The sequence below is a fragment of the Lycium barbarum genome, chromosome 9 (genome assembly GCF_019175385.1).
Source record: "Lycium barbarum isolate Lr01 chromosome 9, ASM1917538v2, whole genome shotgun sequence".
Taxonomy (NCBI): Eukaryota; Viridiplantae; Streptophyta; class Magnoliopsida; order Solanales; family Solanaceae; genus Lycium; species Lycium barbarum.
The window spans coordinates 117,367,103-117,439,191 of NC_083345.1; the positions used below are offsets into that span (position 1 = coordinate 117,367,103).

The 72,089-nt window shown below is 36.2% G+C and overlaps 2 protein-coding genes and 1 pseudogene across 2 annotated transcripts; 2 read left to right on the forward strand and 1 right to left on the reverse strand.

Moving 5' to 3' along the window:
• Positions 1-5,316: 5,316 nt before the first annotated feature.
• On the forward strand, positions 5,317-16,270 carry LOC132609602 (beta-amylase 8). The gene is made up of 10 exons (XM_060323665.1): positions 5,317-5,840; positions 9,123-9,347; positions 9,853-9,933; positions 10,168-10,371; positions 10,588-10,782; positions 11,124-11,288; positions 13,316-13,576; positions 14,236-14,442; positions 15,170-15,389; positions 16,089-16,270. The coding sequence occupies exons 1-10, from the start codon at positions 5,487-5,489 to the stop codon at positions 16,112-16,114; spliced, it is 1,938 nt and encodes a 645-aa protein (XP_060179648.1). The 5' UTR covers positions 5,317-5,486; the 3' UTR covers positions 16,115-16,270.
• A 134-nt stretch (positions 16,271-16,404) lies between these two features.
• LOC132612238 (methanol O-anthraniloyltransferase-like) lies at positions 16,405-20,727 on the reverse strand (annotated as a pseudogene).
• Positions 20,728-25,721: 4,994 nt separating this feature from the next.
• On the forward strand, positions 25,722-30,564 carry LOC132609603 (alcohol acyl transferase 1 allele GSa-like). Its single transcript, XM_060323666.1, has 2 exons — positions 25,722-26,298; positions 29,346-30,564. Exons 1-2 carry the CDS (start codon positions 25,825-25,827, stop codon positions 30,237-30,239), a joined length of 1,368 nt encoding a protein of 455 aa, XP_060179649.1. The 5' UTR covers positions 25,722-25,824; the 3' UTR covers positions 30,240-30,564.
• The last annotated feature ends 41,525 nt before the right edge of the window (positions 30,565-72,089 follow it).

A 72,089-nucleotide genomic window follows, 5' to 3' on the forward strand; every position in this document is an offset into this window, starting at 1 on the left:
AAAATATTTTTAAGCATATATAATGTTGAAATAATAAATTTATTAAGCACAAAAAAATCAGTGAGAATAATTTGTTGGTATACATGCACGTGTACTAATTAGTCTTGTACTCTTGTAAGTAGGGGTGTGTATGGACCGGGTTGATTCAGATTTTTTAAACACCAAATCAAACCAATTGCGTCGGGTTTTTAAATTTATACACCAAACCAAACCAATAAAATTCAGATTTTTCAACCTTGGGTTTTCTCGGGGTTTTTTTTTTCGGAATAGTCTTGATACAATTCATATAACTTTTACTTCAAATATTTCTATCCTAGTAAGATACAACTATATAACTAAGGTGTTTCTTAAGAAAATAACACAAAATGTGAGAAGAGTGATGACATTGTATTAAAATATTCAACAAAAACTAATAAAATCGGTTAAAATAAATATTGCTAATTAACAAGCCATAAAGAAAATGACTATAATTTAAAAATACCAAGTCATGCTAAAATAAGAACGGCTAAAACGTATTAACTACATGACAAAGAAAAAAAGACTTAAGTTATGTATTTTCACTCTCTAAACTAATTATGCAAAACTAAAGAATAGATATCCAACATTATTGTCATTCCTAGTGGTAAATTAAATTTCTTTTGTTAGCGTTAGTGTTGAGCTGGTTTTGGTTTGGACTTTATTCGAGTTACAAATATCCATAGGATATAAAACTTATTGACATTCAAAATTCTAAGTTCAAGCTTGAATAATATGATAATAGATAAAAAAAAATACGAAAAAATAAAAGAAATATTTATAAATTCCATTACAAATAAATATTTTTATGTATAAAATATTTTAAAAATTGAATACATGTAATGTCGGGTTGGTTTGGTTCGGTTTGACTTTTTTTAGTTAAAACCAAACCAAACCAATTATGATCGGATTTTTTTTTTCTCAACACCAAACCAAGTCAAACCAAACCACTAGTCGGGTTTTTTTTCTCAGTTTGGTGCGGTTTGTCGGTTTACTTTGTACACCCCTACTTGTAAGAACATAAATGACATCTATAGCCTATAGTGAAATGTGAATTATATGGGTGAGTCTAGATTTAACCTCGACTAGTATTTGGATTTCGGGTTGACACTTTTAAGTTAATACCAGTCTCTATGAATGTGCCTCGCACGTTATGCCTTGTCAATCATAACAAAAATTACTTGAAATTTAGGTAATATTACTTGAAATTACATATTATTTTATTTTATGAGTTACAAAAATATTAGTTGATGTATCCACATAATGCTTTTCAATAAAATAATATTGTTTTTGGTATATATCCCTTATGTTTCTACCTTTGTGAAAAATATATTAGGATTAAAATTGTCCAACGTTAGGAATTGAGCTAGTGACCATATACTTTATTTATCTTCATTATATACCGTCAATCCAAACTAATGATTTTAATATATTTTTTACATCCTCTTTGGTCAAGCTCTTAAAATTTGTTTATTTTAAAACGTATTGTTAGTCAATGAGTGAAATCCGAAGCCAAGGTTCCAAAAGTATTTATGAAAAAAATACTATTTTCAACGCCATAAAATACTATATTCAACCTTTGTTAAAAATAAAGGAAAAAAACCTTTATTGTTTAGTGTAATTGTATATAGGTGGGATTTTTATGGTATTTGAACTTTGAATTCCATTATAAATTTTTAAAAACAATACTATTAGTTGACTTTAAGACTTTCAATATTATAGTTTTATTCAACACCAAATTATCTACATATAAGAGTAATTTAGCTCCCGGAAGATATTAATACTACTTCCTTTATCTCAATTTATGTGATACATTTTTTGTTTAGTTTGTCAAAAAAAAGAATGATACATTTCTATAGTTAGAAATAATTTACAGCGCATATCTATGCTTTGTTTTAGACCACAAGTTTTAAAAGTCTTCCTTTATTTCTTAAATTTCGTGCCTAGTCAAACTATATCATATAAATTGAGACGGAGGGGAGTATCATATTTTACTTGTATTTTCTTTGATTATCTAATAGTTTAGTTATCATATCTTATTTCACTTCAATATATGTTCTTTGAGTATTTTATTATTTTAGTTATCAGGTCATTATTATTTTTGTTAAATATTAAAAAATAATAAATAAAACCCTAAAATACACTAAAGAAAGATGTCCAAAAGATCCAACTCACGGCCCACCTATTTTGTATTTTTGAGATTCCAATAAGAAGTCTATTCCATCCGAAAGTAATATTCCTTTAAAATTCTGTTTATATTCTTTTTACAAAAATAACCTACAAATCTATATTAAGAAGGCGTTGCCAAGTCAATTTTTTTTTTTCATTTTATTAGAAATTATACGTAAAAAATAATAAAATGAAATAATGAGACTTGCATAAAGTATGCATTGCAGTGTTAGCTTCGAAGAAGAATCCAAATAATATTAGATCAGATGAGAAGAAAAATAAATTCAATATTGACTATATCATCAAATATTTAATATGATCACCACGAGATCTAGTTTCGTTCAAGTAATGGATTCTAGACCGCTAGATCTTCTAATAAATCCAAAGTATGGGCACCTATGATTAAAGCGTAATAATTGAAACTTGAAAAGAATTAATTGAATAAGTTAGCAGATGGAATAGATTAAATTGTACTTGAACACCAACAACAACGCAAGTTACGTAATTACACTTACTCAACGGAAAAACATAAGAATTAACATCTAACGTAACTAACGAATCTCGGCTTTTCCCTAGAAACAAGAATCCTAAATAAGAATGTCTTCAACCGTCCAAGTAAAAACAATAACTAATCAATGATAAAATAGAATGCATCACAAAGCCACAAAGCAAAACAAAATCACGTAAAGAAAGATTAAAGGAATTCAGCAGTCTAAAGAAATTAAAAACTAACAAAGTGTCGTTGAGTGGAAGAGGAGGCATATGGCGAAATCTATACACTTTATAATTTGCAATAGTTAGTTTTGGAACTATCATTAAGATTAGAAGTTTATTCATATTAGGAGAAGTTCCAAAATTTACAATTTTATCCAGTACGAAATTATTTTGTTAAGACATGCTTTATTTTTAAAGGGTATAAAAGTCGTTCAATATTTGAAGGATATTTTGGTCAACAAACATTTATATTCATGCTTTTATAATAATATAGATAATTAATGTAGATTGAATTGTTGAAGCGTGTTGGGTTATGAAAGTTAAATTTTCAATATTGAACTTAACCTTTCTTGCGTCCTTCTCTCCAAAATAAATGCATAATTTTGAAATATGATTTCAGATGTGAATTTGTGCTTGTAAGGATAAGCCAGTATGGATGGCACCATGTGTTTTGAGAAAAAACATATTATAATTTCTATTTTGAATATCATTTGATGTGTTTGAATAATTCGTTAAGTGTTCTAAAGTTTCATAAATTTTTTTGCATATGATGCATGTGTATGCTTCCAAAGATGAATATATATATCATGCATAATAATGCTTTGCAGGTTATTAAACTTGCATGATTAATTTTGATTACCAAATTTTATTTGAATTTATATTATACTTCTTCTGTTTCAATTTATGTGATACTTTTCACTTCTTGAGATTCAAATTGCATGAACTTTGACCAACATCATAAAATGTATTTTTTCACCAAATTAATATGACAAAAGTTTCAACGTATAGTACTTTTCAAATATATAAAATTTAATCTTACAATATTGAGTTAATCTAATCTAATTTAACTTCAAAGTTTAATCAAATTATCTAACGAACAACAAAAAGTATCACATAAAGTTTAGTCAAATTATTATCTAATTTAGCTTTAAGACTTGCTAGCAATATCGTGCCTATCCACACGACATTATAGTTGTATTAACCCCATATTGATCACGTTATGGTATATCCTCATTTCACTTGTCAGTGTATAGGTGTAAAGAACTTGCTACATGATTGTGATTATGGCTTAAGGAACCCAAATGTGTGTCAAAAGGATGAATTGCACTTGGAAAGATGCATATGTATATTTTGAACACTTTTGATCCATATATTAAAAAGGTTAACTCGAAAATGACATAATTTTAATAGGTTTCCGGTAAGCAAGAAAGTAAACATTTATCAAGAATTAACTAATTTTACCCTGACGATCAATTTATCTCAATTTTCCTCCTTTTCTGAAATTGGAACCATCAATCTAACCAACTTTTTTTCCTTTCTGAATCCTTTTGTTTCCTGGGTTTTTGAATCTAATCAAGTTGCCTAGGTGGGTGTTTGGATCGACTTATTTTAAGTGTTTTTGGCTTTTAAGCTCTTTTTTTTATGGTGTTTGGGAAAGATAAAAGTTGCTTTTAAGCATTTATTTTAGGCAAAAAGAATAATTCCTCCGATCAAATTTATGTGATATAGTTTGACTAGACACAGCGTTTAGGGACCCGTTTGGCCATGAGAACTTTTCACTTTTTTGCGGAAAACTATTTCACTTTATTTGGAAATCAACGTTTGACCATGAAAATTCTAATTACAACTTGAAGTTGTATTTGAAATTTGAATAACACCTAAAACCTTATTTTCACTTTTTCACTTTCAGTACATTTAAATAACCAATTTTTTTTTGCAAAAATTATAACAAAACACAACTCCAACTTCAAAATTCAAAATAAAGTGAAAAATATTTGATTTTCATGGTCAAACACCTACTAAGAAAGAAAGAAAAACTTTATGTATCATTCTTTTCGAGACAGATAAAAAAAAAAAAATCACATAAATTGATATATAAGAATACAATATAAGCTAAAAGTCAAAAATTGAATATTTTCTAACACTTATAACCTACTTTAAAAGGCCAATCCAAACACTCACTAAGGGTTTTGGTAACAAAAAGAAAAATGAAAACAAAAATATTTCCATTGTAACCAGCAGCACAGAGCAAATAGAAAGAAAACATGTAACAATGAGCAATCATCACCATCCCCACCAAGATCCGGATCCCCAATTTCCCGACCCGAATGACAATCCAAACCCGACCCACCCACAACCTCGCCATCCACGTGGCTTCGCCGCAACAAACACCACCACCACTACAGGGGACCCACAAATAAGAACAAAAAAGAGTATAATGGATGGACGTTTTGGATATTATTGTATTTTGTAAAAGATTAATTAATTTTAAAAATTACATTTTAGACTCTCATTATCTTAATCAAATTTTTAAGTGGAATTTAATTTTGACTGGTCAAACTTATCACTCTAATAACTACAAGACTTGATAGTCATCTTGAATTAAATTTTCGGAGTCGGGGACAAAGCTGATCCTTTTAATATTTTTTGCTTCATCACCAAACACTAACAAATAAATAAAATATTCACCTTTTTTTCCGAAAAACATTTTTCTTCGTACCAAACACACCCTTAACCAGAAAAAGCAAGGTATAGGAGAGTGAGTTGAGAGCAAATCGAATTATTGAAGCAGGAGAAGAAATGTAACAATGAGCAATCACCACCAAGACCCGGATCCCCAATTTCCCGACCCGAATGACAATCCAAACCCGACCCACCGACAACCTCGCCGTCCACGTGGCTTCGCCGCGACAAACAGCGGCACCACAAATAAGAACAGAAAAGAGAGAGAAAAAGAGAAGGAAAGAACGAAGCTTCGAGAACGTCACAGGCGAGCAATAACGAGTAGAATGCTAGCAGGATTACGTCAGTATGGGAATTTCCCATTACCAGTTAGAGCTGATATGAATGATGTAATTGCTGCACTTGCTAGACAAGCTGGTTGGATTGTTGAGTCTGATGGTACCACTTTTAGACAATCTAATCCCAATAATAATAATATGGTGAGCTACATTTATTTACTACTTAATTTAAGTGGACTCTTTTTTTGATCCGAAGGGAGTATTATCTAATTGTGTTAAATTATGTGAGCCATCTTATAGGGGGATACTTTTAGTACTTCCAAGTCGCAATTTATGTGACATTTTTTTGCTTTTCGAGAGTCAAACAAGGAAATCTTTTGACCGTGATTTATTTGTATTCCCTTGAAATATTTTTGTAGTTTCTAAATATGTAAATTATTTTTTCTAAAAACTTAAAGATTATACGACTGATCAAAATGAAGAAGTTTGACTCGAACAGTGTCAGATAAATTGGGATGAGTATCTTTTGTTCCTGATATAAGTCCTCTTGTTAGAGTGTCCCACGTTGGTAACTTTCTCCACCTCGATTATTGCCGAGGTGGAGAAAGTTACCTGCACAAGCATTGATAACTTTCTCCACCTCGATTATTGCCGAGGTGGAGAAAGTTACCTGCACAAGCATTGGTAACTTTCTCCACCTCGATTATTGCCGAGGTGGAGAAAGTTACCTGCACAAGCATTGGTAACTTTCTCCACCTCGATTATTGCCGAGGTGGAGAAAGTTACCTGCACAAGCATTGATAACTTTCTCCACCTCGATTATTGCCGAGGTGGAGAAAGTTACCTGCACAAGCATTGGTAACTTTCTCCACCTCGATTATTGCCGAGGTGGAGAAAGTTACCTGCACAAGCATTGGTAACTTTCTCCACCTCGATTATTTCACTAAGTGTCTTTAGATTTGTTTTGCTAAAGTTTTCATCTTTACATTTTACCTTTGATAATTTTGATGTCTCTGTACTTATATGTTCATTTTATATAATATGTAATGCACTTTTTGAAACTAATTTGAGAGATGGAAAAAGTATCAGTTAATGGAGTATAGAGTGATACACTTAGTCCTTTAAACAGTACCCCTTTTCGATGGGATAGAGAACCCCTTTGACCCCAGAGGTGTAGCTTAGTAAGTGGGTGAAACCATGGGGGACTCGGGTTCAAATTTCAACAGAGACATAAGACGTTAGGTGATTTTTTACCATCTGCCTAAGCCGAGGTGGAGAAAGTTACCAATGCTTGTGCAGGTGAGAGGTAGCAGGTACTTAGTGAAATGATCGAGGTGTGCGCAAGCTAGCCAAACACCACTTATGCATTGATCATAATGAGAGTACGATCTCAATCATTTTTTTTTTCTCCACATTTTCCATCAACTCTGAAGGGCAAGTTCTACAGAGTGGTGGTTAGACCGGCTATGTTGTATGGGGCGGAGTGTTGGCCAGTTAAGATCTCTCACGTTCAAAAGATGAAAGTTGCCGAGATGAGAATGTTGAGATGGATGTGTGGGCACACTAGGAGCGACAGGATTAGAAATGAGGCTATTCGGGATAAGGTGGGAGTGGCTTCGGTGGAAGACAAGATGCGGGAAATGCGACTGAGATGGTTTGGGCATGTGAAGAGGAGAGACATAGATGCCCCAGTGCGGAGGTGTGAGAGGTTAGCCATGGATGGTTTCAGAAGAGGTAGGGGTAGGCCAAAGAAATATTGGGGAGAGGTGATTAGACAGGACATGACGCAGTTACAGCTTACCGAGGACATGACCTTAGATAGGAAGGTGTGGAGGACCCACATTAGGGTAGAAGGCTAGTATATAAGTCTCGTTATCTTTCCTTATTAGTAGGCGCATTAGCGCATTATAATTTCTTGTGCTTTGATTTATGTTATTATTTGCTACTTTCTGTACTTTGATTACTCTATTTTATCTGTGCCGCTTTCGTGATTTGCATTTCCATATCGCTTTGAATTCCTTGATTATCCTGTTTTACTGTGTCGCTTGCATTATTTCATTGCAATATCGTTTTAAATCTTTTAACCTTATCTGACCCCCTTTTTATGCTTCTATTGAGCCGAGGGTCTCTCGGAAACAGCCATCCTACCTTGGTAGGAGTAAGGTCTGCGTACATTATACCCTCCCCAGACCCCAAGATGTGGGATTTCACTGGGCTGTTGTTGTTGTTGTTGTTGTTGTTGTTTCCATCAACTCTAACTGACTTTTCCATCAACTCTAACTGACAAAGTTTGTTAAGTATCTGATGGAGAACAAAAGTGGTCATTTTTTTGCAAATTTAAAGGACCAAAATTGCTCAGGAATATATTTAAAGGACTACTTTTAACCTATCCCAAAACATAAGGGACCATTTTTTGTTATTTTCTTGATAGATCTCAATACATTTTTGACCTTTTGGAATTCCGGGGAATGATTCTCGTGTTTTCTCCTTGACTCTGAGGTCAATGAGATTCTTTGTGCTATTTAGTGTGAAGGAAGTCAGGAAGTATTGTTTCCCAAAACCAAAAGGTTAAGGGGTTAAGTAGAATTCACTGATTTACTCTGAAGTATATTGATTATGAAGTATTTGCTAGCTTACTAATATTTACCTGAAGGATGATACTGTATTTATTAGAAAAAGCTAAACAATAAACTTATCTAATTTGGGAAAGTGAGAAAATGTTGGATGATTTTAACTAGTGGCCATCTTGAACTATACTGGACTAAAGGAATGATCTATGGTGTAATTTGCTGGATAATGAAAAGAGCACTGAAGTTTATTGTAAAAATTAGAAAAGAAACCAACAAAGTATATTTTATAAAAATAAAGAAAGAAAACCTACAAATATAAGATGATGTACCTTCATAGTTTTGTTTATGTGGTTCTAAAACAGTCACTTAATGTAATAATTGAAGAGAGCACTATATCAGTTTGTAGCATGTACAGAACAACAATAAAAGTACCAAAACCAAATGCCTGTGTTACCACTAACAGATCTTACACTCTTTTTAGGATCATTGATTTCATAATTAGCCATGTTATCTTCAATGCCTTTGGAAGACTCTGAAGTCATGAATCTATGTCTATACGGTCTTTTTACTCCTTATCAGAAAAACAATGTCTCTACGATCTTTTTAAAGATGTTTGAAAATACGTTGCTTTTAAATAATACATAAAAATTCATATTTTATCTCCGGGTTACTTTTCTTGCACTGCACCTTGTCTCATTAGCATGCGATGTCTTCTTGATATTCTGTTTTAACTTTAAATTGTCGACAAAAAATGATGTCTTAATCTATGTTGCTCGGACTCTGTTGTCGCACCCGTGTCGGATCCTCCAAAAATGTACTACTTTTGGAGTATCCGACACGTACCTGGCAACTTTTTTGAAGAGTCCGAGCAACATAGGTCTTAATTATCACTACTACTGAATAAATTTCATAGGGGCCTTATCAGGTGATGTCTGTTGAGAGTCCCGTTTCTGGCAGTTCCTTGAGAAATTGCTCAACCAGAGCATCAGTGGACTGTCAGCCATCAATTCCAAGGATCAACGAGAGTTTATCGCCAGCATCTTTTGATTCTATTGTGGTCACAGAAAGTGAAACGAAGGTTGATAAATTCACAAGTACCAGTCCAATGGATTCTACAGAATGTTTAGAGGCAGGCCAGGTAAATCAAGTACATATAAGCTGAGGATGAACTTGATATTCAATGTTGCTTTGGGGTTTATTATTTATCTTGATGTATTCCACCATCCTAACCTTTTCACATCTTTACGTTAGACTGCATTATATCATTGTTAGAACAACTAATGGAATTGTTTTAGCATAAATGAGACTTATGAAGATACAAATTCGTCCATTTTTCTATTTTATCATTGCTTTATTTTTCCGTTCTCAAAAAAAAAAAAAAAAAAAAAAAGAAAAAAAGTCCATTCTTCAAATCAGAGGGGAAGAGGAGACTTGCTACTAAATTTGAGTTGTTTAGTGTCAGGTTTATGTTCTTTGTTGAATTTGGGACGATTTTAAAGAACAGACTTAGTTGTTCTTGATGCAACATGGTTGCTTCATGCTTGTATAGTTTGTAAGCTATTTTTAATTGAAGGTTGAGCTACATTAGTTCTCCTGTTGGAGGATATATGGAAAAAATAAATCTAACAAGTTATTTCTGGCAGCTCATGCAAGACCTTCACTGTGGGGAGCATGGAAGTGGTTTTTCAGAAACTCAATACGTCCCTGTTTTTGTTATGCTTTCTGTAAGCAGCTTTTTCCTTAACATACTTTATATTCCTCAATTACATGTAATAGGAGGACACCAAGCTTTGAGATTTCTCTCATTTGTTAATGATCTCTCCATGTTCACCAGTCAAAATGAAACACAAGGAAGCTGATTATTTATCCGCAAATTGCTATTATGTGGCATCATATCAATACATATTCCAATTTCATTCTAATTATCAATACTTAAATCATGGCTTTGTTTGTGGCAGAGTGGTGTAATCAACAATTTCTGCCAGTTAATGGATCCTGATGGTGTTAAACAGGAGTTGCAGCAGCTTAAGTCTTTAAAAATAGATGGTGTTGTGGTAAATTGCTGGTGGGGCATCGTTGAAAGCTGGGTGCCTCAGAAATATGAGTGGTCCGGCTACAGAGAATTGTTCAAAATAATCCGAGATTTCAAGATGAAACTGCAGGTCCTAAAACACTCATTGTTTATGTTATACTCATATTGATGTGTCGGCATTCCTAAAAAGTTTTAAGTTAGTCATCCTTTGGCAGGAAGAACCCTGGTCTTTCCCGTTTTATGTTTCACATTAAGACAAGTCTTGCGCTCTAGCTTATTTAGGCATATTTATGGCTGGATTCCCAATAATAGAGTGTTTTATCAAGTTTCTTCTTTATCCACGAAGGTTGTAATGGCATTTCATGAAAATGGAGGAAGTGACACCAGTGGCATGTTCATATCCCTTCCTCAGTGGGTTCTAGAGATAGGAAAAGACAATCAAGATATATTCTTCACTGATCGTCAAGGAAGAAGGAACACCGAATGCCTATCCTGGGGCATCGACAAAGAACGAGTATTAAGAGGTAGAACTGCCATTGAGGTATTAAGTTTTCCTTTATTCCTTTCAAGAGAGAAAATATAACGTTCCCTTATTCTTTGAAGGGAATATCTCTCTAATAGATATTATCCAATCATGTAACCATATTGTCAACTGAGTAATGAATAATTTTTATTTTCCGAGGAACTTTCCGCAAGACTAGTTTTAGAAGTCTGATTGATATGCCATTTCCTGCATAAGAGAGTGTTTTCTCCGCATGATTGACTTTGCTGTAAATGAGACAAAATTACAGTGAGAACTTAAAAGAAAAAAGTATAGAAACCGTCTAAATTGTAACTAAATATTGGTTATTTTGATCGCTATTTTAAAATAAAATGTTGCAGGTTTACTTTGATTTGATGAGAAGCTTCCGCACTGAATTTGATGACTTGTTTGCTGATGGTCTAATTTCTGCTGTTGAAATTGGACTTGGAGCTTCTGGGGAGCTAAAGTACCCATCTTTTTCTGAAAGGATGGGATGGAGGTATCCTGGTATTGGTGAGTTTCAGGTATCTGTTATAGGAAGGCTGAGATGTATAATTGTTACATGATTTGGTCATATTACTTGATTTGGTCATATTACTTGGTCTTCGCTGACTATATTTTAAGAAAACGATCTTAATTTTGTTCCCTGGGTCGACCTTGGTGTACCTGAAAATGCATGAGTCTGACACTGATTGGTTCCTCAATAACCCAAGTGGATCATTTTCGTGTTGTTAAATTGTCAAACTTATAAAGTGATTTCTTATTCTTGTTTTTCTGTGGAAAAATTTCATATAATGTAAAAATATAGTTATCCATCTTGAGTCAAACTATTGCATAAAAGTGATGGAGGGACTATCAGTTTCTCTCTTACTTTGTATCTAATGTTTGTATGCATAAAAGTGATGGAGGGACTATTAGTTTCTATCTTACATTGAATCTAATATTTGTATCCAAAGGAGATATCTGCTCGACCTGACTAAAGCTCAACCTTTTTTAAGGAGGAGAACACAAACAGTAAAAAACATTACATAGAAACTTCCCTTTCCTTGTCAGCACCTAATATCTATTATCTAGAGCTAAGCTAAAAGAGCATTACTACTGAGCTGTCATAATAAGATACATGAAAGTTAAAAGGAAATAAGTGACAACTAACAAGCAACAAGAACAACATACCCAGCGGAATCCCACAAGTGGGGTCTGGGGAGGGTGGTGTGTACAGCCTTACCCCTACCTTGCGAAGGTAGAGAGGCTGTTTCCGATGGACCCTCGGCTCAAGTAAAACATATCAAAATCTAGTATGGAAAGGAAATGCAGTGTGAAGAAGCCATGCTAAAAATAAAGGAGAAGAGAACAGTAGCAACGACAAATAATACGGTAACTGAAGCAAAGGAAACAACAGGTAACAATAAAATTGAAGAATAAGATAGTAAGAGACTAATAATAACTAGTGGCGTACGCAGGGTTTTTCGTTAGCGGTGCCACAAATTAAAGGACTGAGGGGATTTAAGTGCCAGTTTCTTTCAAAATTTAAATAGAAGTGTAAGAGAGAAAAAAGAATGAGGTTGAGCAGGTTTGAACCCAAAACATCTCATGCAAATCTAGAGCGCCTAACCACTTGGCCAAAGCACAGGTCTGTTCAGAAGCAGTGTCCTTTTATTATTTTTACCCTCTATTTTTGGTTTATTTATTATTTATATATGTATATTCAGTAAAATTTTTTGATGAAGCCGTGTCACGTGACACCCCTCGGGCCAAGGTAAACCCGCTCCTGATAATAACAGTACTGATAATGGAAACTAGACAATGCTGTACTACCTACTAACTTTCTACCCTAATCCTCGACCTCCTTATCCTCCTATCTAGGGGCATGTCCTCGCTAAGCTGCAGGCGTGCCATGTCCTGTCTAGTCATCTCTCCCCAATACTTCTTCAACCAACCTCTACCTCTCTTCATATCCACCATAGCCAACCTCCCACACCTCCTCACTGGGGCATCTGTGCATCTCCTCTTCACATGCCCGAACCTGACTACTGACGAGACATGTCTATAATATTAGGATGGGAATAAAAAAGGCTTGAATATGGTGTGACAATTAACTTATGAATATGATGATAGCTTTTACGGGTTTACTACAGCATGCCATTTTTTTTCCAGTTCTGTTTCAGATAGGTTTTACTCAATACAGATTAATAGCTTTTTTCCTTTTAAACTGGATATAAATTGTAATAGCGTCCTGAATATGCATTTAAAACCATGTAGAAGATTGTGTTTGAACACTTTTTAACTGGATTTATCAGTTGGTTGAATACAGGGCTTTTTTTTCTTTTTGTTTGATTTGGTTAGTTATCGTTCAGCTTCTACTTTAAAATCTCTGCATTGATTGAACCTGTAATACTACCATAGAGTTCTGGGTCTTAGGCTGGGTAGATTCCACCTTTGAACTGTCTTATCTCTGTGTTCAATGCACTATTGCTTCTTGTTTTTCATTGTGCAATTCCATTAAACAGTCTTAATAGATTCTCTAACTGGCTTTAATTTTTTCATGTTTCAGTGCTATGATAAATATTCTCTACAGAATCTTCGAAAAGCTGCGACATCAAGGGGACACTCTTTCTGGGCCAAGGGACCTGATAATGCTGGTTATTACAATTCTAAGCCGCATGAAACTGGATTCTTCTGTGAGCGAGGTGATTATGATAGCTACTACGGGAGATTTTTCCTCCATTGGTATAGACAGGTCTTAATAGATCATGCTGATAAGGTTCTCTCCCTGGCAACTCTTGCATTTGAGGGAATCCAGATTGTCATGAAGGTATACATATGGGCCTAAATCATCTCATCGTACTTTTTGAACCCTGTTTCGCTTAATCTCTATATAACAACTTTTGTTTTTTTCACAAATGACATATATCCATCTCCAATTATTCGAAATTGGTAATATGCATGTCTTTGCATCCAAACTGAATAGCTTTCTTTGCTTTGGAATTAATTAAACCAATTTTTGAAATGCAATCTCTAATGCAGATAAGTTATCCTTTTTAGTAAAAGAAGATAGAGACTTCAAAACTACCTAAGAATATGTCTTGTAGTTCAAATCATCTATAGGTTTTTGGTCAAATTTGAATTTGTTTAGCCCTCATGAAGTGGGATTGATAGACCCTTCTGGGTCTCTTTATTTGGTTGGGGTACTTTTTACATTGGAGAATCGTTTTTCTTTTTTCTTTTTAAAAAAATATTTAGTTCATCAAAGTATGTGCATGATGAAATAAAGAAAGACCGCACTTTTTTCATATTTGCTCTAAGTTATATGTTGCTTTGTAAATTGGGCTTAGCTGGTACATGTTGACACTAGTGTTCTAGGTAGATGCACAAGTATAAATTGTGTCTAAAAGATTGATAGCATGTTGAATGAAGAACTTGGATAGAGGCATAACTTTTTCCTGGTACATTAGATTTTTCTTTTTTCTGCAGATTCCAGCAATTTATTGGTGGTACAGAACCAGCAGCCATGCTGCAGAGCTCACAGCTGGATATTACAATCCGACTAACCAGGATGGCTATTCCCCAGTTTTTGAGGTTCTCAAAAAGCATTCTGTAACAATAAAGTTTGTATGGTCAGGACTTCAGGTTCCAGAAACTGATGAATCGTTGGCAGATCCAGAAGGTTTGAGTTGGCAGGTTATTGTCTTTTTAACATCCCTTCTAGAACCCTCTTTAAAGGGTAGTAAAAACAAGTTTTTAGGGTGTGTTCGATATGAAGGAAAAAGTTTTCCCTGGTAAATATTTTTCTTGGAAAATGTATTTTAGGAAAATAAGTGGGTTTCTTACTTATTTTCTTCTGTTCGGTATGTAAGCAAAAAATATTATCCTAAAAGCATCTGTACATAATCTAGACAAATACTATGGGAGGTAGAGGTAGAGGTGGAGGTAGGGGTGATGGGGATGGGGGCTACGCCCTACCGGCTGGGGCTGAAGATGAGGTGTGTTTGGGGTGGGGGGGAGGAGGACACGATGAATGTGCAATGTTACTTGTGAAACTTGTTTTCCCTAGTTCCACTGAGGAAGTCATTTTCCTCATTGTTAAGGAACTTGTTTTCGTAGAGAAATACTACAACATACCCAGTATGATCCCACATGGTGGGGACTGGGTATAGTGAGGTGTACGCAGACCTTACCCGAACCTTGTGGGGTAGGGAAAATGTTTTGCAAAAATTTTAACCAACCGAACATGAGAAAATTGAAAAACATTTTCTGGATAACAAACATATCCTAGGAGATGAAACTCATCTGCTCCTCCACATGCACACACCCACACAACCCCCTTGGGGAAGATCGTTCAGAGAGCAGTGGAGCACAGGTTAGTTTTTTCTTTTCTTGCCTCTTGAATGCTTTTCTGTTTCTGCAGATCCTGAATTCAGCATGGGATAAGGAGATTAATGTTGCTGGTCAGAATGCATTTCCATGTTATGATAGAGAAGGATTGATGAGGCTGGTCGAAACTGCAAAGCCTAGAAACGATCCTGATCATCACCGTTTCTCCTTTTTGGCATTTCAACAACCATCGCCTCTGGTTCAGAGTGCAATATGTTTCTCGGAAATGGACTACTTTATCAAATGCATGCATGGTATGTTCTTCTGCTATTCAGTCATTATTCCCTTATGTATTTGCTTGTCTAGCTTGAATGAAGCAAATATACTAAATATATTTGAATTAATGTTCAAGAATATGAATCATTTTGATTTTCGGAAGTATCGAAACTCAAGGGTAACATTCACGGAATACCCCATTATTGAAATTCTCAATGTCTCCTATCTAGCTAAGCTTTGGTGGACAGAGTTACTTCGTATCTGTATTTGTGGGAGGTAGCATGTACAGGCTGGAATACTCTAGGTGCACAAGTTGGTGCGGACATTACCTTTATTTAAACAAAAAAGCGATAGAAATACGAAAGGTGTGAACGTGAAATTAGTATCTTCAGTCATTTCATAACCATGTGAACCTGAAATTAGTATGTTCACTGTCATTTTGTAACCATGTGAGCCTGAAATTAGTATGTTCACTGTCATTTCGTAACCATGTGAGTCTGAAATTAGCATGTTTACTGTCATTTCATAACCATACTCTTTTAAGTCTGATTCAGTGATCAGAAAAGAAGTTAAAACTCTTGGTTAGATGCCTCTTGGGGTAAAACTTAAATGGTTTATTTGTTTAGAGTGATGAAATTTACCAAATACATTCATATACATAAGGTTTGAGTTTTCTGAGCTGTAGTAAACCCCTTTGATTCTCACTAGCTTGTATGCATTGTTGTCTCTGTTTTCAGGAGATATGAACATTGTGGAATCCTAAGTCTTCATAAAATCTTTGCTTGAAATGAAGAAGATCCGTATTTACTTCAAGTCTTCTGTCCTTCGTACTATCCAAATGTATATGTCAATTTATGTAAAGTTTTAAATGGAATTCAGCTGATTTATATCTAAATTATACGTTCTATGTTGAGTATAATTCTATTCAACCCATTAAGTCACCATTGTTTGTCTGCAAGTTGAAGAGAAACAAGGAGTTCTTTATTTTTTAGCACCGTCTCATAAATTGAAACGGATACTTGATTTATAAATATCATCCATGATGGACAAGTACTTAATAGGAAAAGTATGGAATATTACAAGCTCCATAAATCTGAATTAATCACTCCCAAAACAAGCATTGATGAGGTGGAACTAAAGGCTAAAAAACCCTTAACATCTTTGAAATTATGGTGACTCCTTCCACATTTCAGAAAGTCATCTTGTATACGACTTGAAATTTTTTCATGGCCAGTGGAGGCAAACTTATAGCTACTAATATGCCTTTTTCTCCCTTGCCATTTTTAACAGGAACCCCAAAACTAGCAAAAGATATAGCTCTTGGAACCCCTCCAAAAGTGGGCTTTCCCCATCCAAAATCGAATTCATCAAATCTAGCAAATCTATGATCCAAGACAATAGAATTCCAAGATTTTGTCAATTCTGGTCACCCTTTAATCACCGTTAAATCTGTTACTGATCTTATGTATTCTTCTTCCATACGATCTTTAAGTTTCTTGACCAATTCAACTGCACACGTCAGTGGATTTGAACATAACAGTCCTGTTTTTGATACTGCAGCTGGAGTAATGAAAGCATTCCCATAATATCCAGATGGAAGTTCAAATTTTCGTGATTTTCCACGTACGTTAATAACGTACGTGAAACGAACAATTTCTTCAGGGTGCAAATCGAGAGCAATGGTAGGACATTTCCATAAAAATGCCACTAACAAGTCGAAATTCGTACTTTCACAATTTGGAGAAACTTGATTTTTAATCGCTTCCATCTCCTTATTTCCAAAGAAAAATGATTGTTGCATTAACTTGTCTTCCATAAATTCCCATGCAATTCTTGATTCAATTTGCTCATCAAACTCATGGTGAATACATGCAATACATGGTGATGATCTAGCACTTAGGAGATGCCTTTGCCATACAGGTAAATAGAAGGTGCAGATGCTCCTTGAATTAATTCACTTAATGCATTTAGAAACATTTTAAAGCCATAGGCATCCATCATAGTGTGATTAACTTCGAATTCAACAGCAAATCCACGACAGCTAAAACTGGTCACCTATGTATAGAGGTATATTAGTTTGAGAATTTTACTTTTATATATTAACCATGTAAAGTTCACCTAACAGATAAATACAATTATCAATTATAAAAGAGTAAGATTATTAACTTGAAAAAAAAGGGAGATAGCAGACTTTGTAAATAGGTAAATATTCTTTAGACTAAAAGTGCATATTAGCTAAATGAGTTGATACATAAATATCCCTTCAACCTTTTTTGAATTTTCAACTACACACTTAAACTTGATCTGTTACTCCCTTATAGTTGATTTACATGACATATGTCATGCGTTCATGTTTTCTCGTTTAAAAACTACGTGCAGGTAATTCTTTTCTTGCGTCTCAAAATAAGTAGTTGCTGAGTTAAATTCAAGCAACGGAGCCCAATTGAATTTCGTTTGAAAATCTCAACATGTAAATAGGGTAAAAATAATTTTTTAAATATGTGTATATAGGTGTTTGAAACCCCTTGACATAAGGAAGGCTTAAATATTGGGGTAAAGGGGGTTAAAGAATTACACAAGGTCATAAATTAAATCCTAGATGTGGTGTTCTTGCATTTTTTCTGGATCCCTTTATTAGGATGTTTGACTCAGTCACTGAGCAGAACTATCCTACACCATGAGTTAGATCCCACCTTTTCATTTCCTTGAGATTTCGGATAGCGATCCCAAATTCAAGTTGGTTCTATTTGACCTTTTTCTCATAAAAAGATAATCATTTAATTCCCAATTATCCCCTCTATAAAGGAAGATTTGAAAGGAAAAAAAGGCAGGATATATATTGGTTATTTACCTGAACTACCAAAAGAGGGCAATCAATGATTCCATCAGAACCAGGAACATTATGCAGTAGTAAATCCAAGTATGAACATGTTGGTTTAATCGACTCCCCTAATTTTTCAAGCTCCACATTAGCATCAGCTTCAACAAACAAGACTCCTTCACTATTACAATTCACCATAAGCTTCGGCTTCCTATTAGGTCCTTCAATAATCCTACCAGCAAATGGATAGTAAAACATTAGTGTTTTAGACAATCCATCTTTGATAAATTGTGCATGATCTTTCCCATCCATTGAAGAATTGTATTTGTAAAACATTAGTACGGGAAGTTGGAGATGAGTACTCCCTTGATCATCTATTTCAGAAAGATGTTCAGTCACACCAGGTGTTACTATTGCTGGAATACTAGTTTTGGCTTGTGATGTATTATAGAAACCGACACTACTAATCAATTCAACCACTTTAAAATATTCAAAATTGAAACACACACACACACACACACAGACGTTCAATTAGTGTTTCTTTTTCAATTTAACAACTTATCTAATATCCAAATTCATGCACTCGGAAAATTAGTAATTAAATTGATATTAGTAATTTAACTATCTGATATAACAAATTAATGTTCTTCCGCGTTCCGATACAATTATCTTCTCAATTTAAGTTCTGATTCAATTAACCATGCATCGATTATCATAATTTTATAATCAAGTGGTTTATCACGATTTCACAACAAATATCTCGTCTTCAGTCATGTACAATATGCATCACCATGGTTTTTAACTGAAAGGTTTCGTTGTTTTACATTTGCAAAAGCAGTTGTCTAAAAGAATTGGAAGCCGTGATTTTAGTTTCATCGGTGAAAGATGGACTATATGTTGTATACTGTACTATAAAAAGGTATAGTAAAGTATAACATTGAATTATTAAATAATAAGTAAAGACGAAAAAAAAAAGAAATAAGGTAACAGCTCAATCACACCAAAACGGTCATTACACAAAACGAGACTTTTCATCATTACATAACCATTGATTTAATGATACAATATCAGAAAATTTAAATAACAATCAAAACGAACAATATATTTAAACTAACAACACAATACAATACAATAGGTAACAACCATTCAAATAATGGTAGAAATTCCAGAGCAATAGCGCAACAGAAAAAAAGAGTAGCACACCTCCCGCCATTGTTTCGGAATCGTTGTTAACGTTGTCGTCGGCATCGGTTTCTTCCGGTGAGTCTTCTAAGCACTCAGAATCCTCACTAGATGGTGTAGTAATTTAAGGAGGTAATTTTTATGTGCTTAGGGCCCAAGCCAGTGCTTCTCATTTATACTGTTCTACCATCAAGAATAATTATTTGACCAAACTAAAAATGAGCAGTAGTTTATAATTCCTTGGGCAGCAGTTTCAGATTCGGGAAAGAAGTTGAAAGAAGTTTCAACTGGTCCTAGAAATAAGGACCATTTTGAAACGTGAATTTACATTCTCCCACTTAAAGCCCCAGTATACATTAAAAGAATCATAATACTTGAATCATGACAATAATTACTCTAAGAGCGATCAGTATCTTCCATGTATCACAATGAATTATGCCTCTAAGCCTTAACCCATATTACTTTATGAATAAACCCAATATTTATTTTAGGTCCATACTATAGTGATATTTCTCAAGTTAATTGAATGTGCACACAGTAACAAATATGAGAAATATCATATAAAATAGAGTTTCATCAACATTCGTTGTTACAATGAAAATTTACATGGTGGAACTAAGTCCTATTGTGACTACATGATCCTTATGGTGGCATGCTTTTAGTTAAAGGATCAACTAACATTAATTCAACACTAACGTGTTTGATGACCACTTTCTTATCCTTAACACGTTCTCATATGGCTAGATATTGATGTTGATATGCTTGCTTCGACTACCACTTTAGTTATTCTTAGCCATAAAGACAACAACTGAATTGTCACAATATAACCTTAATGGCTTAGAGATACAGTCGACAATTCTACGCCTAGAAATGAAACTCTTCAACCATACACCATGTGAGGTAGCCTCAAACAAGAAACAAACTCAACCTTCATAATGGAAATTGCTATTGAAGTCTATTTGGCACTCTTCCAAGATATAACTACACTGGCTAACATAAAAATGTATCTTGAAGTTGATTTGGATAAATCAACATAGCCACCAAAGTCTAAATCAGAGTACCCAATGACTTTCAAATCATCTGATCCTTTGTATATTAACATGTTGTCTTTTGTACCTTGAAGGTATCTTAAGACTTTATTTGTAGATTTCAGGTGGTCAAGGCCCGTGTTACTCTGATATTCTCCTAACATTCCAACAGCAAAATGCAATTTCAGGTCTTGTACAAACCTGAGCATACATCAAGCATCTAACAACAGAAGCGTATGGAATATCTTTCATTTGTTTCCCCTTATGATCGTTCTTCGGGAACTTGTTCAAATTAAATATGTCACCTTTCACAGTGGGAGCTACACTTGGTGAACAATCTTTCATTCGAAACCTCTCTAAAATTTTATTGATATAGGCTTCCTGAGATAGACCTAAGGTACCTTAATGTCTAGCTCGATGAATCTTAATGACAATGACATAAGACGCATCATTCAGGTCTTTCATGTCAAATTTTTTTGAGATAATTTTTTTCACTTCATGTAGCGTTCCCTTATAATTGGATGCAAGCAAAATATCATCCACATATAGAACTAAGAAGCAAATTTTAATCCTACTAGTCTTCTGGTATATACATAGATCCATAAAGTTCTCAGTAAAATCAAATGAAGAGATAACATTATGAAATTTCAAATACCTGAGGGGAGGCTTAGTTTAGTCCATATATGGATTTCTTTAGCTTGCATACCAAGTGCTCACCATTACTAGAGAAGAATCTTCAGGTTTTCCATATAAACCTCTTCCTCCAGATCAACATTGAGAAATGCGGTTGCAATTCTAAGTTTAAATAGGATACTAATGCCAATATGATGCGTAAGGAATCCTTTTTGGATGTAGGAGAAAAAGTCTCTGTATAATCTATTACTTCATTTTGAGTGAATCATTTAGCGACGAGTCTTGCTGTATATCTTTCTATATTACCCGACAAGACATTTTAGTTTTAAAGACTCATTTACATCCAATGGCTTTTACATCATTAGGCAACTCGACAAGATCCCAAACTTCGTTACTTTTCATCGAATTCATCTCTTATTTCATGGCATTGTACCACAATTCTGACTCTTTACAATTCATGGCGTGTGAAAGAGATTCAGGATCATTTTTGACTTAAATGTCAAATTTTTATAGATACACAATATAGTCACTAGGAATTGCTGATTTTCTTTCTCTGGTAAACCTCCTTAATGTTGTGTCAACATTTTCCCGAGGATCATGTTGTTCAACTAGTTGTTCAATAATTTCTAAAATTTCTTGAACAACTTGATTTACTAGAATATTTTCAATAGCTTGTGGAACTTCATTGGTTGGTTGTTCAACACCCGGTTGTCCTTGAGGGGTGTTATGAATGATAACCAATATTTCACTTAAAATGGAAGGTCAGTCACTTATAAAAACTGTATTCTCAAATTGATCGCTCCCACTAATCAAGTCATTCTCAAGAAATTTTGCATTTCCTGATTCCACAATCCTAGTGAAATTAGATGGACAATAGAATCAGTATCCTTTAGATCTTTTGGCATATCCTTTATTTGCCTTTCCTAAGCTTGAATCGATGGTAGAAAATCTAGAGAACCGAAGGAAGAAGATGGGTTTTGACCTTTACTTTATTATTCAAAATTTAGTCTTCCAATACGAGATTGATTGATAGATTTGACTAATCTAAGCATGGAATATCATGAATTAGTAACCAATAGGCTTGAATCTTCTTTTCTAGTTGAGAAATTAAAAGATTGAAAGTTAGGGTTTATACCTAAATTTGGGGTTTTGCTTTGAATGATGAAATTGATCAATACTTGGGCTAAATTGGCTATTGGAGAGTAGAAATGAACTTCTAGAATGTTGGTTACATATTCCATCTTTAAAATACCCGTTTTACCCTTGTGGGCCTGTTTTCCCTCTTTTACTTTCAGGTGCAATGTACACCAGGTCAGTATTTGCATTTTCTTAGTTCAATGATTGTGCAATAATCTCTAATTGATTTTATTCTTTGGACTTGAAGACTAATTTCTTGAACAAGAGATGCTAGTATGTTGCATTTTCTTTTATTGCATCTGTAAATTGTGTTTGGTTCAACAAACTTTTTATATTTTGAAAAGGCTTTTCCCGTGTTGGATATGGTGATTGGTGATCGAGAATCTTTCTTCTTATCTTATCTTTGCCTTATTAATCATGATGTCGAATCTTTCTGCTTGTTACTTCGTGTATCGATATATAGCATATTTATATAGCAGTCTTACATACTCCCTATGTTTCAATATATGTGAACCTATTTCCTTTTTAGTTTGTGCCAAAATGAATGAACTCTTTCCTAATTTGAAAACAAATTCACTTTATGAAATGATTTACAGCCACACAAATATTCTAGACTTATTTTGAATCACAAGTTTCAAAAGTCTTCACTCTTTCTTAAATGTCGTCACTTTATGAAATGATTTACAGCCACACAAATATTGTAGACTTATTTTGAATCACAAGTTTCAAAAGTCTTCACTCTTTCTTAAATGTCGTGCTCAGTCAAATGGGTTCACATAAATTGAAACGGAGAGAGTATATGTTACTGCAGCTTAGTAATAATGCAAGTATGGTTCTGGTGCAGGTCTACAATTGTAGATTGAAGTAATAATTAACCCTCCAGCAACTACAAAATATTGCCAATGTGAGACACCATTGAAATGGGCAACAGCCCTGCAGAAAGGGTTGTTGAAATAAAATCTCATTTATTATCATTGAAACAAACTCATTGGGTACTAAAGTGAGGAAGGTGTAGTGAGAAAAGCTTATACGCATCACATAATCCAAACAAATATGTATCATTAAATATTTTTTGATCGGTTAATGTATCAATGATTCTTTAGTTAAAACTTTCAAAAGAGTATACAATTTTCATAATTTCTATTTATAGTTAACATTGAAATCATTAGGCAAAAGGGAAATTGTTTCTGTTGCTCGTATATTCACTGCAATGAAGTAGCTCCAATTGGTCACACTTTTATTTAAAAGAAGTTCAGGGATCATACCTTCCAACAGACCGGCTACAACACTAAATATCATCTATGCCTACACATGATGTTTATGTGTCTACTTCCTCTATTTGATCTTGGTACCACAGTAACTTAGTTAAATTATAAAAGTAAGAATCTGCATAAACTTTTAGCTCTTATATCTCGACTAGTTGGCAAATTGATATATTTTGTAGATTTAAATTAAAGATGTCGTATATGATCACGTGAAGCATGGACAAATTAACTAGTGATGATATATAAATCATGGATTTGCATAGTCTTTAAAGTTTGAAAAACCTTTTTTTGGTTCTCCCGTCGTTTTTTGTCGGTGCAAACAAGAAAAAGAGGGGCCATTTATTACTCTATTAAGTTGTGATTATTTTTAAATTTCTCTGCAAACACAAATTAATATTTCAAATAACCTAAAAAGTTACTTCCTTTGTACCAATTTATGTGCCAATGTACGAATTTCGAGAGTGAAACGAGTTTTTTCTTATTACAATTTTTTCATATGTCTTTTAGATATTTTAATTGTTAATTGTTGTGACTTATATGCTTTTTACGTGGTTTCCAAATATATTAGTTTTATTTAAAAAACTTAAAGCTTCTATTCTGAATTAATTATCCAAATTAAAATTTTAATTCTCGAAATCAGAACTATGACATATAAATTGAAATAGAGGGAGTAATATTTACTAAAATCACCTCCACTTTCTGATCTTTTTAGTTTAAGAACCTGCCCACATAGCTTTAATCCATGGTTAGAGCGCTAAAGGGTTAAGGACACGTTTTAAGAAACCAGTAAGTACTCCTTCTGTCTTAATTTATGTGACACATTTTTCTTTTTAGTTTATCCTTAAAAGAGTGTCACTTTTCTATATTTAGAAAATAATTTAGCTTTCTTAGATAATTGACAACCACACAAATATCTAAGGATTGTTTTGGACGATAAATTTCAAGAGTCTTTCTTTTTTACTTAAACGTTGTGTTAAGTCAAATAGTGCCACATAAATTGAGACGGGGAGAGTAATACTCAGTGGAGGGATATTTTGTTAATAATAAGTAAAAGCCAAAACAATAACATGGAAACAAAAGGTTCAGCGGACCAAAATTAAAAAACAACAGCTACTGATTTCCATTTAGGGCCTGTTTGGAAAGTCACCCAGGTAATTGAAATTGGGTGTAATTACACAGTTTGACCTGTTTTTTTGACCAAGTAATTACACAGTTAGGTGAGAATTGAGTGTAATTGACAGGGTGTAATTACACTCTCCAATTTTCAAGGGGAGGCTGAGAATTGGGTGTAATTATACCCTGTAATTACAGGGTTACTTTTTAGTTTGTTTATTTTTTTACTTTAATTTATTTTTAATTTCTATTATTTTTATTTCTTTTTTATTTTTACTTTTTAATTATTTTTATTTTTTAAAATGTATTTTTCTTTTTATATTATTTATTTTTCGTTTTCTTTCTTCTCATTCTCAACCTTTACTTCTTGTGGTTTCATGTAATTGCTCGTATTTTTTTATTTTATTCATTTAGCATAACCGTGTTATTATTCTAATATTTGAAACTATACCCCTTAATATTGGAAAGAATGAATCATTAACAAACTTGACATATAACGAGTGATGTTATTAACGTAGAATTTCGTTGTGAAAGAAGTTATAGACTTATATTTTTCCCTATTTTTGAATTATTTACTTAAGTTACGTTGGAACTTACTTATGTAATGTTGGAAATTTGATATAAGAGTATTCTATTGAACTTTTTCTTTTGAATTTTGAATTTAGGTTATATTTCCAATTTTAAGTTATTTGCTTTCACATTGCATGTTGTTTATTTTTCACTTACCTTTGATGGATTTTTTATGTCAAACATTTGAATAATGTTATGGCATTATATTTATTAATATTATTTTTTTGTCAAACATTCAATCCATGATGTTCTCACAAAAAAAAGTCTTCTTTTAAGTTTCATAATTAATTAAAATTAAATATTAATTTGAAAAATATATATTAATTATTTTTTACAATATTAGTTACAAATATATGAAGAAAACATGAACAACGTTTTCTGTTAGAATCTCTCGAACACTCTTAGCAGAAAAAGACGTTCTTAAAGTGGTTATTAATACCAACTTTTTGGCCACAACCAATGGAACTTTGCAGGGTTTCGATATTTGTACATTTTAAGATGGTTACATATTAATTACTGTAGGGTCTAACCTACCCACCATCTAATTTTAATTACTGTAGGGTCTAACTTTCCCACCACCACATTTTTGTGATGGATGATCATCATGCCCTCGTTTCTTTCTTGATGCAGTTCAAACTCTATAAATCTAATTCCAAATATTTGCCAAAAATACATACTTTTATTACGATATATCTATTTAAATATTTCAGAAACCACTCTCATCATGCGCTACTCTTTCTTTTCACAAATTGCACGGCGCTTGGCACACACTATGCCAATTTCAATAACACATCACAAGCCAAAATTAGTAGTACCAGCAAAAGTAACACCTCGTGTGACAAAACATCTTTCTGACATAGATGATCAAGGGAGTGTACGTCTCCATGTTCCCATATTAATGTTTTACAAAAATAATTCTTCAATGAAAGGTAAAGATCCAGCAAAATTTATCAATGATGGATTGTCTAAAGCACTAGTGTTTTACTATCCATTAGCTGATAGGCTCATTGAAGGGCCTAATAAGAAACTTATGGTGAATTGCAATAGTGAAGGAATCTTGTTTGTTGAAGCTGATGCCAATGTGGAGCTTGAGAAATTAGGAGAGTCAATTAAACCACCATGTCCATACTTGGATTTACTACTGCACAATGTTCCTGGTTCTGATGGGATCATTGGCTGCCCTCTTTTGTTAGTTCAGGTAAATAATATTTTATATAAATCTCCTTTATGTTTTCTTTCTAAAAAAATCCATTACCTAGGGGATAAGGGAAACGAAGAGGAAATAAGACTGTTGGAGTCGAATCCACACTTATGGTGGGCCAGTGGGGTGTACATGAATCGGGGTTTTTTAAATACCAAATCAAACTAATTGCATCGGTTTTTAAATTTATAAACCAACCCAAATCAACAAAAATCGGATTTTTTGACCTCGGGTTTTCTCGGTTGTTTCGGATTTTTTTGGGGTAAAGTCTTCATATAAAACGTATAACTTGTACTTCAAATACTTCTTTAGTCCTAGTAAGATGCGACTATCTAATTAAGATATTATTTAAGAAAATAATACAAAATGTGAGATGAGAGATGACATTGTATTAAAAAATTCAACAACAAAAAGTAACGAGAAAATCGCATACAATAAAATGATCATAATCTAAAAGTATCAAGTCATGCTAAAATAAGTAAGACTAATAAGTATTAATTACATGACTAGATATTAAAAAAATAATAATATCAAGTTATGTATTTTCACTATTTAAACCAATATAAAATTAAAGAATAGATATCCAATATTATTGTCATTTCTAATGTTAGAATTGATTTCTTTTGTTAGCATTTTTTTTTGTCATTCCTAGTATTTTTTAGGAAAAATAACCTAATAATATTACTTAAGACTCTATATTACAAAATATAAGGATACATTTTGTTATTTACAAAACATACCAACTTAATTACAAAATATAACGGATCTGGAAAAAAAAAAGCCCACCCTTCCCTTCTCCTTTTCTATCACGATTTGTCTAGATCTGGAAAAAAATAACAACCGACCCTTCCCTTTCCCTTCTCTGTCACAATCTGGCTAGATATAGAAAAAAAGACTCGCCTATGCTCTGTTTCATCTCTTTCTCTTCGATCAACACATAGTAAAAAGTCATCTACCACATTCATGCTCTGTTTACAAATTCCGAATGAAGAAACATAGAACATAACTAAACCAACACAAAAGAATTTCAACAGAAAACAGCTTTCATTCTTTTGTAGCTGAATTGCAGGGGAAATAAAGTATTCTGTAGCACAGAGTGTCGGTATAGGCAGATAGTAATGGATGACCACAAGGAAAAGTGTAGTTCTGAATTTTCCTTACATCCAAAATCCTTACATTGACCCGAAACCCAAAACATCTCCAAATCAAAACCTAACCGCGAGCTTGCATATGATAATTGAGATTAGGAGAAGCGACAACTAGGAAGCTTAGATTTTAAGCTTTTTATCTCCTGATGTTGTTGAAAATTTTGAATTTCATTCGAATTTCAAAGCGAGATTCAAAATTGAATTAATTTTTGTGTTAATATTGTATGAAAATTGTATACAATTTTGTTATAGTTGTATTAAATTTCATCCGAATTTCGAAGCGAGATTCAAATTTGTATTGAAGTTGTATATAGTGTTGTTATAGTTGTATTAAATTTCCAAAAAACTAACGTGAGCTTTATATAGAATTTATATAATTATATACATATTCAATACTATTTTTATACAATTTTCATACACAAAAATGCGAGACTTCTAAGCCTTGAGCGAGATGTACACATATAGTTTTCATACACAAAAATTTGAGCAAAATGTTTAAGCCTTGAACGGGATATACATATTTCATTCAGTTTTCATACACAAAATTCTGAGCAAAAATTTTAAGCTTTGAGCGAGATATACACATTTCATACAGTTTTTATACACAAATTTTTGTATTCGTTTTGTAAGAAATCTATTGGTATATTTTGTAAACTGAAAAGGATCGTCATATTTTGTAAATATACTCTATTCTTATGTATATATAGGAATTTGATTTTTGTTGAGTTACGAACATCTATGGGCTATAAATCTTATTGGACTATTCAGAATTCTAAATCCAAGCTTGAAATAATATGTCAAAAGACAAAAAAACTATGAAAAAGTTTAAGAAATATTTATAAATTACATACTTTATAAATAATTTTTTTTGTACATAAAATATTTTTGAAATTTTATATATGTAATGTTGGGTTGGTTTGGTTCGGTTTGACTTTTTTTTTAGTTAAAATCAAACCAAACCAATGGCGGTCGGGTTCTTTTCTCGGTTTGATTCAGATTATCGGTTTGGTGCGGTTTGTCAGTTTCCTTTGTACACCCATACTTATGTATGGTATAGGATACTTCTGCTAATGGCGGATCCGGGAACCTAATAAAAGGATTAAAAAATAAGGCAAGAGCGGTTCACCTAGGATCGGAACTTATGATCTAATAAATCAATTGTTGAATCCTCTTTACCACAATTTTAAGCCTTTTATAAAACAAAGTGAGAAATTTGTGTTATAAAACATGATTTTTCCACCTCATTTCTACCGTACCAGCTCATTGGAAAAACGCATGGTGAGAAATAAGTTCCCATTGAAACGCTGGTAAAGTACTTCCTATTCCGTGTGAAAACACTACTGTATTTTCTTTTTCTCACTGATTCAATCAAAATATCTGTGGTAATAGTCACTGAACATTTTTCAATGTAAAATTTCAATGGAAAAATAGTGATTCTTTAGTAGTGAAAACTATACACGCATACAAAACTAAAAACATTTCACCCTATTTGCACGATGAGATTTTCAGAAGAACGAGATTCAATTGAAACCCCTAATTGAACTTAGCTCTCCACAGCTTCCACTAATTACAATTGAAATGCTTTTTACTTAAACTTGATCTATAAACAAGACAAATGGATGCAAAACACGTGTCATGTATATACAGTTTTATTCCACGTTGCACAAGTATAAGGGGGTAATAGGTCAATAGAAGTGTGGTTAAAATTCAAAATAAGTTGAGGGGTATTTTATGTATCATTCTATTTAATTTATATATACTGATAGAGTAAATTTTACGAAGCATGCATGTATCTTTCTTATTTTTCATGTTAATTAGCTAACTTTTTATAAATGATTACCAATACTTATCTTTCATAAAAGTTAAATTCTTAATCTAGTAAACCTTTGTGTATAGGTGACCCGTTTTAGTTATGGGGGATTTGTTGTTGGAATCAGATTGAATCACACTATGATGGATGGCTATGGCATGAAATTGTTTCTAAATGCATTAAGTGAACTAATTCAAGGAGCTGATGCACCTTCCATATTACCTGTATGGCAAAGGGATCTCCTAAGTGCTAGATCATCACCCCGCATTACATGTACTCACCATGAGTTTGATGAGCAAATTGGATCAAGAATTGCATGGGAATCCATTGAAGACAAGTTGATACAACAATCATTTTTCTTTGGAAATAAAGTGATGGAAGCCATCAAAAATCAAGTTTCTCCAAATTGCGGATGTACAAAATTCGAGTTATTATTGGCAATTTTATGGAAATGTCGTACAGTTGCTCTTGATTTGCACCCCGAAGAAATTGTTCGTTTGACGTATATCGTTAGTATAAGAGGAAAATCACTAAAATCTGAACTTCCACCAGGATATTACGGGAATTCGTTCGTTGCTCCAGCGGCAACATCAAAAGCAGGATTGTTATGTTCTAATCCACTGACATATGCAGTTGAATTAGTCAAGAAAGTTAAAGATCATATAAATGAAGAGTACATTAGATCAGTGGCAGATTTAATAGTAATTAAAGGGAGACCAGAGTTGACGAAATCTTGGAATTTCATTGTCTCAGATAATAGATATGTTGGAGTTGACGAATTTAATTTTGGATGGGGAAAGCCCGTTTTCGGAGGTGTTCCAAAAGCTATATCTTTAATTAGTTTTGGTGTGCCTGTAAAAAATGACAAGGGAGAAAAAGGTATTTTGATAGCTATAAGTTTGCCTCCACTGGCCATGAAAAAATTTCAAGAAGTTGTATACAAGATGACTTTCAAAAATGTGGAAGGAGTGTCAACATAATTTCAAAGATTAAGGCTTTTTCTGCCTTTCTCATCAATGCTATTTTGGGAATGATTAAATCAGAATTATGGAGCTTGTAATAATATTCTATCCTCTTCCTATTAGAATGCACTTGTCCATCATATATAGTACGTATAAATCAAGGATCTGTTTCAATTTAATTATACAAAGCTATTTGACTAAGCACGGAGTTTATGAAAGAAATAAACGCTTCTAGAACTTGTGATCTTAAAAAATTTCATGAGCTATTCGTGGATATAAAAAGCATGTCATTGAAGGTTCAATTGAGATCTTAAGAGACTACATGAAATCACAATGTCATCTACTTGCATTGATCAAACGCAATAAGAAACGGTGATTAGTGAGGAGTGAGTAGAATTGTACTTACCATAATGTGTAATAGATATAAATATGTTGGATCGCATTTACATTTACATAAATTGACACCTATATTTGGATAGTACAGAAAACAAAGGTCTTAAAGTAAATAAAGATCCTCTTTATTTCAAGCAAAGATTCTATGATATGCTTAATATTCTACATTGTTGATTTCTCCAGAAAACAGAGACAAGAATGCCTAAAATTAGTGAGAGTTAAAGTAATTTATTTCAGCTCAGAAGCTCAAAAATTAAGTATATGAATGTATTTGGTAAGATTTATGACTATACACAAATAAAAGCAGTTAGGCTACCACACTGAGGCATCTAACACACAAAAGTTTTAACTGCTTTTCTGATCACTGAATGAAATAGTTTGGTTAAGAAATGATAGTGAACATATATTATTAATTTTAGGTCACAAATCAAACATGATTTGATCTACGTTGCACGGGCTCTTCTAATATGATTTGATCTACGTTGCACGGGCTCTTCTAACATATTGGTAGGTGTGTGTCGGATCCTCCAAATGTTGTGCATTTTTTAAGGATCTGACATGGGTGCAACAATATTTTTAGAGAGGCCGAGCAACATTAATGTTGCCTAGATAAAAAATGACACGATTCCACCAGATTTTTTCGAGCATTGTGTGATTGTTCATCATCGTGGGTGTACGAGCTTTCTCTCTTAAGGGAGTGAATCTTTAATGCTTGTAGGCATTCGATTTTCTCCTATTCTTGCGTTAATTAACATATATTCAAGGGTGATGGAATCAGGTTATTTCAGACATTCATGAAATAATTGTCATTTAGAATTTGGGATTATTCTATGATATTTATATTACTCCATGAATGATATGTCAAAATGGAATTGTTGATGCAGTTTTGAGTTGGGCAGTTTCATTATATGATAAAGGACAAAGACCGGAAAAAGAAAGGCACAAGAGAAAAATGATTTGGTCTTTTCCTATCAAGCCTATTTCACATTTCACATATCACATATTTGGGCTCCGGAACCTTTTAACTTATTATTGGGCCTCCTCAGCTGAAATACTTCTTCGCCCAATTTCTGGTGGGCTCATTCACATTGTAAATACATACAGAATACGTGTAGTTTACATAGTAGGGAATAAGATTCTTATTCTAGAATAAGTACAGGTGGCATTCTTAGGCTATTGGACAACTGTAGTTAGTTATAAAATTTTATCTCTTTACATTGTGTATATATACAGTAGCCTTGTAATAGTTGGACAGAGAAAGAAATACATTTCAGGAAATTTCTCAAAATACGATCCTATCTAGTAATTTTCTCTACATTCTATCATGGTATCAAAGACTTTACTGGAAGGATTTATCTTCTTCAATCAGATCTTTCTCTTTTCTCAGAAAATTTCACCAAATCTTCATTAAACTTTAGAGATGGGAACTATCAACCCTCCTGTTATTACTACTTCTGAATCTGGATCTGCCAGTAAAGAGGCCGTTGATTCAACTCATCCTGACAACCTAACAACATCAGATTCACCTGGATTGAATCTGATAAATGTTATTTTTGATGGAATAAGTTATACAAACTGGAAAAGAGGAGTACTGATCTCCCTTTCCGCAAAAAATAAACTTTCTTTCATAAATGAAAAGCCTAAAATACCAAAGGAAGAGTAATCTTTGTTTAGTCAATGGTAGAGATGCAATGACCTGCTCATTGGTTGTGTCACGACCCAATTTGACATAAACCGTGCGGGCACTTACCTTTCCCACCTCACTAAGTGAATCCTTAACCCAACGATAAAGAAGGACACAAATAATAAATCAACCAAGCGAAAAAGAATAATTTCGTAAGTCTCACAATTATATATAATAGAAATAGTGCAGAATAAGAATAAATATCCCCAGGGTCTAGTCTAAGTCATACAAGAACATCTAATGAAAATATACAAGTCTAGAGTAAAAATACATAAGTCTGTCTATGTCTCTAAATAGGAATAGTAAGAAATAAGATAGGAAAAGTCTTCAAGGCAGTGAACGCTCGTGCTCACCCTGGAAACTCACAGCAATACTGATGACGATGATCAGCCACGTGAGTTGGAAGTAGACTCAACCTCATACTCTGCATTCATAAAGGAATGCAGCAATACAGGTCAGTACAATACAACGGTACTGGTAGGCATCATCTGACTAAGCATAGCTAACATAATTCAAACAGTAAAGCAAGATCGGCAGATAATCCAACAAGGATAAGTCGAACATAATCGAAGTCAAGTACACGTCATCGCCTAAGTAGAGCATTTAATCCCAAATGTGCCAAGTCTCAATATATCAAGTCCGAATCCAACATCACAAGTACAACACCAAAACATCTCAATGTAAGCCATGATGCAATCAATGCAATAATGTATGGATGCAATGCAATGCAAATGCTGTGTACACATGTACTCCAGACGGAAATATCAACATCTCGGTAGCACAACCCAAAGTGACTCGCGAAATCTAAGTGCCACTCATCCCAGATCTTTGCCCAACAGATAGACGAAACCTCGGATCTTTGCCTATGGAGGGTTCTCACCGGCATCACCTTGGGGGACCCGCGGAGTCCATGCACTCCCTCAATCCACGATTCCAGAACTAACATCGGACATCGGACTCTCACGTCACTCTCATTTAAACACCGAACCCAACTCATCACAGTGTTTCATCAAATACCAACAATGTTTCAACAGTATATCATGAAGAATGAGAGTGCGTGCAATGCATATCAACATCAACATGATTAGCAACCTTGGATTCATCGAAATCTAGCATAAACCCCATCAATTCATCATTAATAAGCCTAGATAGAACATTCATTGTCTCCACTTTTATCTTCCATTCCTAAGGAATTACTAAGGGAAAGAGAAATCTATGATGATTAGGAACAAGGAATTAGTAAGACTTGCCACCAAGAGTTTTGTACAATAATCTTCTAAAACAGTCCCCAAGAGCTCAATTTTTGAAAAGGAATAAATGATAGACTAAGGGCTTATTTAACACACTTAATGAAATAACAGGCCCGTTACCACCACGGCGGTAACGGGGCCGCAACAGCGATGCCGCAACAGCGCCCAACAGACCGCTGGGACGGTCTGGGCCAAATCATACTTGGCCGCCCCAGCGGCCATCACGATGCAACAGGGGTGCCGCTGGGACGGCACTGGTGCCGCATTGGAGGACACCAGGCACCAGAACCCAGTAATTTTCCTAAGTCTTAACCGAAATCCCGCACCACTCCCGAGGCCATTTGCTCAAAAACCACATACACAGATCCATATAAAATTATGCTACGAATGCACACGTGGCCTCGGAATTTTCAACGGAGGTCTCGTTGACCGAGTCAACCCCCCATACCTCATTTCCAATTACCCAACCCAAGTCCTAAAATGCATCCGAGTGCATTGGAAACCGAACCAGATATACACACAAGTTATAAACGACCATCCGAACCTCTCGAAATCGACGGAATTCCGAAAAGGTCCATTTACCCAAAGTCAACTTTGGGTAAACTCTTTTTCACTTTAAGCCCATATTTCACAAAAAGTCGCCGAATCAAATCTATACTTCTCGGGAAGCGCATCAACAGTCCCCTCGGGTCAAAATGAGCTAGCCAAGCTCGAAAAAAGGGGCGAAAATGCCGGAAATACTATAACGACCAAAAGGGTCGTTACATCAGATACCAATTGAACCGTCGCTCGTTCTCGAACGAAAAAGAGAAAAGAAGCGAAAAATACCTGAATCTGTGAACAACTGGGTATATCGTCTATGCATGTCAGACTCAGTCTCCCAAGTAGCCTCCTCAACAAGACGGTGCTTCCATTGCACCTTCGCAGAAGCAATCTCTTTTGACCTCAACTTCCGAACCTGCCTATCCAAGATCGTGATAGGCTCCTCCTCATAAGTAAAATTCTCATCAAGTAATACAGAATCCCAATGAACAATGTAAGTGTCGTCGGCATGGTTATTCTTCAGCATCGATACATGAAAAATTAGATGAACTCCCGCCAAGCTTTGCGGCAATGCCAACTCATAAGCTACATCACCCACACGGGCAATAATCTCAAATAGACCAATGTACTTGGGGCTCAACTTGCTCCTTTTACCAAACCTCATAATACCCTTCATGGATGAAACCTTCAATAGAACCTGGTCACCAACATCAAACTCTAAATCTCGAACCTTGCGGTCTGTATACATCTTTAGTCGACTCTAAGCTACCAAAAGCTTGGCCTAAATAACTCTCACTCTATCAAGGGACTCTCTCAATAGATCCGTGCTCCAAGGTCAAGCCTCGAACCCATCAAACCAACCAACCGGAGATCTACATCTCCTACCATATAAAGCCTCGAAAGGCGCCATGCCAATACTCGAATGATAACTGTTATTGTACGGAAACTCTACCAATGGTAAGTGTTGATCCCAATGACCACCAAAATCAATAACACACGCTCTCAACATGTCCTCGAGCACCTGAATGGTCTGCTCGGACTGGCCATCGGTATGGGGATGAAAAGTTGTACTAAGATGCAATCGGGTACCCAACTCCTTATGAAAAGCCCTCTAGAATCGATAAGTGAAGATAGTACCCCGATCAGTTACAACATAAATAGGGACCCCATGAAATCTCATAATGTCCTGAATGTGCAACTTGGCTAACGTTTCCGCGGTATAGGAAACCTGAACTGGAACAAAGTGAGAGGACTTACTCAATCGATCAACTGTCACCCAAATAGAGTCAAACTTGCCCAGGGTCTTCGGAAGACCCACAACAAAATCCATGGTAATCCTCTCCCATTTTCACTCGAGAATGGGCATCTTCTGAAGCACACCATTGGATCGCTGGTGCTCATACTTTACCTACTAACAATTTCCACACTTAGCCACGAAATCAACTATATCTCTCTTCATCCGACGCCACCTATAGTGTTGTCTCAAGTCACGGTACATCTTAGTCGCCCCCGGATGAATGGAATAGCGAGAGCTATGAGTCTCAGACAAGATCAACCGAATCAAATCACCAAAACGAGGAACGCACACGCGTCCTCTAATCCTCGAAATGCCCTTAGAATCAATCACAGCCTCCTTGGCCTCACCCCTCAAAACTCTATCTCGAATGTTGCTCAACTGAGCATCCTCAAACTGATGAGTCCTGATCCGGTCCAATAAGGGCGACCTCGCCTCTACAGAAGCTAAAATCCTGCTTGGAGCTGAAATATCAAGGCGAACGAAACTGTTGGCCAGAGTCTGAACCTCCATGGCCAACAGACGCTCAGAAACAATAAATCGAGCTAAATTCCCCATACTCACTGCCTTGCCACTCAAGGCATCCGCCAACCACATTGGCTTTCCCGGAATGATAAAGAATAAAGATGTCATAGTCCTTCAGGAGCTCCATCCATTGGCGTTGCCTGGAATTAAGATCTCTCTGGTAAACAAATGCTAAAGACTATGGTGATCGGTGTAAACCTCACAATGAACACCGTACAAATAATGCCTCTAAATCTTCAAAGCGAAGAGCACGACCAAAAACTCCGAATCATGGGTAGGGTAATTCTTCTCATGAATTTTCAACTGACGGGAAGCATAAGCTGTTACACTACCCTTCTGCATCAACACAACACTTAAGCCCATACGAGAGGTATCACAATAGATCGCGAAATCCTTACCCTCCATGAGTAATGCTAAGATCAGGACTGAAGTTAAAAGAACCTTGAGCTTTTGAAAGCTCTCCTCACAATCATCTAACCACTAGAAGGGAACATCCTTCTGAGTCAATCTGGTCAAAGATGAAGCAATAGCAACAAAACCCTTCACAAAGCGACGGTAATAGCTGGCTAACCTACAAAACTGCGAATCTCAGTAACAGTAGTAGGCCTCGCCCAACCCCTCACAGCCTCAATCTTCTGTGGGTCAACCATAATCCCATCCTTAGACATAACATGGCCCAAGAATGCTACAGACTCCAACCAGAACTCACACTTAGAAAATTTAGCAAACAAGCTATGCTTCTTCAACAACCCAAGGACAGAACGAAGATGGCTCTCATGCTCCTCTATACTCTTGGAATACACCAAGATATCATCAATGAACACAATCATGAAGGAATCAAGGAATGGCCTAAAGATGCCATTCATTAAAGTCATAAATAGAACTGGGGCATTAGTAAGCCCAAAAGACATCACTAGAAACTCATAGTGGCCATATCTCGTCCGAAATGCTGTCTTCGGAATATCCTCCGCCCTGATCTTGAACTGGTGGTAGCCTGAACGCAAATCAATCTTCAAAAATACCGAAGCACCCTGAAGCTGGTCAAATAGATCATCAATACGAGGCATAAGACACTTGTTCCGAATAGTAACCTTGTTCAGTTGGCGATACTCGATGCACATCCTCATGGTCCCATCTTTCTTCTTCACAACTAACACAAGAGCACCCCAAGGGGAGACAGTCGGTCTAATGAACCCCTTGCTCAATAAATCATGTAACTGCTCCTTAAGCTCTCTCAACTCGGCAGGTTCTATCCGATATGAATGAATAGAAATAGGTCGAGTGCCCAGATCTAAGTCAATACAGAAATTAATGTCACGATCAGGTGGCATACCAGGCAGATCCGATGGGAATACTTCTGCGAACTTGCTCATAATAGGAATAGACTCAAGGGGTGAAAAAGCAACAGTCGTATCACGAACATGAGCCAAATAGGCTAAACACCCCTTACTAACTGACTTCTATGCCTGAAGGAAGGAAATGATCTTCTTCGTAGCGGGACTAGGAGTACCTCTCCACTCAAGCCTAGGAATGCTCGGCATGGCTAAGGTGATTGTCTTGGCGTGACAGTCTAAGATCGCGTGATAAGGAGAAAGCCAGGACATCCCCAAAATAATATCAAAGTCTACCATATCGAGAATCATCAATTCTACCCAAGTGGCATACCCCATAAAAGTAACCAAACAAAATCGGTAGACTCGATCAACAATCACAAAATCTCCAATCGGAGTAGACACATTAATATATATATCTATGCTATCACAAGGCAAATCCTAACCAATGGCATGAAATGCAAATACATACGAATAGGTGGATCCAGGATCAAATAACACAGATGTTGCTTTATGACGGACAGAAATGGTACCTGAAATCATAGCATCTGAGGCCTCTACCTCGGGCCTAACTAGAAATGAGTAACAATGGGCTCCACCACGCCCAGTCTGACATCCATCTCTCGCACCCTGGGAACTACCTTTAGCTGATTGGGATCCACCTCTAGAACTATCAGAACCACCGCGGCCTGACTGAGCACCGCCCCTCTAAGAAGCACCACCTCGATCACCAGATGATGTCGGAGTCCTTGACGGCTGATAATCCCTCCTGGGTCGAGGACATATCCTAGACACATGTCTAACCTCTCCATAAGATAACGGGTAAAAGGAGACGAAGGCTGATACACTGAAGCTGAGGACCCGGATGAAGCAACCTTGTCTACTGGTCTGGAAAGCGAACTCTCAGGAGCTCTTTGTTTGGGTGGCTCATTGGGGGAAGCCTGTAAAGCTGAAGGCACAGGGCGGCCGGAATATGGATGATGCGGCCTAGAAGATTGACTAGCGCCTCTCTAATTAGAACCACCAAAACTACCAATTTGACACAGTCTCTTGTCACCACCACCACCAAATGCACGGGCGTTAGTGCCCTCAACCATAGAAGCATGCTCGATAATGGGCTGGAAGGAAGCCCCCATAGACTCCATCTGAAGACAAGGAATCTGTAGAAAGCCCACTAATCCCCTAATAAAATGCCTGATCCTATCAGCCTCAGTAGGGATTAAAGGAGTGGAATAACGAGCCAGATATAGAAAGCGGGTCACATAGGTCTACAAAGACATATCCCTCTGCTCAAGATGTAGAAACTTCTCCTCGCACGCCTCTCTCAAGGACCAGGGCACATACTTCTCAAGGAAGGCCCGGTAGAACTGAGTCCAAGTCAGGGGAAGGGAACCTTCAGGTCAGCAAGCCACGAAATACCTCTACCAAGTCTTCGCGTCGCCACGAAACTGGTAGGATACATAATCAACCCCGTGGGTCTCCATGATCCCCATTCGGTGTAGCAACTCGTGCATATCTAGAATGAACTCATAAGCATCCTCAGAAGAAGTACCCGAAAACCTCGACGACTCTAACTTTCCGAACCCCCCAACAAGATCCTGATCCGATGCGATCATAACAGCGCCCTCTATGGGCCTAATATCATCACCAGGAGTGGGTATCGCATCAATGCGAGGAGCCATAGCTGCAGCGGGGTGTGCTACGCGTGTAGGTCCCTGTTCAGGGGTCTGCACCCCAACTCTGGTCTGTGACCTCCACCAGGAGTAGTAACACCAGCGGCAACCTGCTGGGCATCAAGATGAACCAATACTCTGTCCATCATATCATGAAAGGCCTGATCAGATTAACCTCAGGCTGTGTCCGTGCCGGGGCCACACCATCCTCTGCGGCCTGGCCTCGATCCTACTGATACTCAGGCTAGGGAGACAGAGATCTCTCTCTCTCCGCTGTCCTACCGTAAGAGCCTTGCCCCTGGCTGAGGCAGCCCCACTGCCTTTCGCTTTGTCGCGCCCTCTGGCTGTCGCTTACCCTCGGGTACCAGCCGTAGCTGCGGGCTTTGGTACCTGACCTCGGGCCATAGTAGCTCCAGTCCTCACCATCTGTAAGATAAGAGATAAGAGTCAGCTACCAATTCGATCTTTCCAGATACCAATTGGAATAAAGTAGCACGAAACAATGAAAGAAAGTGAGATTTCCTAAATGTCCTATAGCCTCTCGCAGATAAGTATGGAGCTCATCGTACCGATCCACAAGACACTACTAGACATGCTTTTTTATTATAAATAGCGTAACCTAGGGCTCTGATACTAACTTGTCATGACCCAATTTGACATAAGCCGTGCGGGCACTTACCTTTCCCATCTCGGTAAGCGAACTCTTAACCCAACGATGAAGAAGGACACTAATAACAAATCAAGCAAGCGAAAAATAATAATTACGTAAGTCTCACAATTATATATAATAGAAATAGTGCGGAATAAGGATAAATACCCCAGGGTCTAGTCTAAGTGATACAAGAGCATCTAATGAAATATATAAGTCCGGAGTAAAAATACATAAATCTGTCTATGTTTCTGAATAGGAATAGTAAGACATAAAATAGGAAGAGTCTTCAAGGCAGCGAACGCTCGTGCTCACCCTGGAAACACGCAGCAATACTGATGACGACGATCAGCCACGTGAGATGGAAGCAAACCTAACCTAATACTCTGCATTCATAAAGGAATATAGGAAGTGCTGGTCAGTACAATACAATGGTACTGGTAGGAATCATCGGCTGACTAAGCATAGCTAACATAATTCAGATAATAAAGCAAGATCGGCAGATAATCCAACAAGTGTAAGTCGAACATAATTGAAGTCAAGTACACGTCATCGCTAAGTAGAGCATCTAATCCCAAATGTGCCAAGTCTCAATAGATCAAGTTTGAATCCAACATCACAAGTACAACACCAAAACATCTCAATGTAAGCCATGATGCAATGCAATGTAATAGTGTATGGATGCAATGCAATGCCATGCAATGTTGTGTACACATGTACCCCAGATAGAAATATTAACAACTCGGTAGCACAACCCAAAGTGACTCGCGAAGTCTAAGTGCCACTCGTTCCGAATCTTTGTCCAACAGACAGACGAGACCCTAGATCTTTTTCCACGGGAGGTTCTCACAGGCACTACCTTTGGGCACCCGCGAAGTCCATACACTCACTCAATCCACGATTCCTAGAACTAACATCGGGCTCTCACGTCACTCTCATTTAAACATCGAGCCTAGCTCATCACAGTGATTTATCAAATACCAATAGTGTCTTAATAGTATATCATTAAGAATAAGAATGTGTGCAATGCATATATCAACATCAATAATCATGCTCAATATCTCAAGTACCAACAAAGGGCTACGCCAACAATAAATCAATGTCACAAGTACCAATAGGGGGTATGAAACAATATCATAATCAAGAAGGAACAACATATTCCAATAGCTACTAGTAACATGTGGCATCAAGCCAACATAATAGAACAATCAAATCACAACACAACGGGGTGGCCAACTTCATACTTGAAGGTTTACATGCTTTCTCCGATAATATAATCTAAATATAGGCTTTGCTATACGAAGTCTCACCAAGGGTAAGCCATAACCTACCTGGATGGATGACTAGCAAACACCACAAATCACTTTTTTACCTTTCCCTTCCGCTAAGACTCAGAACCAAATTAGTCTAGGAACATTCGAAATCTAGATTAGAAATCATGAAGAACGATGCTAATATTGCTGTTATACCCCATTTAAACGGGTTAAATTAGAGTACAACATATTGGTGATTCCTATTTTTGCTTATTTTAAGGAGTCGCTACCTAATTAGTTTAACGGTGAATTAGGACACCTAATTTATTGACTAAGGTAAAGCCTAACTAAACCTCTATTATTGGTCTGCTTAATTAGCGTGATTCTAGGTAAGGGTTCCAGATTATCCTAAAGGGAAGGGGTTAGGCATCCTTTAGAATCCGTTAACTACGCTTACCGTCCAAACTTAGGTTAATTAATTAGGGCTAAAGATGCAAATATAGCATTTAAATTTTAAGAAAATGACTTGTAAATATTGCTAAGGTTTTTAAGGAAAATAATGCTATTTAAAATAAGGCTTATAAATATTGCTAAGGCTTTAAATAAAAATGCTATTCAAAATAAGATATGTAGAATAATTTGCATAAAGGGAGACTTCAAATGCTATTTAGAATAAAACTTATAAATATTGCTAAGGATTTAAATAATAACACTATATAAAATAAGACTTATAAATGTTGCTAAGGCTTTAAATAATAATGATATTTAAAATAAGATTTACAAAACATAATAATTTGCATATAAGTAGAAGAAAATACGGGTTTGTGCAGCGTTTTAATGAATATTTGAAACAACTCAAATGGCGAAGTATTAATTGATTTTTACGGTTTAGGAGTATAAACAAAATACAAAAAATAGCTAATGTGAGTTTCCTTTATCCCTTTTATTATCTTTTATTAACTATGCTTAATTAGAACAATGCGTAATTAAATCAAACTTGCAATACTTAAATTTATATATTTTTGCATATCTACGGTACATCAAATCTCTAAGGTGATAAATAAACAAAGAGTAACTCTCTAATTCAAAGCATGTGTTCTTATTATTGAAAGTCAATGATTCTAGCAAAGGTAAATATTATAAATGACGTAAATAATTTTAAGATAAATATTATAGATAATGTAAATAATTTTAGGATAAATATTATAGATAATGTAAATAAAAATGAAGCCCACGGAATTAACTACTAGTTTCCTTGGGATTAACTACCCTTTATACTAAAAGCTAACCCACTAATTTTACTAGAATTCATCTAAGTTAAGAAAATAAGATAAGACAAGGTGTTAGTCATACAAAGCAAATAAAAAATACACAACAATAAAAATAAGGTAGAGGGGAAAAAATTGAATGGATCTGGCCCATTTTTTAGGGCCCGACTGCTGCGAACTGTTCATGCTATTAGGCTTTGGCCCAAAATCTCGTTTCTTTCTTTTGTATATATGCTGCGGATAGGGCTGGAACAGAGAGGGAAGTAATATTTCGTTGGGCCTTGGCCCAACATCGAATGCGGAAGAAGAACGAGTCCCTCGGACTCGTATGCGATGATCATGCATAAAACGAAAGAAAAGGATTAGTATACGATCAATGAATAATGTTAAACATATGAAATATAAACTCAAAAACAAATCAGCAGATTGTGTATATTCTATGTATATTTTAAGTATACCTGATGTATACACACCCATAAGGATGTATAGAAGGTCAATATCGGAAAGCTTTTGCCCCCGTCTTCCCGATGTTGCACAAGTTCCAAGGGATTTCATGAATCCTAGGCATGGCTAACACCGGGGAGGGTTCAAGCTTGATCCATAATGACCAATCTAACCTCCCCATCAACGTGTTTCAATGAAAGTATACTACTAATATACATAAATATACATAATCAAACACATTATACTTGTAATGCACAAACATATAAGACTTGTATAGGCACAGAATCACCAAACAGGTTAATTCATATTTAAGGTTTTAAACAAAGATCAATTTATGTTTTAAAAGAAAAAAAACCTTCAAATGTCAAGGCAAAGAAGAGAGGTTTTGCTTCCTATATTTTTTAAAGAACCTAAACTAAAAAAAAACTAAGGAATTTTAAGACTTAAACTACTGGGAAATCAGCAAGCAGTTCACTGATACGTAACCGATTATGTGAAAAATGCACAAACTCCCCTGGCAACAAATATTCAAGATTGATCCCTTGGTTCATTGATCAAATAGGTAAGATTATTCTTCCTGCAATCTTAAACTAACTCAGTCAATCTACATTCTCGATGACAGACTGGGAAAAGAAATCTCTTGGTACAAACACTCTTTAGTCAACGCATATAGGAGGGAAGAAAGGGTACTGGATGGAACCATAAACCAGAAACAACGCAAAGGGACTAAGATTAAAACCAAACAAAAACTGCAAATAAATCCTACGACAAATTTAACCCAAGTTATAGAATAATAGACTGCATAGGCAAACTAATCCATTTAAGACTTAAGCATGCAAACATGGTTGATCTATTCTTACTTATACCGCATATACAACCAACCACACAACAAACAAGAACACACAACCAAGGCATGCCACTAACTTAACATTGAATAAAGAAAACAGTACTGATCAGGATAGAATCAGAATCAAATAAACCATGTTATGTGAATCAGGCCAGTTTCTTGACATATGAAATTTCATTTTTTGACATGCTTAAACTGATAAATAACACTCGGACATTTAAGCACAAACAGACAGAGCTGAGCTAACATACACTTAAAGTGAAACTCATAACCAACCATGTACTAAACCTAGCCATTTTCTACTACCTGAATCTATATGAACTAACCAAATCATAAACAGAGCACGCTTTAGACAAATCGACCCAGGTTAATCTTTATACATATGTATTTGTCTGATTAAATTATTAATACACCTAAACAAGTAGGCTGGAGTTAGTTGATGTAAAATACGTTCTCCCTATATGCTAATTAAACCAATCGCTCAGCATGTTTTAGCCAACAAAGCAACTAACCTTCAGGTTATCCAAATAGTAAATGATGCGACTAAACTAAACTAAACTGCCTAAACATATTATGAACACCTATTACAGAGATATGCGAAACGTTAACTAAATCAAAATAAGAATGTAAACACTTAACATAAACACTTAACACAAAAGAAAAGCAATCGATAAACCATACAAATACTAAAATAAACACGAGAGGGGATTACCTTCTTCGGGTGAAGCGAAGTGGGGTTTGAGTCGCCGATATACACTCGAACAGCTACAAACTCCGAGTTTGCGTACACCGGATTCGCAACAGTAACAGGGCAAAAATAAAAAATAAAAGATGAATCAATGCTTCAAATGTCAAGGAAAATAGTGGGCTAATACTTTTAGGGAAAAAGGAGGCGGCTCCAAAAAGAATCTAATATTTTTCGAGGGATTCCACGCGGCTAAAGACTTATACTTTCAGAAGATTCAAGGAGGCTAAAAAGGACTCTCTTTTTTTAGGGGGAATTTTGTGTGGCTGAACCTCCCCTCAACGACTCAATCTAGCAATTATTTATAGGGGAACTGCTAGGGTTTTGGGTTTGAAATATCTGGGCGGGATTTGAAAACCAAGATTCAAAGTCGAGTCAAAGCTCGTGCTAAATCTGAACGTTGGAGAGCTTTTTCTGTCATCGATCCGAAAAAGGAGCATGAGACAAAATCCATTAAAAAATTGTACTCGAAAATCAAAATGAAAGTATAAAAGAGATGGATTTGAATTCACAAAGAGCCAAAAATCCATTAGAATCGCTCAGATCAACAAAGACAACGAAGGAAGACGGTGAACTTACCATGGTTGAAATCTGACGGGGAAAGGTACAAACATTAATTGCCTTCCCCGAAATAGCCATGCAAGGCCTGGGGAAGGCGAAATCAGCCCGCAATTTTGCAATTTTAGTCGAGAAATGCAGAGGAGATAGAGGAGCGGGGGCGGGGGGGGGGGGAGGGGGGGGGGTGATGCGGCGCTGAAGAAAAAAAATGAAAACCTAATGTTTTCTTTTGTTAACAGGCGGGACGGGTCGGTGCATTAAAACGGGTCGTGGACTGGATAAGACGTGGGCTGGTCGGGTAGGTTTAAAAACGGATAATGGGTCGATTGAATTAAAATGTGGGCTGGGTAATGAATTTTCCTTATACGGATTGGGCTGGTCGGATAAAAGATTTGTGGGTTGGTTTTATGGGATTGGATTGATGAATTAAAATATGGGCTGAATGAAAGAAATAGTTTGGCTTCTAAATTTAAATAAAAGACCTATTTTAATTAATTATATATTAAACATGTGCTAAAATATTACCTAATATAAAATATGTAATTATTAGTGCTCAAATAATAAAATTATATGATGTCGTAATAGCCGTGCAATAATATTTTGAAAATCAACAGTAAATAAACGATATTATTTAATTATGCGAAAATAGATGCGGTGCGTGTGCATAGGATGGCAAAAATGCTGAAATGATTATAATGCGAATTGTAATAATACCGGTAATAATAATAATAATAAATAATAATAATGATAACAATAATAGTAATAACAATACTAATGATAATAGTGGCAGTAGTAACAACAATAAAGTAAAAAAAATAACGACAGCAGTGACTACAATAGGATAATGAAACGCCGGTATTAATAAAAGCTAATAATTATAGTAAAATATAAATAATTATTTTTTAAAGTTGCCAAAAATATCAGAAGCGTAAATAGATATTTCGGAGGAAAGGTGAGACAAAACTGGGTGTCAACAATTGCTATCTTTCAATCTAGGTCGAATCCAACCCTAGAAATTGGGGAATCGGGGCCCATCAGGCCAAAACAGGAAATTCGGGAGTAAAATATCAAATTAAGCACTAGGTGATCATAACCCAACCTCTACTTTGATTTAACTCAAAGATTAACCTAATTTCGAAATTCAAGTGAAATCCTAATTTTGGGTATAAACCCTAACTCCTTGATTTAAGAATTCAATCTAATAATGGAACATATATGATTAACAACCTTGGATTCATCAAAATCTAGCATAAACCCCATCAATTCATCATTAATAAGCCTAGAATATTCATTATCTCCACATTTATCTTCCATTACTAAGGAATTACTAAAGGAAAGATGAATCTATGATGATTAGGAACAAGGAATTAGTAAAGAGATTGGCGAGACTTACCACCAAGAGTTTTCTCTAATAATCTTCTAAAACAGTCCCTAAGAACTCAATTTTCAAAATGGGAATAAATGATAGACTAAAGGCTTATTTAATACACATAATGAAATAACAGGCCCGTTACCGTCGTGCCGCAACAGCAATGCAGCAACAGCGCCCGACAGACCGCTGGGATGGTCTGGGCCAAATCATACTTGGCTGCCCCAGCAGCCATCACGCCGTAACAGCGGTGCCGCTGGGATGGCATTGGTGATGCATTGGCGGACACCAAGTACCAGAACCCAATAATTTTCCTAAGTCTCGACCGAAATCCCGCACCACCCCAAGGCCATCTGCTCACAAACCACATACACAAACCCATATAAAAAAATGCTACAAACGCACACGTGGCCTCAGAATTTCCAACGGAGGTCTCATTGACTGAGCCAACCCCCCATACCTCAATTCCAATTTTCCAACCCAAGTCCCAAAACGCATCTAAGTGCATTTGGAACCGAACTAGATATACACACAAGTTATAAATGACCATCCGGACCTATCGGAATTGACGAAATTCCGAAAAAGGTCCGTTTACCCAAAGTCAACTTTAGGTCAACTCTTTTTCACTTTAAGCCCATATTTAACAAAAGTCACCGAATGAAATCTAGACTTCCCAGGAAGCACGTCAACGGTCCTCTCGGGTCAACATGAGCTAGCCAAGCTCGAAAAAAGCGGCGAAAATGCTAAAAATATTATAATGACCAAACGCGTAGTTAAAAGTTAACTCCTAAACTCTTTGAGCAAGGACATTTCAGAGAGTGTAATTTACTCTCACACTGCTGAACTTTGGACAGATTTGGAAGAGAGGTATGGACAACCATATGGATCCAAGCTCTTTCAACTTCAATGGGACTTGAACAACATAAATCAAGGCAAAGTGATGTAGCAACATATTAAACTAAACTCAAAAGGATATGGGATCAATTGAAGGTATTAAATACCTTGATGACTTGCAGTTGCGAATGTAAATGTGGAGTAAAAAATCACAACCAAAAGATAAATGAGGATATAAAACCCATCCAGTTTCTAATGGGCCTTAATGAAGCTTACTCAGGTGTAAGAGGAAGCAGCTTGATGATGAAGCCTCTGCCTTCCACTAATCAAGTCTACTCCATTATTCTACATGATGAATCTCAGAGAGAAGTGAGGTTAGGTAACTATGTTTCAACTGATTCCCTTGCTTTTAACTCTTTCGGTGGATACAAATCTGCAGTGCATAATCCAACACCTACAAGAATAGGGGAAATGAGAAACAACTATTAGATATAGGGGGAACACAAACAAGTGCACTTATTGCAAGAGGAAAAATCATACAAGGAAAAAATGCTACAGGCTTGTTAGTTATCCTGATGATTACAAATTCAATAAGAAAAGAAGAATTTTCAGTAACCCAAGAGAAAATACAGCAGAGATAGTTGTTTCTAGTCATTTTCACCACCCATATCAGGAAACACAATGTCTACTCTTGTCATTTCTCAGGGTTTCACAAAATACAATGTGATAATTTGATTTAAATAATACAACCAGTGCAGGCAGATGGTTCTGATCCTATAGGTTCTAATGTAGATATGAATACAGTTTTGGCTGGTATTTCTATAGCATTGAACCTTATCTACAATTGTTATAATACTTTCTCTGAAAATCAATGGGTCATTGATAGTGGATCCTCTCAACATATGACTTACAATAAATCTCTTTTTACTGATATAAAAGAACTAACAAGACTAATTTTTGTTAGTTTGCCAAATTTCTATAAGGTTAAGGTGTTTTACAAAGGAAGTGTTGTTCTATCATCTCAAATCAAGATAGAAAATGTTTAATATGTCCCTCTCTTAAACACAATTTGTTGGCTATTACATAATTTTATGGATCTTAGCATTCTTTTTACTAAATAGGGTTATTTCTTACAGGACCTTTCGAACATGAGGGCTGATTAGATGTTTAGTGTCTCTGTTGCTGGGCTTTATGTGCTGAAGGATAACACATCAAATGCTTTCAATTTTCCTACTATTTTGTCTTCTAAATTTTCTCCTAAATGTACCCTGAAATCTGAGGATGTAGTCCAATCTTTTTGTCTTGTATATGAGATTATTCTGCCTCCACCTGTATCCACTCTTGATCAATTGAATGAAAACATTTTGGTTCAGGAATTTCTGATTCTCTTAAATTATGGCATCTTAGATTAAGGCATATGCCTTATAATGCTACGAAGAATGTGTGCGGCCTTTCTTTCCAATCAACAACAAGCAGCATTTTCCTTGTGATATTTGTCCTATAGAAAGACAATATAAATTCTCTTTTCCCAATAATATATTTCCTCCGGACATTGTTTTGAATTATTGCATATTGACACATGGGGGCCTCATGAATCTTCTACCTATAAAGGAGAAAGGTACTTTTTTAAACTATTGTGGATGATTTCTTACTAGCTACTTGGACCTACCTTCTTTCTACCAATCCAATGCTTTTCCCATTCTTAAGTCATTCTTGGCTTACATAGAAAGACAACTTTCACAAAAGGTAAAGATTATAAGGTCCGAATATGCTTATAAACTAGGTTCATGAAATTTAACTTCAGAATTTCTTAACTCTCAAGGGATCATTCATCAAACAAGTTCTATTGCTACCCCACAACAAAATGGAACAGCTGAAAGGAAGCACAAGTGTCACACCCTAAACCTGGGCCTGAACGTAACACGACACCCAATGCCTGACTACATATGACCAAGCAAACCAACTGCCTGGCTGAATCAACATGTGATATCATAACATACTGAATGCCGAAAATAAACTTAACACATACTGATACACTTAAAGTCTGAATGATATAAAACCAAAATGTGGAAAAGCTAATATAAGTCTGAAGCATAAATTGTAGCCAACATGACTTAACATGAAAATCCTGTGACTCTATCTAACTATTACTTAAGTCTATGAAGCCTCTAATGAAGTACTGAAAACACTGACTGTTTCAAGTACAAGGCCGCAGGCATACCTGACAGTCTACAAATACTTAAAGACTGTAAAATAATAATAATGCCCCGAAAGACTGGGGCTCACCAATCAGCTAATACTAGAAATCCTAGCGAGCAGATCCGTCGTCCTATAAATCGTTACTTGCATCGCGAGATGCAGGCCCCGGGTAAAAGGGACGTTAGTACATTTGAATTACATTGGTATGCAAAGCAACTGAAAGAAAGAACTGTAAGTACTAAAACTGAAATTGAACTGATAACTGATTATTAAAGTATGGAAAATAAGTAAAAATATGAATACTTCCTACTCAGAATGAAGAATCACCTGTTTAACTGAAATCATAAACTATGGCCTCAAGCCCAATATATGTGCACAAATCTATGGCCTCGGGCTCAAGTATTTCGTATACATAACTGTGGCCTTAGGCCCAAACCACAAGAGTTCAACATTAAACAATTTATACAAAAGAACTGAGAATCATCTTGAAAAGTACAACACTGACATATTGAGTAATGACTCACTGAGACATGTTTCATGAACTAATTATGAAACCTGGCGCTTTAACTATTTATAAACATGTTGAGGATTATATACTGAGACTCGTGGGTATCAAACACAAGTCTATATTGATTACGTGCTGAGCTCACAACGTTTGGAATGAAAGTCATGAACGAATTACGAAACTAAAGAATAGAAGTTCTGCAACTATTCAAGGAACAAAGCTTAACTATATTTCTGAGGCACTTTGTAACGTTGTAAAAGAACACTGCGTAGGGAGAATCATTAACATTCCCAAAAAGAGAGTTAGCCTCACATACCTTAACTTCCTGCTCTTGAGTGTAATACGACGTTTGTCGCTCCCTTTTGACTTTAATCTATAGCATTATAAGTCAATAGAATCAACATTAGTAACAATACTCAAGTTTTGGCCATCTAGGCATTTTATCAAACACTTGGTAGGCATAAAGCTCCACAACCTTCATGAATGGTGTTTTCTTCACCCAATTCGCATTCTATTAATTCTAGGTGATTCTATAATCTCAATTAGATGTAATTAACACCATTCTTCATCACCAATATGATTATAACAATTATCAGTCAACAATTCAAAACCCTACCATAGTTCATATGATTCTCTTTATCAAACTCATTAACTTATCTTCCAAGAACTCATCAATTCACAACTACAAATGATTAGAAGGGGAAAGGATTACCTTTTTTGTGCTCAATTTCATTAAAATTGAATGCTAGGGTTTCTACGTCCAACGATAACGTCTTAATCAAGGTTCTATGGATTAAAAGGGTTTTAATCACGTTAGAAGGGTATTAGAGACTTGAATTCAATCTAGAATCATCATAGACTTACCTTGGAGGGTTCTGGAGGCTTGGGAGTTGTTCTCGCATGCCTTAGGATGATTTTTCGCGATTAGGGGGGTTAGAAAAATAAACTCCAAGCTTAAATATAAGAAAAACGCAAAATATGAAGTTTTGACCCAAAACACGGCCCATTCGCGTTGGGCCCGAGATGCCAGGCCTTTGCGGGACCCCCTGCAGGTCAAAAGTTTAGAGATTATGATTTCTTGTGCTGGGACCACAATGCATGGCCATCGTACACGCCCTCGCACACGGCGCGTGGCCATCGCAGGTGGCCTATGTCGACTTCTGTCCAGTGTTCGGTAAAATGGGCATACCTCCCAACACAGAGCTCCGTTTGGGCTTCACTATATATCGCTAGAAAGGTATTTCAAAGGGTTATAACTTTTATGTTTTAATTTTTTAAAATTACCAACAGAGTCTCACGTAAACAGGTTGGAATGCATACCTTCCATAAACTTAGTTGATTCTATTGAATCTTATGCACCTCACTATCCGTATTGATTCCAAAATAACTATTTACACCCACACTGATATGCTATTTTTTGGGCAATCTATTTTTTGGGCATAGAGATTTTACCTGAATCTGATGTCATTTTCGTGACATAGAGAACATTCACTTTTGATATGCTATTTGAATACCCAAATGTTTGAACTCGAATTGCTTCCACTCCTCGTTATCCCTTAGTAAAATAGAGCTCAACTTCTGGTGACCTTCTTCAAGACCCAACCTTTTACCGACAATTACTAGGGCAATTGAATTTATTTACCCATAATTGCCCAAATCTATCATATGCAGTTCAATCGCAGAGCCAATTTATGTAAGGTCCTCAAACAGGTCATCTCACAGAAGCTTATCACACCTTAATGTACCTCAAAAAGGATCCAAGTTTAGGGCTTTTTATGAATGGTAATCCCTCATTCCAAATTCTCGCATTTTGTGACACAGATTGGGCTACATGTTCAGATACACGTTGTTTTTTTAGTGGCTTCAGTCTCAGTGGTTCTCCAATATCTTAGAAGTCAAAAAATCTTATGGTCATTTCCTTATCCTCCACAGAGTCTAAGTACTGCTCCATGCATCGTTTAGCAGCAGAAATTTCATGGATTGTCCGACTGCTTTATGATTTTTCTGTCTCACTCTCCCTTCCAATTGATCTTCACTGAAGTTATAAAGCAACCATACATATTGATCGCAATCCTATTTTTCACGAACGAACGAAACAAATCGAACTCGACTACCGCTTTATTCGTGAAAAACTATTCGACGACTTTATTTCTCTATCATTTGTTCCATCCTCTTCTCAATTGGCTGATTTATTCACCAAAACCTTAGCAGGACCTCTCCACCGGCACTTTATTGGCAAGTTAAGAGTCTGATCTCTGGTATCCTACTTGAGAGGGTGGTGTTTTTGGTGACCTAATTCATTCTAAGGTAAAGGACGAAGACCGGAAGAAGAAAGGCATAAGAGAAAAATGATTTGGTCTTTTCCAATCAAGTCTATTTCACATTTCACATATTTGGGCCCCAAAACCTTTCAACTTATTATTGGGCCTCCTCAGCTGAATTAATTCTAGGCCCAATTTCTGATTAGCTCATTCATATTGTAAATACATACAGAATACGTGTAGTTTACATAGTAGGGAATACGATTCTTCTTCTAAAATAAGTATAAGTGGTATTCTTAGGTTATCAGACAGTTGTAGCTAGGTATAGAATTTTATCTCCTTACATTGTGTATATAAACAGTAGCTTTGTAATAGTTGGACAGTGAAAGAAATACATTTCAGGAAATTTATCAAAGTACGATCCTATCTAATAGTTTTCTCTACATTCTATCAAAACATTGGTGATAGAATGGTAGCTTGAAACTGATGTAGGGCATTATTGTGATACTCATTGGACTTAATCATGTTTATGTATTCGAAATCCCAACCATTTAATTTGTCAAAATCTAAACCCAATTGATTATGTTGTTGCTTGTGCAATTATAGAGAAAAAGGGTCGCTAATGGAGGTTGTGATAGTGAGATTCAAAGTGGTGGTATTCGTTGTGGTAGGGGGATGTGGTAGTGGAAGAAGATATAGGGGAGGGGAACAAAATGAATTAGGGTAAGCTGGCATGCCACATGACATCCACCTTAATTAATTGTTAGACCAAGTGGGATATATGGTGTTGCTGTCACACCCCAATTCTACATGACCGGCACCAAAAGCCCTACCCTACCCGATTCGAGGGAACTAACCCATATGAGATAGTCCGTCCATATGTTTAACAGATACATATGAAATTCTTTTAAAAATAAAATATCAACGTTTGAGAAATTAAAATTGAATCACGAATACAACAACAACAACAACAACAACAACAACAACCCAGTGAAATCCCACATCGTAGGGTCTGGGGAGGGTAGAGTGTACGCAGACCTGACTCCTACCAAGGTAGGACGGCTGTTTCCGAAAGACCCCCGGCTCAATAAAAGCATAAAACGAAGTCAGATACTGTTAGATAAGGTTAAGAGATTCGGATTCGGATAAGAGATTTAAAGCGATATGGAAATGAAATAATGCAAGCGACACAGATAATACAGGATAATCAGAGCACAGAAAATAACCGATAATAGCAGAAATCAGAGCAGATGACACAGGATAAAATTGAATCACGAATACGCTCTTTAAATCAACAACCTACATTTAAAAGAAAATGAATAAGGTAAAGATAGGTGAAGTAGGGGATACATGCCCCATCCCCCTCACATTATTGCCAGACATGATTGAAAATAAATAACAGCTTCACTTACGAAGAAGAACCGGTTCATATCTTTAATAGGAAAGTCCGTAGATTGAAGACTAAGGACATAGCTTCAATTAAGGTATTGTGGCGAAACCACGACATTGAGGACGGAGGCCGAGAAAGACATGCAAATTCGGTAGCCACACTTGTTTCCGCCCACAAGTATGACCACTTCCTAGATTTATTGAAATCGGAAATCATCACGTTTAATATCTTGAATTGAGTAAGTGATAATGTCCAAATCCACCCTATTAATTAGAATGGGCACGGTCGTATGCAAATATATTTACCCAAATATGAGTCGGGGTCGATCCCACAGGGAACAATATGCTAGGCGATTAAGAAAGTAAGGAACTTTCACTAACTACGCTAAAGCCAAACGATGGATAATATTTTGGTTTTTGGAGAAAATTATAGCTAATGCAAAAATGTAAACTAACCTAGAAAGCAAGTAAAATGATCAATGGCCACAAGCATGGATACAAGGGAAACTACGCTCAAGTAACGATCCAATGTATTTCATGATTTACAAATAATGGTGAATTTATATTACTTAGCCTCGGATAATAACTCTAAATTAGCTTCTTCCGAAGAATAACTAGACTACCTAATTGAATATCACTAAAGCAATTAGGAGCATTAAGAACACCCGAATATGGCTACAAGTGGTGTCGCCTATCCCTAGATCGATTTCCATTAGATGAGGGTTAACGCCCCAAATTCTTGTTAATTAATCTTTCCCAATCCCGAGTTTACCTCTTCCAAGTTTAAACCGAAATAAATGGGCAAGTCTTAGGGTTAGCTACTCCCTTAAGAATCATTCAAAATGATATTAATTAAAGAAACAATAACTCACTTCATTAGGAATAAAATCATTCAACACATAAGCAAAACAAGAGATTCAATTCAAACTTAAACAAGGTATACTTCCATAAACAAGGTTCAAGTATTGAAATGAAATACTACACACATAAATATTCAATACATAGCAAGAGTAGAAGAAATGGGTAAAGAATTTCTCATTGGTGCCTCCAAATCTTCTCTTCCAAGGTGTTGGTGATGAACCCTAGTCTCCAAAACTTGATGAAAACTGCCAAAGATATGTTAAGAAAACCCTAGTTTTCTTTTTATAGGAACTGGAATGGAAGAAATCGTCAAAACCCAAGTTCTGGTAGAACTGGGCAGAATTTCCTTCTACGCGAACGCGCCAAGTCACTGCGCGAACGCGTAGAATCACGCTCTTCCTCCAGCGCGGTCGCGTGTCGTTCCTGCGCGAACGCGTGTACTTAATAATGCGCGTCGGCGCGAACGCGTTGGATACATGTGCGAACGCGCAGAGTATTTTTCCACGAATTTTTCCAGAATGTCCAATTGTTTCCAGTTTTGCAGTTATTTTGCTTGTTTTCCACACTTTGGCTCTAGGGACCTCGTATTACCTGAAACATAACAAAAACCACGTAAAATCACAAAGACTCGCTTAAAAACAAGTAAAACTTATAGCCGAAAAGCATCAATTGTGACGTAAAATCACGCCACATCAACAACCCCAACTTAAAGTATTTGCTTCTCCTCAAGCAAGCCATACAAAACAACGACTCAATCTATCACCTAGATATCATAGAATAACAACGTGTACATTGGTTTTGACTTTGAACTACCGACATGCATGTTTTCCCTTAAACGACCACCCCAACTTGCTACTTTAAAGCAATATGCACAACTCTAGAACACTACAACTAACGATGAAGCTTCAATGAATGACATTACATTATTGAGCATATGATGGTGCACACAAACGCTACTTTAGGCGGTCACTTTATGTTGTTCAATTCTCATCCTTATGCCCTCACATAGACCAAAGATTGTCCCAACACACATATATACGACAAGAACGGGACGAAGATGAAGAGAAGAAAAAAACACTCAACACTCACAAAGAATTCATATCTACACAAGCAAATACAATAGGCTTGCCCTTATTTTCTATGTTCTCATCCTAGGCTCGTTCGGTTGTGATCACATTAGGACTTGTTTCGGCTTGTAATATAGGTTTTAGGGACGGGTCGGATACTTTTTGGATATTAGTGACTCACCCTCCTTGAACACTACAACATCTTGTCACCTTAATTCGCCTCTTTTCTTTTCACCACTTTATTTTCTTTCAGTTTTCGACCTCGATGTGGTTTTACTCCTAACCAACTTACAAATCTTTTTGTGTTACAATTTTCTGATTATTCTTTTTTTTATGTATATATATACATATATATATACGTAACTACCACATCGAATCTCCACTAGCAAACTCCACCACCCCCAACTTATGTTTTCAAAATGTACTCCACATTTAATTCACCCCCAACTTAGGCATTTTGCTTCATCTAACTAGTAGCATCAAGGAGGGAACGGGTACGAAGATGGATTAATTTCACAAAGGGTAAGGTTTCATAATTATGTCACACCCCAATTCCGCTAGGGTGTGATGGGCACCCGGCCCCATATCCGAAGCCGAGCGAACCCACAGACCTTTGGGACACACATAATCTTAGTAGACTTTTTAAATCAAACAAGGTAAAATACATAGTAAAATTTTTTGAAATATTCTTTCTCGTAGCTTCTAAGCTGAACAAATCTATGATCATACAAAATTCAGTACGTAACACAAACCGACACATCGGCTGACGGAGCCGCTTACAAATTGACAACCAATACCCACGACGCTGTCTGCAAAGTCTCTAACGTAATCCCGAAAGCATAACATACAAACTCTGACTTGGCAGCACTCCGGGAACAAACGGAGCTTGCCATCTGCACTGGAACATCTTCTATACTGTGTTCAACTCACCTGGGAGTACCTGCGCGGCATGAAACGCATCCCCCGAAAAAGAGGGGGTCAGTACGGAAAATGTACTGAGTATGTAAAGCGGAAATATAACAAATATAATCATAGTCCGAACCAGAAGTGCAGAGATATAGCGGACAGAATCACCATACGGACCAGGGCACAGAATATGGCTGGCATAATCGTAATCAGAGTCAGAGGTACAGAAGTGTAACAGACTGAATCATAGTCTGAATCAGATTTCCGGAAGTGTAACAGAGGGAGTCATAATCCAGATCAGGCATACAGAAGCGTAACAGACAGAATCATGCATGCAAAGTCATAAGCATATACAGATACATATATCATATATATATATCAGATCCCAGAAGACAAATACGGCAACCAGAATACCAAACTGCTTTGCTTTCTTTTGAAAAACATTTCCGTCTCATACACATAGAAAATCAAACACACAATTTCTGCGGCCAAAAGTCCAGCGGTCACTATCACATATACCGCGGTCAAGTATCCAGCGGTTAACATCCCAAACCCGACATACCGCGGTCAGGGGTCCAGCGGTCAATGTCGCAGATACCGCGGTCAAGAGTCCAGCGGTCAACATCAAAAATCCGGCATACCGCGGTCAGGGGTCCAGCGGTCAATGTTGGACATACCGTGGTCAGGGGTCCAGCGGTCAATATCACATAGTGCGCACAATAATATAACAGGCCTGGGACTTGGCAAAAGAGGTAACAACAGAATGCCAAATTTATTAATTTCCAAACATAAATCACACATGCCAGGATCATGCATCACACAAGATTCATATATGCCAAAATCGTATATCAGAAAAATACCGAAGGTACGTAGCTTATCCAGAATTTCAGAATAAGATTTCCAGAAACGTTCCAGATGTCAAAAATATTTTATAAGACTCATAAAGGCAGTCATAACACTTATCGCATAGTAAACAGAATAATAACCAAAAGCTACCCGTGAATTCCAGACAGAAATGAGTTAGCTAAAGCCATACAGAAAGTATCAGGATTTGTGGGCCCACCTTGGGCCGCACCGAGGTGGCGTACGTAAATTATGGATCATATGTCTTATGGAGTCATCCGTGAGAGTTTTAGGGCGTTCCGACTTCATTTGTGAAAGTTGGATACATATAGGTCATTTTGCCGACGAAATGTTAAGAAACCAATTCAATCCCATTAAATGAAATGGAGCCAATTTCAATCTCGGATTTCTAGGAACAGGGTCGTATCTAAGGCTCGCGGCCGAGCCTATTATGTTTAGAACCTGCCAAAGAATGAAGGGCAAGACTTTACATACCTTATTCGCTCCTTACGCCTCTCCAAATTCAAATCCCGTTTCGTCCAAAATCTACATTTGGTCACATTTACCAAAAAAAAATCATAAGGTTTAAAAGTTCAATCTTAACCAATACTTGTCTACAGAAATTTGGGCAGCATCTCCCCTATACATATAGCATCCCCGAGAATTTAACTCGGCCAAAATAATTCAACAACAACACCAACAACACCAACAATCATTACAAAACACAATATAGCATAACTAGTCTTCTTTTCAACATAGTGCAATAGCTTTCATTCCAACTTCACATTTTCAATTCAATACCAACATTCTCATATTCATTTACTAATCAAGATCACTCCAATACAATTCGGAACATTTCATATCATTTTACAAAATATTCACAAAATATACAAAATATACAAATTTCCCACCAAACCATAATCCATCCAAAACTTCTAATCTTCAACATACATATTCATAACACATTTTCGTCCTCCAATTTCATTAACAATAATCATAATTTGCACCTTAACAATTTCATTTTCATAATTACATAAATCTACCATAAAATCACAAAACTTCCCATAACAACTTACCGAACCAACTTGCACTTTCAAATCAATATCACCATTTTCATATTCATGTACTAATTTAAGACCATTCAAACATAGGCCAAGAAAATTCCAAGCAATCTATACAATATTCAACAATTCCATCAATTCCATATTCCACCCGAAATTCCTACATACACAACAAAACTACCACGACGCATTTTCTACTTTCAAATAAATAATCAACAACAAAAATCCACACTTTAACAACTTCATTTCCATAATATCATAAAATCATATTAAAATGACATAATCTTGTACAATCAATTTCAATGCCAACAGACGAATTTATATCGCTATTTTCCCGTTCTAATCCGTTAAAACTTTAAATAAACTTGTTAGCAATGAAAAGGAACCTTATCCATACCTTAAGCATTCAGCCACCACGTTATCACTCTCCTCCTTGGTTGATTTTTAGCTCAAATGGAAGACAACGCAGCGTACAACATTTTTCCCTTCATGGGCTTCGGGATTCGGGGCTCATATTTCGATCAGAATTGGTTTTTTCTTCTCCAAAACTCTTTTTCTCTCTCTCCCCAGAATTTTCTGGATGTTCCTGGTGTTAAAATTAGGAGGAATGCCGAAATTGGCACTTATAAGGACATGGGTAATGGGCCTAACCCGGTTGGGTTCGGATTGGGCCTAGCCCACTGACCTTTCTGCCTTAAAACGTCCATATCTCCTATTCCGACGTCACCTGGGAACCGACGACCTATGGTTGGAAAGATAATTCAATTATATACAACTTCTATTTCTTGGTATTTTTCCAAATTCCAAACTTATAATACCGTTTTTGCCCCTAGAAGTCAGATCACCCGAAAACGTTTTCTTAAAAATATTCGTTTGGAGGACTTCCACTTTGATTTGGCCCAAGGGTCCTTCTTGAGTTGTATTTAACTTCACATATGTGATTCATATGACTTTTCAGATGTCCCAAAAAAATCTCGATGTGTGGGCCCCACCTCAGCAAATAATCTGACGTTCAAAAATACGGGATATAACAAATTGGCTAGCCAAGAAAAAGGCTCAAAAGGGAAACTAGGGGTATTTAACACTTTTGGTAAGGCTTATTTAGGCAAAGTGACTATTTCAACAAAGAAAGCCTAAGATCATCTTACAACCAAACTAACTTTCGGATTTCATACAAGACCAACCGGGCAAGTTCTAGATTATACATGCATGAACAGAATCAAACTAACAGCTCACACACACATTGGCATAAGGACAATTATTTTTACACTTGTGACCTCATAAGTAGTCATTTATCACACACAATACCCCAATAATAATAATGTCATATAAAGAATCAATCATGTTAATCAATCCTGTTCTAAGTATGCGTTTTTCCAGAATTTCGAGGGGTCCAAAATTTCCAACAAACCACAATACATGTCATTAGTTACCAAGTAGTACCAAATAAGACAAAATTACTCTACTCAACCTAAGTAACATCCTAAACATGCCAGTTTCAACAAAATAAAACCCCCCTCAGGAAAAGAACTCTGGCAAAGAAAAGTCGAGGAGGTTCCTAAACACCTATTTACCATACAACGATACCAGGTAGCCACCCCCAACTAAAAAACTTGCAGTGTCCTCACTGCATTACATCAACATACAAAACATTTTTTTAAGCATACATGCCAGCACGGAATGCTACAGTCATCTCTGCTCCTCCTCAGAACTGGAGCTGCTAGGCTCTGGCAGGACAAAATCTTCTTCATTTTCCTCCTCCTCATGCTGTGCTCCGCACACACTCCTCAGAATACTCATCATCTTGTACAGAAATTTGCTTTGCTTCTTGGCGTGCTCTCTTGCCGTTTTCTGCCTCCTCTCTATCTTACCCTACTTTTCCTTTATACGTTTCATGTCCTCCACCACACCTGCTAATGTCGGACCACCAGGACTAGAGGGAGCTGTAGATGTGCCTTCTCCATGTGGGCCCGAAGGGAGACTAGCCACTAGCTGTTGAATCCGAGTGTCCACTCCATGGACCTGGGTGGAGATATACTGAAAAGGCCTGGCTGCTTCTTGTAGTGGTGGTAGGATTGGTATAGCCATAGGAGGAGCAGATGCCCCACCAGTTGAATCTGATACAGTAGATGTGAACTGCCCAAATGACGAGGCTGCTATATCAATATTCCTTTTCTTCTGTATATTACCAGGCCCTCTCTTTTTCAAAGGATGAATCGGTCCACCAGGCCCCTTTTCTTTGTCACCTGGCCTTGTGGGCACTCCATCAGTGGAGCACAAGTAAGTGATCAATGACGGGAAGAATAGACTCTTAGTCCGTTCAAGCACCACCTCCCGTATTTCTGCATAATGAGCCTCCCCATCACAGCACAAATTAATTTAGCCCTCTCAATGGGCACCTCTGAATCATATTTGGAAGGCAACACCCTGGATGTGACAATATCAAGCTAAGTTTTGGCCTCAGCAGTGAACTCTGCGGAGTCAATCTTTCTCTGCATTATGGTCAGCCACTTTGGTTGCTCCCCACCTTGGAGGTGGGTCACAAACCATTGTTTCCGCATTTGTTCGTACCTCTGGGCCATCTCACTGTTATCACCATCCTGCAGATTGTAGTAGGCATTGATTCTAGAAGCATTGCACAGGACATTTACGCCTCCGACTTTGACCATAGCCCGATCTGTAATGTCCACGTCTGCAGTATTTGCATAGAATTCCCGCACAAGGGTATAATTTGCCCTGATTGGTTCATCCGCAAAGCGTATCCAACCGCTTGTTACCAGCCTTCCATAGAACTCGGACATCTTTTCTTCCAAATTTTCTGTTACAATGCCCCTCTCTTCGATGAAGCTCTTTCCCAGCAGTCTATCATATAGCTTCGAACATTTTGCTGACTGGAAGGTGGTGGTGTCATAGTATTCAATCAAGGGCACTTGGGCAGCATTGGATGATGAAGCCATTTTTCAAGTTTAAGTACCTACAAAACAAACGCAAACATGTCGAACACACCTGTGAATACCTAAGACGATGTATAATGAGGTAATTAGGCCAAAGAAATTGGTTGCCAAAGTTTTGGGCAGCTCTGTACGAGCTTTCTGTTTGTGGACTGTCGGATTTCCTTCAGCGCTATCGCGCAACACAGTGACGCGGTCGCGCAATGTTAATTCATTCTTCCAGCGCGATCGCGCATAAGCGAACCGCGATCGCGCAATGTTAATGCATTGTTTCGACGCGTTCGCTCCACGCACTGGCACGATCGCGCTGAGTTGGTTCAGATTATCACAAGGCATTTTCACAAACAGGTGGTGTGCATGATTTTTGGGGCTTCGATTCAACGATTTTAAGCCTGTATTTTGCCCCATCTTTTTCATATATCAGCACCCAACTCTCAACTCACATCACTCAACAACAAACAACAATTTATATGACAAGAAATTTCAACAATTTTATCAAGTTTTTATGGTTACACAAGTGAAAGTCAAAATTTTGTTTCACAAATCTAACATGAAGAGATGATAAAAACAACCCTATGAACAAGAGAATGAGAGAATTACATACCTTGTGGTTGCAAGTTGAAGAATTTTTCTTAAAATTTTGAAATTGGGGTTGAGAGGAAAGTTAGGGAAATAGGAGGAAAATGGGGGTTTAACCCCCTGGTCTTCTGTTTTGTAACTGAAAAACGCGCGTCTGCGCGTTCGCGCAGAGTAATTTTTTTTTAACGCTTTCGCGTCATTTTCTTGCGCGATCGCGCAGAGGTAATTCAGACCCATTTTTTTGCAGAATCAGAAAATAAGTGCAGAAACTAGTCTAACAAATTATAACTCATGTTTCAGCAGCAGCTACTGGTTTGTGGCTGCTCTGAAAACCCAACCTGCTCAAAATAATTCCAAAAATTTTAAAACTTTGCAGATTAGTCACAAATCATAAACTAAACTATTCTAAAAAAACAATTTCAAAAAATGATTTAAAAATTTTAAAACGATGGGTTGCCTCCCACCAAGCGCTTAAGTTAACGTCGCGACACGACGGTTACCTGTACCACTTTTCCTTCCATTTGGAAGATATGAATTTGCGCCCCAACTTTGAATCAAGATTATGACGACGCTCATGGGGCGGTGGTAGAAAAACAAAGAGGCCAACTCTCGGATGTCGCATTTTGCACTTTTTGGCCTTTGAGTGAGGAATGCCCTTTTGTCTTCTTGGCATAGCAAACTTCAAAATAAAAACGCTTTCTTCTTCATATCCAAAATTCTCCATTGGCTTGTTTGGTTCAACTTCCATATTATCAACCAAGCACAATGTTGAAAAATGGTTCGAATGTGGTCCAACGCGCTCAAATTTCAAATTTGCATAAATTTTGACATCCTTACCCATAAATGAACTAGAGTCTTCAAAAACGATTTCATGAACTTTTTTATGCAACTCTAGTATCATTTCTTCAATCTCGGCATCATTCACTATTTTTGGATTTGTTGGTTGGTAATTTATCATTAGCTCTTGAAAATCAATAGTGACCACTTCTTCATTGGAAACCAACTTAAAACTACTATGCATGGCCTTTTGATGTTGAGCGTCACATGCATCAATCTTTGCATTCAATTCGGCCTCCAATTTTTTGATAGCAATTTCAAGTAACTCCACTTCTTGACTTTGCTCAACATGCCTTTTTAGAAATTCTTCTATCATCCGTGAAAAGCCACCACGGTGATCCCCATAGAGTTCAAGTTGTTGAGCTTGATTCATTAGCCAATCTTGGCTCATAATATCCACTTTGTCAAGTTTGTCTTCATGGTGAGAATCGTCCAAAGCTTGTAAAAATCCTAACGTGGTGAAATCCATGTTTTGGATAGTTTCATCATCTCCATATTGAACTACTTCTCACCATTTGGCCACAATTTTCCCATATTTTTCATTTCTCCCCATAATGCCACTCAACATTTCCTCAATTTCCTCTTTTCGAGTATTGGAGATTTCTTCTTTATGACTTGGCTCATTTTCTTCAAGTTGAACTACTTCTTCAATTTCATAACTCTTGATGGGGTCACAAGAATTTTCGGGCTCATCTTGTAAATTTGAAATCTCTTCTTCAACTACTTCATTTTGAGGAATAGGCACATCCATGGAAATTGAAAAATTTTCATCCTCAAGTGATTTGTTCATTTCTAAAATGGATTGCCCGATGAGTTCTCGCTCCTCCTCCCTTTCCCGGTTAAAGTATGCTTGGAGCAATTCCATGATACCTTCATATCCGGTACTTTGCCCTTCGTTTGCCATATCATTGTTCCTATCAAACTCAAAAGCACAACTAGTATTTTCATTAGAACAATTTGGGGGAGGGGAAGCGAAATAATTGGGACAATCACCCCAATGTCCACCTTGACCACCACATATATTACAAATACTCTCATCATAGGATTGAGACGGTGCACACATCTCTCTCCCGGGAGCATATTCACAATCTTGCCAAAAGTGGGGTCCTTCACAATATGGACATGGGTCATCAAAATATGGATTGCAACCATCCAACCAATTTTCATTATATGATGCCATTTTTTTTATAGCAAAAGCAAAAACTGGACAATTTTGCAGAAGCAAAAACTGGACAGTTCTTCAGAAACTGGACAATTTTGCAGATGCAAAATCTGGACAGTTTTTCAGAAACTGGACAGTTTTGCAAAAACTGGACAGTTTTTTTTTTATTTATTTATTTGTTTTTTTTTATAAAGCAAAGAAGGTTTGGACCAAAGCAAGTTAGCTTAAATCCCAAACTAACCCAAATACGCCAAATTGTTCCCCGGCAACGGCGCCAATTTTTGATAACGTCCAAATCCACCCTATTAATTAGAATGGGCACGGTCGTATGCAAATATATTTACCCAACTATGAGTCGGGGTCGATCCCACAGGGAACAATATGCTAAGCGATTAAGAAAGTAAGGAACTTTCACCAACTACGCTAAAGCCAAACGATGGATAATATTTCGGTTTTTGGAGAAAATTATAGCTAATGCAAAAATGTAAACTAACCTAGAAAGCAAGTAAAATGATCAATGGCCACAAGCATGGATACAAGGGAAACTACGCTCAAGTAACGATCCAATGTATTTCATGATTTACAAATAATGGTGAATTTATATTACTTAGCCTCGGATAATGACTCTAAATTAGCTTCTTCCGAAGACTAACTAGACTACCTAATTGAATATCCCTAAAGCAATTAGGAGCATTAAGAACACCCGAATATGGCTACAAGTGGTGTCGCCTATCCCTAGGTCGATTTCCATTAGATGAGGGTTAACGCCCCAAATTCTTGTTAATTAATCTTTCCTAATCCCGAGTTTGCCTCTTCCAAGTTTAAACCGAAATAAATGGGAAAGTCTTAGGGTTAGCTACTCCCTTAAGAATCATTCAAAATGATATTAATTAAAGAAACAATAACTCACTTCATTAGGAATAAAATCATTCAACACATAAGCAAAACAAGAGATTCAATCCAAACTTAAACAAGGTATACTTCCATAAACAAGGTTCAAGTATTGAAATGAAATACTACACACATAAATATTCAATACATAGCAAGAGTAGAAGAAATGGGTAAAGAATTTCTCATTGGTGCCTCCAAATCTTCTCTTCCAAGGTGTTGGTGATGAACCGTAGTCTCCAAAACTTGATGAAAACTGCCAAAGATATGTTAAGAAAACCCTAGTTTTCTTTTTATAGGAACTGGAATGGAAGAAATCGTCAACGGGTGATACGAGGTCCCTAGAGCCAAAGTGTGGAAAACAAGCAAAAAAACTGCAAAATTGGAAACAATTGGACATTCTGGAAAAATTTGTGGAAACATACTCTGCGCGTTCGCGCAGGTATCCAACGCGTTCGCGCCGACGCGCATTATTAAGTACACGCGTTCGCGCAGGAACGACACGCGACCGCGCTGGAGGAAGAGCGTGATTCTACGCGTTCGCGCAGTGACTTGGCGCGTTCGCGTAGAAGGAAATTCTGCCCAGTTCGACTAGAACTTGGGTTTTGACGATTTCTTCCATTCCAGTTCCTATAAAAAGAAAACTAGGGTTTTCTTAACATATCTTTGGGTTTTCATCAAGTTTTGGAGACTAGGGTTCATCACCAACACCTTGGAAGAGAAGATTTGGAGGCACCAATGAGAAATTCTTTACACATTTCTTCTACTCTTGCTATGTATTGAATATTTATGTTTGTAGTATTTCATTTCAATACTTGAACCTTGTTTATGGAAGTATACCTTGTTTAAGTTTGGATTGAATATCTTGTTTTGCTTATGTGTTGAATGATTTTATTCCTAATGAAGTGAGTGATTGTTTCTTTAATTAATCTCATTTTGAATGATTCTTAAGGGAGTAGCTAACCCTAAGACTTGCCCATTTATTTCGGTTTAAACTTGGAAGAGGAAAACTCGGGATTGGGAAAGATTAATTAACAAGAATTTGGGGCGTTAACCCTCATCTAATGGAAATCGACCTAGGGATAGGCGACACCACTCGTAGCCATATTCGGGTGTTCTTAATGCTCCTAATTGCTTTAGGGATATTCAATTAGGTGGTCTAGTTAGTCTTCGGAAGAAGCTAATTTAGAGTCATTATCCGAGGCTAAGTAATATAAATTCACCATTATTTGTAAATCATAAAATACATTGGATCGTTACTTGAGCGTAGTTTACCTTGTATCCATGCTTGTGGCCATTGATCATTTTACTTTCTTTCTAGGTTAGTTTACATTTTTGCATTAGCTATAATTTTCCCCAAAAACCAAAATATTATCCATCGTCCGAAGACTAACTAGACTACCTAATTGAATATCCCTAAAGCAATTAGGAGCATTAAGAACACGCGAATATGGCTACAAGTGGTGTCGCCTATCCCTAGGTCGATTTCCATTAGATGAGGGTTAACGCCCCCAAATTCTTGTTAATTAATCTTTCCCAATCCCGAGTTTGCCTCTTCCAAGTTTAAACCGAAATAAATGGGCAAGTCTTAGGGTTAGCTACTCCCTTAAGAATCATTCAAAATGAGATTAATTAAAGAAACAATAACTCACTTCATTAGGAATAAAATCATTCAACACATAAGCAAAACAAGAGATTCAATCCAAACTTAAACAAGGTATACTTCCATAAACAAGGTTCAAGTATTGAAATGAAATACTACACACATAAATATTCTACATAGCAAGAGTAGAAGAAATGGGTAAAGAATTTCTCATTGGTGCCTCCAAATCTTCTCTTCCAAGGTGTTGGTGATGAACCCTAGTCGCCAAAACTTGATGAAAATTGCCAAAGATATGTTAAGAAAACCCTAGTTTTCTTTTTATAGGAACTGGAATGGAAGAAATCGTCAAAACCCAAGTTCTGGTCGAACTGGGCAGAATTTCCTTCTACTCGAACGCGCCAAGTCACTGCACGAATGCGTAGAATCACGCTCTTCCTCCAGCGCGGTCGCGTGTCGTTCCTACGCGAACTCGTGTACTTAATAACGCGCGTCGGCGCGAACGCGCAGAGTATTTTCCACGAATTTTTCCAGAATGTCCAATTGTTTCCAGTTTTGCAGTTGTTTTGCTTGTTTTCCACACTTTGGCTCTAGGGACCTCGTATTACCTGAAACATAACAAAAACCACGTAAAATCACATAGACTCGCTTAAAAAGAAGTAAAACTTATAGCCGAAAAGCATCAATTGTGGCGTAAAATCACGCCACATCAGTAAGTATTCGATATTCTTGCTGGTGAATTTAATTTGGTCTATTTTTGGTAGTGTTGGATTCATGTATTATCTATGACGTCTAGACTTACCCTCATTGCATTGAATTTTATCGTTGTGGTGTCGAGAGTTACTGGCTATTTAGAGGTGTTTGAGAGATATGAGGCTGTGAAAACATTTAATGATGTGGTGGTAATGGGGAGTGTCATGTGGAACTTTTTACATCATATTCTTTTGGTTCGTTGACTGGTTGAAAATATTCAATAGGCTTAGAATTACAAAGAAAAACTCTATTGAAACTTTTAAGAAATTGGGTGATTTTAGTTTAATTTTGTGACCTTGAGAATTTTAGAGAAAGAAGAAGTGTAGATGCTAACCTTTTGGACTTAGATACGATTGAAGATTAACATTTGAGGATGAATGCTCTTAAGGGGATAATGTGAGGTCCCGTGAGTTTTAGTAATTAATTCGGGCTAATTTCGAGCTTAAAGATGCAATTTAATTAAATTCGGGTCAGGCGGGATCCACACTAATATAACAAAGTCATGGGAACTCTTGTATTTAACATTGATATAGCTTGGAACAAATTACAACTCCATGATTTAAGTAAGGATTAATTGAATGAAGCTATGCTATTAAATTGTTTGGGAATCATTAATTAGTAATGATTATGGTGTTAGTATTCAACTGTGATTGACTAATCATTGAAGTCATTACGAAAGCAAGGGACTAGTTAGCAAAATGAGAATAAGAATCTTGCAATTAGAAATCAAGTTACGATCGTGGAAGTTAGTGGTGTAAAACAATTATGAAAAATCAACCTAACCTAACCATACCGAACCGATTTATAGTGTTTTTTCTATAAAACCGTGAATTTTTATTTAAGCTTATAACCGCCCCAAATAATTAGGGTGGTCTTTTTAATTTATACAAAAAATCGAAAAATTTCTAAACCGAACCGAATAGCCTTACATGTATGAAATATATTTTATATATTACAAATATGTTAAATTGAATATATAAAATATATTTTATAAGTTCTGTTTCAAATATAAAAAAGAATTTGGCCACTAAATTTTGGGCCTTTAGTTGATTGGATTTAGTTTCAAAAGGATACCTCATATACATAGTCATGCGGTCATTGATTTAGATGATTTAAGTAGGCATTTTTTGTTATAGTTAGCACTAACAGAAGTTTACCTCCATCTTGGTCTCCTTTACTATGTTGCTTGATGTATATGTATCAAATTCAAGCTATGGTTTCTGTGGCCTACAAGCTAATGTTTGTTTTGGTTCAATTCAACATTGTTGTCTTCGGCAAGTTATTCTTCTCCCTGGTCAATCAGTGAGGTTTCACGTCGCGATGATGCCATCGTTGTTGTCTTGCTACTTGATATAACACATTTCAGTTTAATTACAGTGTGTAGTTTTTTAATAGCTTTTACATTTAATATTTCATAAGAAACAAATAGAAGCTTTATTTGATGGCGTACTACAAATAGGTTTGTGGAGGTCTCTGTCGTTACATTTTAATGGTGGTATATTTTTAGGTGACACTTTAAAACTAAAATAACCGAAAATTAACCGAACCATACCGATACCGAAGAAAAACCGAGATGATGGGACGGTCTCGAAAAGTCTAATTTTGGTTATACAAAATAAAATAACCGAAAAATTGGGATGGTATAATTTTTTTACAACAATCAACTGAACCGTCCCATTGACACCCTAGTGGAAGTAACTAAAGCTAGGAACTACTAATGAATTAAGAAGAAACGGAAGAGAAACATCACATGTGCGTAAGCCTGTCAATTGGGCCGGGTCGGCCCGAGACCGACCCACCTAACTCAGCCCATAACCGGCCCGGCCCCTCAACCTGGTAAAAGGGGGTGGGATGGGCTAGTGGAAAAAATTAGGGGGCTAGGCTAGACATGCCATTTAGCCCGATAGCCCGACCCACCAACAGCTCGAGTTCTGGCCCACCGAGGCCCGGCCCGACCCACTTCGAATTAATTTTTTTTAAAATAAAAAAATCATAAATAGGCATTTTTACATATATATGACAAATTTCGTTACTTCAACCATTTCTTCTTTTTTCTCCTATTTGCTATAAAAAATATGTTGATAACATAAAAAATTATGGCGGCAGAGAAAATATCTTTTCGTGAACATGATTCGAGCAAATTAATATAATAACACTATTGAGCATCATGGATATTATTATAAAAATAATCAATTAGCATAATTAAAAGGAAGATAGTTATGTCAAAATATTGTGTCATCCGCCATTCCTACTAATAGCTGAGTTTACAAAATCGTTAAAATGAAATAAAAGGATCAACTCACAGAGAAATTGGAAGATAGATTGTGATGAAGTACGCAAATGTAGAACAACCAATGTCTAAGATCTTATTAGTTTCAAATATTTTATATATAATATAATAATTAAATATTTTTTAGCATATTGGAAATGTCTCCGCCGATGATGGAGAGGTGACAATCTGCACATGACATTAGGACTTAGGATCAGATGAGATAATTAAATTAAGAACTTTGGTTTAGTATCAAAACTCATGTGCATTGTTCCCATTTAGTTACTGTGTGATTACATTTCATTTTTTTTTAGGTTAAAAAGATTAGCTTATTTATAGCAAAAAAAAGTTTCTAATTTATGTATATCTTGTATATGTTAATGGTATATTTGTGTATATCTTGAATATGCTATTGGAATGAAGACTCCCAACGGCTATTTAAGTGCTAAAAATTATAAAGAGTTGAGAATGTGATACAAGACTACATAAGTAATTTAAAATAAAACTTCAAACTTAAATTGATAACATTGAAAATTCAAAACATACAAACTTGAACGGTTAACTTATTACAAATGAAAAGTTCAAAATGCTAGCATCGATAGAGAAATTTAAAGAAGAAATAAACTTCAAAATTCAATTTTATGCCTTTTGTCCAAGTGCCTACGTAACGGACCGATACCCCCAAAAACTAGTTCGGACTTATGGAGATATATTTGACCACAATGTTGACATTTAACATGTTCCTCTTCTACTCGCTCAAAATGTAACCACACCGGACTTGAAATTGATCTTCAGACTGGAGGAGGAGGTGGAGGATTATCATTATCCATTAAATTTAAATTTTGAAATTTGAACTTGGAAGTTGGAAGAGAGAGAGAGAGAGAGAGAGAGAGAGAGAGAGAGAGATGAGTAGGAAATTTAGGGAAAGAGGAGAGTAGAGAATTGTGAGATAATATGGAGAAGAATGAATGGTATTTATAGATTGAAAATAGGGCCAAAGTATAATTTAAGGAACTTGATGGTTAAAATAAAGTTGACAACAACTGAATTTTAAAGTATCAAACTTAATAAATTTTAGTATTAGAATTTTTTTTTTAAATAACTAAAACCCGGCCCGGCCCACTTAGCCCACTATGTACCCTAGCCGGGTAGGGGGCTGGGCCGAACACCCCTTTCCGGCCCCCAACCCGGCCCACTAACTATGGCCCGGTCCCATGTGACCTGCATTTATATGGCTCGGCCCGGCCCACTTGACAGACTTACATGTGCGCCGCAAATTGAAAAATTCTTACTCGTTTTGTTAAATAACTTGCTTTCATAATGATTTCGATGATTAGTCATTGAATAATCATACCATAGTCATTCCTTTATCATTACTAATTTAATTACCCCAAACAATTTAATAACATGGATCCATTCATTTAAGGAATAATTACACTTTATGTTAATTAGGGTAACAATGCTATTAAAATTGACCACCTTTTTAAATCTTACAAAAAATGATCCACTCCCTGCTCCTCCTCCTCTCTCTCTCCCTCTCCCTCTTTCCTCCTCCTCCTCTCTCTACCTTCGGTCTCTCTCTCGCCTTGAACTTCAATTCAGGAAAAAATGCACTGAATTAGGGTTATGCGATTGGGGATTTGAGACTAAAAAGTGGGAAAATATATTTTCTGGACATCTAGAATTGCGTAGAATCAAATGTACGGTTGCGATTGATCCACAAAGATACTTGTAATCGAGGGTAATTGCTATGAACACGTGAATCAAATTTCGCGGTTTTGTTGAGATGCAATCAACTGCAATGCGGAAAACAGAGGATTTTCGTATAATAGTGTATATGAGTGTATGTGTATTTGTCTTGTAGATTATTATACATTTTTATACACATACATAATGTATTTGTCTTGTATAAAAGTGCAATTCTTATTCAAAACCAGTCCAGATTTATGTTTATACCCACTTATACAATATGGTATAACTGTGTATAAATGTGTATAAGTGCGTATTTTCGTGTATATAATATTGTATAATTATATCTTTTAGTGTATATATCTACACATTATACACCTTCATTCACATAAAGTACATGTCATTTGTATATAAGTGTATTGTATTGTATAAAAGTGTTTTTGGGCTATATTTTGCAATGTAAGTTTTGGGCTATATTTTTGCAATGTAAGTAAGCACATTGTACATTTCTGAAATTTTCCCTTCAATTAATCCTAATACTTATCTTATGAAGTTGTAATTTATTTCAAGTTATACCAATATTAAATATAAGTGTTCCCATGACTTTGTTATACTAGTGTGGGTCTCGCTTGATTCGGGTATGATTAAGTTACATCCTTAAACTCAAAGTTAGTCCCAATTAATTATAAAAATTCACAGAGCTACACGGTTGCTATGATGGAGGGCCCTAACAGTGAAGGGGTATTTATGTACCAGTTTTAAAACGTCAGGGGTGATGGTGGATTGATAGTATAACGGAGGATATAAATCTTTTTCGTATAATATAAGGATATTATTTACCTTTTCTGTTAATCAAAATAGTTGGAGTAATATTTATCAAAATCACCAGTACTTTCTTATCTTTTGGTTTAACAACCAGCCCACATAGCTTAAACCAACGCTTTTTGGGCAATTCGCACGACTGTCCTTATTCGGGGGTGGTCTTTAATTTTTGCCCCTCAAATTGTTTGTCTTTAATTTTTGCCCTTCTTCCAAAATACCCCCAGATCCTTGGTTCGAACTTCGGCTCAGTTAAAAAAAAAATTGCAAAGCAGAGTTTCGTAGCAAAATTAGGCCTATTAGGGCAAAAGTTAGGCCTTAAGATCTGACTTTTGTAGAATTCCAGCAGAGTAAAAAAAAAAAAAATCTGCCTCGCAAATTTTCTCAACGCAAACTTTTACCTTAAGACATAGTGTGCCTTATAAGGTAGACTTTTCACGAAGCCTTGCCTTGCGAAATTATTATTTATTTTTATTTTTTTACTGAGCGGGAATTCGAACCCAAAATTTTAGAGTATTTTCGGCTACTTTTTTAAGTGAAGGGCAAAAATTAAAGACCAGCAGCGTCTT

Coding starts and splice junctions, on each gene's coding strand:
- LOC132609603 (XM_060323666.1), top strand. CDS start 25,825: ATGCGCTACTCTTTCTTTTCACAAATTGCACGGCGCTTGGCACACACT. Junction 26,299..29,345: donor GCCCTCTTTTGTTAGTTCAG/GTAAATAATATT, acceptor CTTTGTGTATAG/GTGACCCGTTTTAGTTATGG.
- LOC132609602 (XM_060323665.1), top strand. CDS start 5,487: ATGAGCAATCACCACCAAGACCCGGATCCCCAATTTCCCGACCCGAAT. Junction 11,289..13,315: donor CTGGTATTGGTGAGTTTCAG/GTATCTGTTATA, acceptor TTCATGTTTCAG/TGCTATGATAAATATTCTCT. Junction 13,577..14,235: donor GAATCCAGATTGTCATGAAG/GTATACATATGG, acceptor TTTTTTCTGCAG/ATTCCAGCAATTTATTGGTG.